We start from the raw sequence: 72,089 nt of genomic DNA on the forward strand, positions 1-72,089 counted from the left end.
GTTATGCATTTTAGTAGGAAGAACAGATTTTCTAAATCGGGAAAGGCTTTGGAAATCTGAAGCACAAAGGGACTTAGGAGGAATAGTTCAAAATCCTTTTAAGCTGTTTGGATGCTTTCATTTATTGGTCACAGCATCAAATATGAGTTGGGAAATCATGTTGCAGCTGTACAGGATATTGGCAAAAGTGAGGACTGCAGATGCTGGAGATAAAGAGTTGAGACTGTGGTGCTGGAAAAGCACAACAGGTCAGGCAGGATCCGAGCAGGAAAATTGCGTTTCAGGCAAAAGCCCATCATCAGGATTTTTGATGAAGGGCGTTTGCCTGAAACACCGATTTTCCTGCCCCTCGGATGCTGCCTGACCTGCTGTGCTTTTCCTGCACCACTCTCTCAACTGGACAGCATATTGATTAGGCCACTTTTGGAATATTGTGTGCAATTCTGGTATCCCTTCTGTAGGATGGATGCTGTGAAACTTAAAAGGGTTCGGAAAAGATTTACAAGAATGTTGCCAGCATTGGAGGTTTTGAGCTCGAGGGAGAGGCTGAATAGGCTAGCGCTTTTTCCCTGGAGCTTCAGAAACTGAGGGGTGACCTTATAGAGGTATATAAAAATCATGAAAGGCATGGGTAGGATAAACTGACCAGTTCTTTTCCCCGAGGTGGGTCTAGAACAAGAGGATATAGTTTTAGGGTGAGAGGGGAAATATTTAGAAAAGGACCTAAGGGGCAACTTTTTCATGCAGAGGGTGGTGCATGTATGGAATGACCTGCCAGAGGAAAAGGAGGAGGCTGGTACAACATTTAAAAAGGCATCTGGATGGGTGTATTATATAATATAGGAAGGACTAAGAGGGATATGCGCCAAGTGCTGGCAAACGGGACTAGATTAGTTTAGGATATCTTGTCGGCATGGACAAGTTGGACTGAGGGGTCTGTTTCCGTGCTATACATCTCTATGACTCTACCTCATTGAAACTGCCAAAATACTGAGAAGCCTGGATAGAGTGGATGTGGAGATGTTTCCACTCACAAGAAACTTTAGAACCAAATGCACTGCCTCAGAGTGAAGAGCCAAACCTTTAGAACTGAGAGGAGGAAGAATTCATCTCAGCCAGAGGATGGTGAATCTATGGGACTCATCCTCACAGAAGGTTGATGAGGTCAAGTCATTCAGTATCTTAAAGATAGATGGGTTCTTGATTGGTAAGGGGATCAAGATTGGTTATGGGGAGAAGGTTGGACAATGCGATTGAGCAACATAGCCACGATTGAATAGCACAGTAGACTTGATGGGCTGAATGGACTAGTTCTGTTCCTATATTTTATGGTCTTAGGTTACTGATTACGATTTTACATTCATATAGCTCATCACATACTCTTAAGTTGTTCCCAAGTGAAATGGCATGCCAGTGCTGAAAGATAAATTTATGGATAATCAACTTTGAACTGCTTCAGCAAGTTTATTTAAGGTCATTTACATATTGCATTTACAAACAAAAGCTTTTTTAAAAAAAAGTTAAGTACAAGATACAGACAATTTAAATTTATATCACTTAAATAAGGACATTTACAGTAGCTTCCCCCCCCCGTACCCGCGGGGGATACGTTCTGAGACCTACTGCAGCAGCCCAAAACCGTGGATAAGAGTGAACCCATTCATTTAAATGGGAAACTTACCTTCTCGGCAGCCCCCGGTCCCTGGTTCCGAATATATTCAGGCCGCAGTAAACTGCGAATAACTGAAACCGCGGCAGCTGATTTCACGGATACGGCGATCGACCTATATTTGATTTTGAAATTGGCGATACAAATGTCTGCATTGTATGGCAGATTGTGTTTGTTCTTCCATCATCCACAAATCAATTAGTGAGACCCTTGCTCTGGACATCATTTATGATATGCATTTCATATATAAGACCACATGCAGAATTCTTACACTGACACTGGAAGTCCCTGGTTTAACTGAAAAATGCTAATGTTTGTTTTCCTGTAGTGATATCGCTACTGAAAGTTGTGGCTATTTATTTTTGCTTCAACATTTAAGAATATGTAATCTAGCAGCTCATATTATAATTTTTGCTTCTTTTCCAAAGTTGCTGGATATTTCTGAAAGTATTACACCTTTTTGTTGTAAACAAAAGAATAATAATATTATTGCAATTTCCCCCAATTTGGTAATCTAAGCTTCAATGTAGATGATTTCCAAATCTCTGGTGTATAATCGTGCAAATTACACGACAGAATTCCAGAGATTGCAGCAATTGATATACAGAGGAACTTTGATTATCTGAAGGACACGGGCGGGTAGTATTTTGTTTGTTTAACTGAATGCTGGATAATCAAATGCCGGATAACATTGTTAGCCAAGCATTGGGACCTTGCAATCTTGTCCGGATAATCTGAAATTCGGTTAATCGAATGCCAGATAATCAAAGTTCCTCTGTAGACTGTTAGAGCAGAATTAGCAAACAACCATTAGTGAAAACAAAATCAAATTTCTGTACTAGGACCTCAAACTGTGTTTATGCCTCCAAACAATACCTAGTGGTTCAAATATGTCCTAACAAACCCAAAACTGCATTTATTTTGTAAAAAAAAAAGTTATCAAAGATACCTAAACAGAGTGTTTGCCATTTAGGATCTCACAAAATGAAATATTAGAGGATTCAACATTAATACTCAAGACATTTTTACAGCTACTGCTCACACTCAAAATGAAAATATAATCAGGTACATTAATCACCTTGGAATTGCCTTTACTAATATTCTATGCAAAAATAACTTAAGTAATTCTGCTTCAAATTAGTAATACTAAGATTTTGCTCACTTAAAATCTCACATTTAATATCTGAAATAGAGATAATATTAGGAAAGCTGCTGTAACCCATGCCTTCCACGTCCTGCTCCTCACACCCATGAATCCACTATAAGATGTACATTTAAACACTGATCCCTTGTGGGAAAGTAATCTAGTTGCAAACTTTTTTTTATTCCTTTCCTATATATTGGAAGCTTGATCAAGACACAGAAAACCTAACCCCAAATTTTAAAATATTGCATCTTGTTAGAATATTGTAAAACCTTTAAAACCAGCATTGTAAAACCTTTAAAATTTCTCTCTTTCTCACCCTATGTGTAACTGATATAGGAGTTTGAAAAATAGCAATGAAAGTGTAAGTGTCCAACAAAATGCACACTTTTTAATAAGTCTGTGAACAGTGCCAAATATGTAAAGGCAATCTATTTTTTTGAGCATTTAATGGAAATGGCCACTTTATGTATTGATTTTAAAAGAAAATAAAGTGCCTTGTAACAACCTCCATACAGATTCCCACATTTTTCAAGATGAGGTGGTGAAACAAATACATTAATAAGGATACACGAACACAAAATGGACTTCCAGCCAATAATACAATGGGCAAGATCCTCTGAAGAATATTTGCTATGAAGAACAGCATCAAATGAGGTTACTGTCAAATCTGATGTCACGTTGAGTTTCTAAAAATATTCATCAACATAAATATCATTTTTTTCTGGAAAAGGCAATAAAAGATGATTTTCTCTATAATGGAAGTCCTGTACCACCTAAGAATGGTGATCACACTCACTTTGCTCTTTAAATCAGGGCCATTTACTACTCAGCTTCAATTGAACTCTCAGTCATCCCCTTTCATATTCCTAATCCCTTACTTGATTTTGAATGCTACAATGTAATTTGACTTGTAATATAAAGAACCACCAGACATTATGCTTTAAAATACGCAAATAACTGCAACAAAAGCACCAACTGAAAAAGTGAGTAACATTTTAATATGGCTACTTAAAATCATTTAGTAAAACACTCAAACTGACACCAATTATTTGGGGGAAATTTAGAAAATCTCCATTTCTACAACAAGGCCTTATTTAAAGAATTACAGGTCAGACGTGAAAATCAACATGATTTATTTTCCAATCAGTGATTCTGTCAAATGAGACTGTGAATGATAGATAACTTGCTGCACATCACTAACTAATGGAGTTAGTTGTTGCAAGGAATAAATATGACATCATGTGACATTATAATGTTTCATCAAGTTTACAGGTGACTGGAAGTACCAGTATAACATGTTTTAGAATTTGAGTTAAGAGACATTCTTGGTAATCTGCAGGAATATTTGTATAAAGTTAGTGTACAAGTGTTATAAGTGTTATTGATAATCAGAAGCAACAACTTGAAAATGGTTTATGACTTTATACTGGCAGAATGCGAAAATAAGTTAAATCACATTTACTCCTCAATGATATCCCTTGCTGCTAAACCAATGCACCACTTTTACAGCCTGATTAAAAGGCTTCGGATTTGAAATTTTACAAAATATGCTTTCGAGAAGCTATGCTGAGTAGAAGGCTGATATTTTTCAAGTAAATCTGGTTATTTGATCATCCATAGATATCCCCTAAATATGCAACAATTGCTAACTGTGTTTTGTAATGTCAGACCACTGGCCAGCTTTATTGTTTATTACTATATTCAGGTCTGAAAAAAAATTATACTAAACATTTAACAGCCAAATTAAACAGTAATAAAAATGTCTGAAAATTACCAACTATACAATAACACAAGTTCAAATCTACTGTATCTACATTCAACTTTGCAACAAGAAAATCTAATAAATTAAAGACAAAGTTATGCAGCATTTATAAGAAATCTTTAAATACAATAAATTGCCTCATAAAATGTGAGGTATTCTTTTGATATATAATATATAGGATGACGTGGTTCTGTAGCAGCAAGCAGTGGCACTATCCACTTGGATTATATTATGAAACAAATAATTTTGTCAGATTCAGAGCTGTGGGTACTTAGGAAGGTATCCTAGTCTCACAGTGGAATGATTTACACTGTAAAAACAAAAGAAATGTAAAATTTTAATCTGTATTCAAGCTATATTTCTAATGTGAGGGGTCAGACTAAAATTAGATTCAAGATATAGTTTATCGACTAATTTTTTTTCTCCCTGCTGACAAGCTACATCTTTGGGAGATGAGGTTTACTTGGGAACAAGTCCGCGAGACTGTGGATAGAGCTGGGTTCCAGAGCCAACTGAAGACGAAGGGCCAATTTTTCTTCCAGTTTTTGGCCTGAAGACAACAGAAACATAATTATAGTTAGCAAAAGCATTCTTCATGAAGAATACAGTCTGTTCTGATATAGTGTGATAGTTACATTACCGCACCATCCAGCGTTGTACAAAAATTGCATAATAGAAGAACCATTTAAACCAATGGGACTGGAATCATGTTAAAGCCAATATAGGTAAGGAAAGTTTGGATTCTACAAATAATGATCTAAATTCTTCAATTGTGTTATAGCCAATTTACGTTGAAGAAACACGTGTTATAGCAGAACCGACTGTATGCAACCTCACTGTGACAAGGTAGACTTCAGAATTTTAATAACTTGATGGATTGAAAGAATCAGCAATAACTTTCTGGAATCAAGTGTTTCCATGAGATGAAAGGGACAAGGAGAAACGGCTATAAAGGAATGAAAACCAACATGCTAATTAACCATCCTTATGGAGAAGAAGTCAAAACAACAGATCAAGCTGTTTCTCAGGAGAGAGGAGGTAACACTGCTTTATAATCTGTTGGTTTGTGAAAAACTGGGTGTTAAGACTACCTGCAGAAAGGATGTCCTGAAGAATTTGTGTTAATCATGAATGTCTTCAAATAGGCAATGAACATTGAATGTAACAAGGAATAAGGGAGCAAGCAGCAAGCTGCAAACTTGAATCTCCAGTAGCGTAATCAAAGAATCTCAAGGATCATCAATAACATCACATCACAAACTTGAAAGAAAGAAAATTTTATAAGAATGTAACACCCAGTACGACTCAGCAGCAAAACTTTGAAGGACAACATTACACAAGGATCAAACCCAAGACCTCAAAGACAGACATTGTTGGTTGAAATTGTGGCTAAATTCTACCATTAATTTAGCAATAGCCAAGTTGAGTTGTAAGGCATAACTTGCTTGAGGGGTCTTATTTTGGTTGCTGCATGCAGTAAAAAGTTAAATCATTGCTTCAGTACTTGATTGTTTATGAGATTTCTTAATAAATAGTCAAATTAAAGGTAGCTTATGGCGATTTTACCCACTCCAAACTAATTTACTAAGTTTGAAACAGGAAACTCAGGTACAGTCCAAAATAAACAGCAACATATACCTGTATACCCAAATTACAATAAGGAATGATCTTGACAACTCCTTGAATTCATACAAGCATTAGTTATTTAAAATGTTAAAATTGCATTTTAAAAAGTATAATTATTAGTACAGGTTTTCTCTACTGGCAGGGCTGGTAGGTATAAGAGGTGTTTAAAGGGAACTGTTAGAAGTAACTCTTATGCAGGACAAGAGTTTGAAACAATCTGCCTTCATCTGTCTTTAATGTGTATTTATTGAAATTGACATTTTTTGATATTCAATTTTGAAAATCTTCTGAATTTTAATATGACTCTAAAAGGCACATCCTTTCAGATACCAGATTACTGGATAAGATTTATTTCACAGGTCTCTCTGAAAAGAAACTGTTTTCCATTGTTGATTTGTGTAAAGCAGTGTTGCTTTGAACAGTGTTGTAACCTCACTTTCTGGGTCATTGGAGCGCAATGAGCCAATAGAGCTGAACTATCAAATATGAATGGATGACATGGATAAGAAGTTTGATTTATGACCAGATCAGAGTGATTGAATTAACATGGCTGTAAGCAATCTGAGGCTAACTTTTAGGTCTCTCTTGTCTTTCAATGCTTTGTTTCTACCTCATTGTTCAGAGTCTTTTCTTTAACAAAAACTGCTTTTGTCTGAAAGTATTGATGGGCAAGCCAGTATATATTTTCATCTCACAATGCCCTCGAGAAGATGGTTGTTTGTCACGTTCTTGAACTCTTGAAGACCATGTGGTGTTGGTGCACCTACCATTAGGGAGGGAATTCTAGAATTTTGGGTCAAATTTCTGAATTCAAGATATTATAGTTATCTTGGACGTGGACTGCAGAACTACAAGGCGGCAGCTCACCCCCACCTTCTCAAAAGCAACTAGGAATGGACAATAAATGTTCACCAACCAAAAACATTCATGTCCCGCGAATGAATAAAAATAACTATGTTTAACTGTATAATTAACATAAACAATGAATGACTTCAGTTGTGTTTTAGGGTGACTGTAGAATTTTCAGAATAAGAGCACTTGGCCTCAGAAATAAAAAGGTTGCCAATGACTGCATTTGTGCACTGAACTGGTTTACTTTTTTTCACAATAATTCTCCAAAGGCCTTTAACATCCAAACATCCCTGTTTTTCCAACATTTACTAAAATTAACTTTGTTGCAGATACTGTAGAAGCAAACTAATCGATCTATTTTAAAAAAAACAAGATAGCCTTTGGCTCCTCCTTCAAACTAAAGAGAACCATTTAAGAAAAAGACCTTTTACTTCAAAAATAAACAGCGCAATCAAGATTAAAGGAAACAAAGCATTTAGAAATTTTCATAAGGCATAGATGAAAAGGTTTAAAGTAAAAAATCCAAACAGAATAAGCTGAGGAAGACTGAGCAGAGCTTAAGCGCTTAAATTTTCAGTTAGTAATTAACACTAATCAATTGCTTGCAAGATTAGATATGCTGACTTGAACTCTGCTGCACTTGAAGACAATAATTTATCTTGAGTAATAAATATTTGGAGCAGATATAAATTATGAAATCGTACAATCTGGCCTTGTTGTTTTATTTCTGTTATAAATTTCTATGTCCACATTGATAATAGAAATCATGTGGGAACTGCAGCAGAATAATTATGTAATTGACCATTCACCCAGATGTCTGGAATCACAATCATCAGGAGACATGAATTCAAATCCCACAATGGCAGCTGGGGAATTTAAACACACTGAAATTTAGGCCTGGGGACGGTGATGGCTGTCATGTTACTGAATGAGTAATCCAGAAACCAGGATGAGTGCAACAGACAGACAATTTCAAACACCACTAAGACAGCTGGTGGAACATATAATGAATTAATGAATACATCTGGAATAAAAAGCTAGCCTCAACAATGTTGGCCAAGAAACTAAAAGATTACTGCACTGGCCCATCTGATTTACTAATATCTCTCAGAAAAGATGTTTTCCTTCCTTATATGGTCTGGCCAACCTGACTTTAGATACACAAAAATGAAGGTGAGTGTTAACTAACTTCTGAAATAGCCTAGTAAATTACTCAGTTGTAGCAAATTGCTGTCTGTTGTTGTATGGCACTCCCAGCATGCCAAACAGAACAGACTTCAAACTCATCTAGCATTTCAAAACTGGGCATCTTCAAGACATCATGGATCATCAGCAACATTCAATCATAATCTATCACCTCCTAGCCCAGCATAATTCCACTCTACTACTACCAAAATAGGAGATCAAACCAAGTTCAATAAAGGGTGCATGCCAGAAGCAGCACCAGGTATACCTAAAATGAGTTGTCAGCCTTGTGAAGCTGCAACAAGCACTACTTGCATGCCAATCACCAGAAGCAGCTTGTATACACATGGATAAATGATCCTACAACTAGTGGATCAGAACTAAGTCTGCAAGCCTGCCTCAAAAAATTGTCAACGGTGATGGACAATTAAGCAACTAACACAAGTTGAAGCTTTGAAAATATTCCCATCCTCAATACTGTAGGGCTCAGCATATCAAAGCAAGAGACAGTGCTGAAGTACATGCTTCCATAGTCAAATCAGAAGTACTGAACAGATGATCCATTTCAACCTCTTCCTGAGGTCCCCAGCATCATAGATGGCAGTCTTTAACAATTCAATTCACTCCATATGATATCAAGAATCTGTTGACACTAGATAATGTAAAATCTACATACAACATTCCAGCAATAGCATGAAGACTTGAGCTCTAGAACTTGCTGCACCCCTTAGAACATAGAACAATACAGTACAGAACAGGCCCTTCGGCCCACGATGTTGTGCCGAACTTCTAACCTAGATTAAGTACCCATCCATGTACCTATCCAAATGCCGCTTAAAGGTCGCCAATGATTCCGACTCTACCACTCCCACGGGCAGCGCATTCCATGCCCCCACCACTCTCTGGGTAAAGAACCCACCCCTGACATCTCCACTATACCTTCCACCCTTCACCTTAAATTTATGTCCCCTTGTAACACTCTGTTGTACCCGGGGAAAAAAGTTTCTGACTGTCTACTCTATCTATTCCTCTGATCATCTTATAAACCTCTATCAAGTCACCCCTCATCCTTCGCCGTTCCAACGAGAAAAGGCCGAGAACTCTCAATCTCTCCTCGTACGACTTTCTCTCCATTCCAGGAAACATCCTGGTAAATCTTCTCTGTACCCTCTCCAAAGCTTCCACATCTTTCCTAAAGTGAGGCGACCAGAACTGCACACAGTACTCCAACTGTGGCCTAACCAAAGTCCTGTACAGCTGCAACATCACTTCACGACTCTTGAATTCAATCCCTCTGCTAATGAATGATAATACTCCATAGCCTTCTTACAAACTCTATCCACCTGAGTGGCAACCTTCAAAGATCTATGTACATAGACCCCAAGATCCCTCTGTTCCTCCACCTGACTAAGAACCCTACCATTAACCCTGTATTCCGCATTCTTATTTGTTCTTCCAAAATGGACAACCTCACACTTGGCAGGGTTGAACTCCATCTGCCACTCCTCAGCCCAGCTCTGCATCATATCTAAGTCCCTCTGCAGCCGACAACAGCCCTCCTCACTGTCCACAACTCCACCTATCTTCGTATCATCTGCAAATTTACTGACCCACCCTTCGACTCCCTCATCTAAGTCATTAATAAAAATTACAAACAGCAGAGGACCCAGAACTGATCCCTGCGGAACTCCACTTGTAACTGGGCTCCAGGCTGAATATTTACCATCTACCACCACTCTCTGCCTTCGACCGGTTAGCCAGTTTTCTATCCAATTGGCCAAATTTCCCTCTATCCCATGCCTCCTGACTTTCCGCATAAGCCTACCATGGGGAACCTTATCAAATGCCTTACTAAAATCCATGTACACTACATCCACTGCTCTAACCTCATCCACATGCTTGGTCACCTCCTCGAAGAATTCAATAAGACTTGTAAGGCAAGACCTACCCTTCACAAACCCTTGCTAAGTTGTACCAGAACAGCTACAACACTGGTCTCCAACCAACAAGGAAAATTGCCAAGATATACCCTGCACAAAAAGCAGGACAAATTTAAGGTGGCCAAATAATGTCCAATCAAACTATTCGCAAACATCAGTAAAGTGTTGGAAGGGGTCGTCACTTACAAAGAAATAACACACTCATTAACAGGGCAGCTCAGCTCCTGACCCCAGTGTAGCTTTGGCACAAATATGGATGAAAGAGCTGTACTCCAGAGATAAGATGAGATAAGATTGATATCAAAGCAGAATTTGACAGTTGATGACTGAGAAGCCCGAGCAAAACAATAGGGAATGGCAAACAAGGGAATTTTTTTACTGCTGGTTAAAGTCATACTAATACAAAGGACAATGTTATGATTTTTGAGGTCAATACTTTCAGCCCAAGCTTATCACCACAGGTGTTCCTCAAGGTAGACTCCAAAGTTCAACCATTTTCAGCTTCTTCATCAATGGCTTTACATCTAACAAAGTCAGAGGTTTGGATGCTTGCTGAAGATTGTACTATGTGCAGCATCATTTGCAGCAACTCAAACAATCAACTTATTCATGTCCATATACAGTAAGACCTGGGTATCATCCTGGCTTGGGCTGACAAGTGACAAATAACATTCAATCCCCACACTGTGACTTTTAAAGTAGATCAGAGACTAGAAAGTTGACATCTCTTGTCCTCTTATCTCTCAAATCTAGAACTACAACATACAAGTCAAGAGTGAATGAAATATTTTCCACTTCCCTGGATGAGTGCAGCTCCAGAAAGACTCAAGAAGTTTGACAACACCCAGGACAAAGCAGCCTATTTGAATGTCACCTCATCCACCACCTTCAACATTTACTCCTACCATCATCAATGCACAGTGGCAGCATGGTGTACCATCTACAAGTTGCACCGCAGTCACTTGTCAAGGTTCCTTCAACAACATCTTTCAAAACCCCACCTCTATGAGAAGGACAAGGGTAGCAGATGCATGAAAACAGCATCATTTCCAAGTTCACCTCTAACTCATTTCCTAGTCAGATTTAGAACGACAGTATTGTTCCTTTACTGTCACTGGGTCAAAACCTGGAACTTGCCTCCTAACAGCAACGTGGATGTACTTACAGCAAATGGACTGTACAAGTTCAAGAAAGTGGTTTGCCACCACCCAGAATCAGCTAGCCAGCAATGCCCAAATTCCATGAATGATGAATTGAAAAAAAAATTGATCTTGGCCTCAAATCTACCGACAGAAGATGCATCTGTTCATGACAACACTGGTAAGAGGGAACGTCAGCATTCCCCTCCCCTGCCCACACCATCCTCCGGAATCTACGTGTGGCGCTGTGTGCTGCAGGATCACTGCTTACAGTCTTTTTGGAAACAAAGTCTTACCTTCACAACGAAAACAGCTTAAATCATGTGTTCTGGTACTACTGGTATGCTAAATGGGATATATTTAGAACAGATCAAGCAGCTCAAAAATGGACATCCATGAGGCACAATGTACAGTTTAACTGCATTGAACCTCAATGTATAAACTTTATGGCGCAGCATGTTTCTCAGTCTACCATTACATCAAGTCAAAGAACCAACACTGGATCAATGAGAAGAGTACGAAATAATGCAAAAGCAGCACCAGACACCTAAAAACAAGTATCAATACGATGAAGCTACTACAGTGGACTATATCTATGATAAAACTGTGAAACCAACATGCAAAAGACAGAGCGAAGCAATTAAATAGACAAAGATCAGATCGATGCTCAGTAGTCCTGAAACATGACAATTAAAAAAACCAGAAGAGGTGGCTCCAGAAGCACCCCATTCTTAAAGATGGTTAAGTCTAGCACATCAGAGCAAAACACGTGGCTGAAATCTACGTTTTTGGGAGAATTTTCTACTATAAACATGGATAAAGAGAATTGCAATAGAAAAAAAACTGGCAGGATTTAAATACAACTGCAATGTTTAGAAAATATTTAAGTATGGTTCATGGTTTTGAAGGAAACATAGCTACTGACTAAGCAGTTTTGTCAATCTATTTTCAAGTTACAAAGAACTTTTCAAAAGAAAAGTTATAAATGAAGCCTGCTTATCATCTGCTAATTATGCACTTACTTCTTAGAGTCATAGAGATGTACAGCATGGAAACAGACACTTCGGTCCAACCTGTCCACGCCAACCAGATATCCCAACCCAATCCAGTCCCACATGCCAGCACCCGGCCCATATCCCTCCAAATTCTTCCAATTCATACACCCATCCAAATGCCTCTTAAATGTTGCAGCCTCCACCACATCCTCTGGCAGCTCATTCCATACATGTACCACCCTCTGCGTGAAAAAGTTGCCTCTTTGGACTCTCTTATATCTTTCCCCTCACCCTAAACCTATGCCCTCTAGTTCTAGATCCCCCGATCCCAGGGAAAAGACTGTCTATTTATCCTATCCATGCCCCTCATAATTTTGTAAACCTCTATAAGGTCACCCCTCAGCCTCAGATGCTCCAGTGACAACAGCCCCAGCCTGTTCAGCCTCTCCCTGTAGCTCAAATTCTCCAACCCTGGCAACATCTTTGTAAATCTTTTCTGAACCCTTTCAAGTTTCACATCTTTTCGATAGAAAGGAGACCAGAATTGCACGCAACTGTCCAACAGTGGCCTAACCAATGTCCTGTACAGCCGCAACATGACCTCCCAACTCCTGTATTCAATACTCTGACCAATAAAGGAAAGCATACCAAACGCCTTCTTCACTACCCTAACTACCTGCGATGCCACTTTCAAGGAGCTATGAACCTGCACTCCAAGGTCTCTTTGTTCAGCAACACTCCCTAGGACCTTACCATTAAGTGTATAAGTCCTGCTAAGATTTGCTTTCCCAAAATGCAACACCTCGCATTTATCTGAATTAAACTCCATCTGCCACTTCTCAGCCCATTGGCCCATCTGGTCCAGATCCTGTTGTAATCTGAGGTAACCTTCTTCGCTGTCCACTAAGACATTGAAATCAAGAGCTGACTACCTTGTTCAAATCTGAACCCACATGGACTAATTCAGTTGAGATATTTTATAATAATGAAAAAGAGAAGCATTTATCAATTTAAGAGAAGGAAGTGTTCTACAACAGAGGACATATTTTGTACTCACCTGGACTTCGATTTTCTTGCACTACCACTTCTCAGAGGATCAAACGTAGAAGCATCTACTTGAAGCTCGTCTTCATCCTGCAGAGCAGCTTCTAGTGCAGCCTGTACCTTTGGAGCAATGGCTGGCCCTTCATAGTCCCGAGTTGTTCGACTGGGCATGTCTAATTCTAATAGCAAGATGTTTTCAGCCTGCAAATTAATATACATAAAAACTTAGAATTAATAAGCCAGTCATACACCAAGATTATTGCAACAGAATAAACAAAGATAAACTTCATTTCGAAATAGTAGTGATTGGCACAAATCCACTTTGGAAGTTAAAAATACTTCTTAGTTGTGAATAACCAATATTTTAGCAGCACAGTCCATAAAAGGGAGCTATAATTTACACACAGTCTCCTTTACTCACTCTGTATCGGGGATCTGATCTTGATAGCAAAGCCATTTTTGCATAGCTACTAAGTGGTCTCTTGTATCCGATTGCTGATACAGGTCGCTTCATCATCTGCTGATTGCTAAGTATAAAATGAAAAATATTCAAAAATTAACATAGGTTTTATATACTTCATTATATTTCCATTCAATCTTTATTTAATAAAACTGGTGTGCTTCTTGTGGCATTCCTTAGTTAATCCAGATTTGTTGTTTCCTAATAATAAAACGGTTCATACCACCAAGACCACCAATTACAGTGGTCAAGTCAATTCCCATCGTGATGAAGTGAACTGTTTCTCAAAAAGTGGTGTTTATTTAGACAACATGGATACATAGCTGTTTAACTCCTTATCATTTTGAAAGTTGAAAATCTAAAGCAATACGTAAAAAGCACCAGTCATGGTTTACAGAGAAGAATATTAGCAGCCGTTGGGGCTAGAACTGGCATGGAATTCATGCTGGTGACCCTTTCTGGAACAAGTCAATTGAAATGCAATCTGGTACTACTATGAAATGGGAAATATGCAATTAGTTTTGTTTAATATGCTTTGAACCTCAGAAACTTTATCAAGCATTAAATGAGAAATATGGAAACAGGAATTACAGTTGGAAAAGCTGAAACAACAGTTTCACCAATAAGGTGACAATTATCAAACAAAAGCTTGATAGTTCCATAATATGATCTGTTGTAAAAACTTTTAATGTATAGATGCCACAAATCTTTGACTCTAACAATGCTGCTTGAATCTGATTGCAATTTCTTCTGAATTTCTGTCTTGTATCTAAACAGCTATCATTACCTAACATTAGCTCTATCCACACACAACTTTGGAAGATGTTAGCTAGCTCTGGGTAGAAGTATAAATACTCATTTAATGTTGCCATACTACCAAGCACTCTCTATGGAAAATGATACGACAGGTGATCCATCTATAGATATTTCTGAATTCAACATGTCCAGGCAAGTTATGACACACCTCTGGAGTAGATGGGACTTCAAGCAGAGTCTCCTAGCTCAGGGGTAGGGACACTATCACTATGTCACAAGAACTGTAGAATCAATTATATTTTAATTAATAATGATTTGTAGGTGGTAGACAATACTTACACATATCATCCCTACCTCAGAGTGATGGCTGTTATGGTGCAGTGGTAGTGTCCCAAACACTGAACCAAGAGACCAGTTAAGTTCTACCTACTTCACTGTAAAAACATAGTCAAGAATGTGATTTGAAAAATATCTTGTTGGACTTCAGCCAGACTACTGTGTACACTAGGGGATGACACATAATAAGGAAGATGTGAATACACTGGTAACACTACAGAAGTGATTTACTAGAATAGTTCCTGGTATGAGAAACTTCAGCTATGAGGATAGATTGAAGAAGTTGGGACTGTTCTCCATGGAGAGAAGGTGGCCGAGTGGAGCTCTGATTGAGGTTTTCAAAACCTTGGACAGAATAAACAGACTGGAGCGGTTTCTGTTTTTTAAAAATTCATTCACAAGACGAGGGCGTCGCTGGCTACGCCAGCATTTATTACCCATTGGAGGTCACATGTGGGTCACAGCAGGTAAGATTGGCGGTTTGCTTTGCTAAAGGACACTAGTGAACCAGTTGGTTTTTGAGACAATCAACAATCACGGCCATCATTAGAGTCTTAATTCCAGATTTTTTTATTAATTTCAAATTCCACCATCTGTTGTGGTAGGATTCAAACCTGGGCCCCAGATCATTACCTGAGTCTCTGGATTTAGAGTCCAGAGTTAATAACACTCGGCCATTGTGTCCCCCTGTTGTAACAAACTGGCTCATTATCCATACTATTTAATTGCTTTCACCACTCTTCCTTTGGAAACCTTCAAAATGCCATGCATACCTTCATGGAATCAGAAACCTGAGCACCAAAGATTACTGATCATCTTGCCTCTGTTGTGCATCTGGGAAGTAAGCGTATCCCAGGCATAAAACAGATTAAAATCAGTCTAAATGGCATTTTATTTAATGCAGTAAAAATTTAGCAAATTTTCTACAAAATAAAGGCACTTAATATTTAAGTACAGAGGAACCTTCATTTTGCAACATTGTATTATCCGAATATTGGATTATCTGGCAAGGTCGCAAGGTCTCGATGCTTGGCTAAACTATGTTATTCGGCATTCGATTATCTGAAATTTGACCAACCGAACGAAATAACCCCCGCCTGTGTCCTTCGGATAATCGAGGTTCTTCTGTACTCCGAATAGTACTTTTAATAAACACACAAGATGGTGCAATACGATGACTGAGCTGGCATCATGTAAAACTGCAAGTGTGACATCTGTACCAAAGTATCAAGGATAAAGAGATGTTTTTCCGTGATCTAAGTCAATGTGCTGTATATGAGGGACTGAGTATTAGGCGAGGACACTATGTGAGAAAGAGGACAGCAGGCAAGAAGTGCAATGATTGATGTATCATCAGAGTTTGCTGTTACTTTTGAAACTGATGCAGGACAACATAGATGAAAGTTTAAAAATGAAAATGACATCAGCATAGCACCAATAAGCAATGCACAATTTAACCACACAGATAATGACAGTGAAACGACAGGAGTAATGAATAATTCCTCTGCCTCGGTATACACTACTGAAACTGAAAGGGACAATACTAGTTAAGAAAGATAGAGCAAAATATAGGGAGCCGTTTAAGATTTGCTCCATTACTCATGCACTTAGCACAGATGTATTTAGCGGTAAGATAATTACTTGACAGAGGAAGGAACATAATTAATATAAGTTAGCTGGAGAAGGTGGGAGGAGATTCAAGGCAGCATAAACATTTAGCTCGTTTGATAATTTCTACAAAAACCTAAATATAAATACGATACCACACCCTTCAATGCGTGTAATGGGTTGGGTCTTCCACTGGTCCTCTTCATCATCAAAACAAGCTCTGTTCATTATTTTATTCTTTTCTTCCAAAGGAATGAAGTTCTCAATTACAAGGTGCCTTAAAATAATCAGAAATATGTTGTTCAGATAAAAGTGAAAGATAAATTTCAAGAAAACAAATTAAATGGATGTTCACTTTCAGTATGCATGAATAATATTATAAATTTATGCCCAGCTGTGTTAGCCAAGTCATTCTCATTAAGGTTTTATTATAAAGCAATAGACGACAATAAACAAGACTTTTGTTGGGGTAGAAGGCTATTGGTGGTCAAAAGAAATCACTGAACAACAACAAAAAATTTTTTTGTGATTTGCTTCTCTTTTACTTTAATCCAACATTATTTGGCAGATAATCTACTCCACAAAACTCTTTGTTCATTAAGTTCTGAAAAGCTTTCTTCCAGTTCTTTTTTGAAAAGATGCTACCTGGATTTTGATCTTTATACCATGAAGTATAATCTGTCTGGATCAATGTCAAATTCTATCATCAATTGAAACATTTCAACAAGTCACTACTTTTCAAAGAAAACATCAAGATTTCTTGAACTGTTCTTTTAATTTAGAAGTTAATGTTCCACACTAGTGAAATAATTCACTTTTTGTAGAAAAATTAAAGAAGCAAACTCATGTTAAACAACAGATGACTTACTGGAAGAATTTTAAAATAAATGATTGTTGGAGAAGGGAATTTAAGCATTACATACTTCAGCTTGAGATATCACTTTCTGATACCAGTACGTACTTTAGCTTGAGATCCCTGGTTAGTTCATTCTGTGTTTGTTCCAGCTCTTGTCGTTCTTTGATGTGTTCCTCTTGCAGATCATGTATCTCAGCTTTTACTGCTTGGAGCTTAGCAAATAACTAACCAAAGAAATTGTTCAAATTACACAATAAGAATAAAATGTTAATCACTCCTCTTGTTCACTAGTCACTTGAGAGAAGCATTAGCTTTTAAAATAGCTAAAACTTTCTGACCAAAAAATATTACACCATATTACAGTTCATCCAATTGAAAGCAGCAGCTGCTAAATTAAATTGTGACTAAAATATCTATTCGAACATAATGTCTTCAGATTCACAGGAAGAGATGAGAACCAATTATAAGTTTCTACATCTTTTAACATGAATCACGATAGCGTCGGAGGCTGAGGGGTGACCTTATACAGGTTTACAAAATTATGAGGGGCATGGATAGGATAAATAGGCAAAGACTTTTTCCTGGGGTGGGGGAGTCCAGAACTGGAGGGCATAGGTTTAGGGTGAGAGGGAAAAGATATGAAAGAGACCTAAGGGGAAACTTTCTCACGCAGAGGGTTGTATGTGTATGGAATGAGCTAGCAGAGGAAGTGGTGGAGGCTGGTACAATTGCAACATTTAAAAGGCATTTGGATGGGCATGTGAATAGGGAGGGTTTAAGAGGGATATGGGCAGGGTGCTGGCATGCGGGACTAGACTGGGTTGGGATATCTGGTTGGCATGGATGTGTTGGACGAAGGGTCTGTTTTCGTGCTGTACATCTCTAGGATTCTAAGATGCTTCATAAGCTTAGAGAACATTTAGCAAATCAAAACCGGTGTGCATGATAACAAAGCTAGTTATTGTTCAGTGTGCTCAGTTGTTTTATGTCAAAAATACAAATGCTACACATTTGATTAACACGATGGCATTGAATTCAATTTCTAAATATAACATTAAGTGTTATCATAAGAAAATATTTATTATAATGAACAGTTTTAATAGTGAAATAAATTGGCTTATCAAGTAAAAACATCTATAAATGTTACAAAGTATCTAATTTTTAATTTGTGTATAGATTAGAAATATGCACTATAAACAGAGTCAAGGTTGTTTTGTTTTTATATTATTATTAAAACTGGTTTTCAAATTTGCATGTGGAGTTAAAAAGTAGAAAAGGTGATTATGCTAACTGAGGCTTCAACCAACTCCTTGTTGATCCCCCACCCCTATCCTGGCCCCTTGGCTCTCTTCCTCTTCCCTTCTCACTCGGGGGACTTGGTTCCCCTCCCATAAACCCTCTCCCCAACACTGAATGCACACTTCCCTGCACATGCACAGCTGCCCACAATTTTTGGTGTCAACAAATACTGTACTGCCTAAACCAAATGTATAGATTGAGCATGGTATGGCAGATGGATATGAATTAATTTTTCATTGGAAAGAAACACGATAGCAAATGTGCATGGTGGCTCAGTGGTTAGCACTGCTGTTTCACAGCACCAGGGACCCGGGTTCAATTCCAGACTCGGACGACTATCTGTGTGGAGTTTGCATATTCTTCCCGTGTCTGCATGGGTTTCCTCCGGGTGCTCCGGTTTCCTCCCACAATCCAAAGATGTGCTGGTCAGGTGAATTGGCCATGCTAAATTGCCCATAGTGTTAGGTGTATTCATCGGTGTAAATTTAGGGTATGGGAATGGGTCTAGGTGGGTTACTCTTCAGAGGGTCGGTGTGGACTTGCAGGGCCAAAGGGCCTGCTTCCATACTGCAGGGAATCTAATCTAACCTAATAAGAAGTACATCACATTAAATAATTTTAATTCAAATCAAAAGGCAGATTAAAAAAGGAAAATCATTTGGAAGTAATCAGCCATCTCTATTGTGACAATACATAATCAATATGAAACAGTCATCAATGAACACATTACTGAGCTACATTGCAATATAAACCAAATTAACATTGCATACGTTAATTGGATACTAATTTTGAAGTATATACACTTTTTGCCATCCTAACCCGACGTTTTATACTGATACACAAGAAACAGTTCACATAGGAGTGATCAAGATGATTCTCAGATTTGATGAGTAGTTCAAATGATTAAAGTATGTAATGAAAGCAAAAGCTTAGACAAAATTAGTTAGATGTATTTGCAGGACCATACACTGATCCCCTTGACTTTTGTATAGTGATGGGCAAGTCACCACATTTGTGATACAAGCTGGATGGACATGCAGACCTTTTCCTGTCCATCTTTTATCCCGTGCTCACATGTTCTGGATCTGGTCATAGATGTTGCACGGATTCAACATACTGAATACTAGAATGGCTTCAAATAAGCAAGTTGCTCAATTTGAAAGATGAGCACAGGCATAGAAAACACAAGTATAAAATTTGCAGTTGCAAGTAAGGTTGTGCAATGGGGGAAAACATATTGCCTGCCCACAGAATAATGGAGGGGAAAGCAGACTGGTGGAAAGCTAACATTTGGAGTCGATTGAAACCTTAAAAAGGGAGTTTGATTATTGACTGGAGAACAGAATTGGGGATCATAACGATAATCACAACTGTACTTGGGTCCTTTTTAACCAAAGGTTGGGGAAGGAGTCTGATGCTCAGTAAAGTAGGTGGGATAGGAATATAGGCAATGCCATGTTCATAAAGCTATTTGGTTAGTGATTTTTTTTCCTTTCACAACCTCATTCTTATCAAACCTTATGAACTTATAAATGTAGTCAACATTCTTTTTTTTAAAATAGATATTTTTATTGAAAAAGATTTTTTTACAAAATTACAAAAATAATACAAACTAGCATATTCCACTTTACAATATAATAACACCAATATGAAATTTAAAAAAACTACTAATCTATTCTACAAACAATCAAAGCATAAAATAAGATATCATACATTACTAACAATAAACAAATAAGTAAATAAATAACTAAATACATACTCAAAATAGATTTATATCAAGTCATAACAAAACCCGTATTTATACAAGATTCCTCCTCCCAGGGGCCCCTGAACCAGCCAGAACCATTACCACGGCTAAACAAAGGCCCTGGACAATATGGTCGAAATACCTGTGTCAGTATAGTTCAAAAAGGGCTGCTATGTTCCATAAAATAATTCCATTTTTTGGTGCACCATATTCATAAGGAAGTCAAGGTGGATATATTCCATGACTAACCAGTACCAGTTTGAAAATCCTGGGGGACCTTCAGATACCTAATTCACTAAAACATTTTTCCTTGCACAAAAGGAAAGGCTAGAGAAAAATTCCTCCCGTATACATCCAAAGAGGGGAAATTTGGGGACCCCAAGTATAGGGACACTGGGTCCAATCCAATCTTTGTACCCACAATATTTGTCAAGGCATTCGCTACTCTGTCCCAAAACTAACGGATCTTATAGCAATTCCACAGACAATGCGTAAGAGTACCAACTTTGATTATGCATTTAGGACACATCAGAGATGCTCCTGCCTTGAACTTTCGTTCAGGTATCTTGTGAGCCCTGTGAAGTATCTTCAATTGAGTAGCCAGAATTCTGTTACAGATAGAGATCTTCCCAGCATTTTCCCAGGCGTCCTCCCACATTTCTCAGGAGATTTCCAACCCTAATTCTTGCCTCCAGGTTTTATATAAACATTCCATGTCCTTCGATACCTTCTTGGTGGTAGAGAGTACTGACCGAGGGCGGACCCATTGGCCGAAGCACTCTCCTTTCCCTATCCGATTTAGGAGGATTGATTATCAGTATGGTCTTCTTTTGTATAAAGTCTCGTATTTGAAAATACTGAAAGAGGTCCCTGCTGGGTAGCCCAAACTTCTGGCACAGTTGCTCGAAGGATGAGCTCCCCATCAAACAGATCTCCTCAGCAGGAAATACCTCTGGACTCCCAGATTTTGAATATAGCATCAGTCAGCCCTGGCTGGAATCCTAATGTTCCCACTATAGGGGTATAAGTGGAGGTTTTTTGCAGGTTACCCTCATCTTGTCGCATTATCCTCCAAACTTTAATTGTATTTAATACAATAGGGTTTTTACAATAATCCGTAATAATTCTCATCTTGTCCATAAATAGTAAATTGATATGGGGACATTTTGCTTGGGAGGCCTCAATATCTAACCAAATTGATTGTGGGTCACAAGAGACCCAATCAGCTCTATAAGAGCTCAGTTGGTAACTCCTGAAATCTGGAAAGACCAGCCCTTCCATTACTTGTGGAAGTTGCAGCTTTTCTAATTTGATAAGGGCCGTTTATGATTCCAAATAAAGGAGCCGAGCCAACAATAAAGCTTACGTAGCGCCTGTCTCAGCAGCATCAAGGGAAACATTCTCATAGGGTATAAAAGACAAAGTAAAATATTCATCTTAACTAAGGCTACTCTGCCTAACCAAGATATAGGGAGATTTTCCCAGCATTGAAGGTCTTGTCTTATTTTCTTTAATAAGTGTGTAAAATTGGCTTTATATAGCTGACCAGGTGCCAGTGATGAAAATACCTAAGTACAGAAAGCCTTGTAGCGACCACCGAAAGGGAAAACAGGATCCATCCGGAAAATTAGATATACCGACAAGACCCTCCAGTGGCATGCACTCAGATTTCATAAAATTGATTTTGTAGCCTGACAACATACCAAATAAATTGACCACTTGAATTAGGCAGGGCACAGATGTCAAAGGATCACTTAAGAAAAGGAGGACATCATCTGCATAGAGTGTAATTTTGTGCTTGCCCGATCCAATCTCTGGTGCCGTTGTGTTAGGGTCAGTTCGTATAGCTTCCGCCAGCGGCTCAATCACTAGCGTAAATAATAATGGTGAGAGAGGACATCCCTGACAACAGCCTCTGCCACCGCTAAAGCCATCTGAACGTAAGCCTTTGGTGATCACCGCTGCTTTGGGATCATTATGTAACACTGAGATCCATTTAGCAAAGACTTCTCCAAAGCTGAACTGTTCCAGTGTATAAAAGAGATATGGCCATTCTACCCTTTTGAATGCCTTCTCTGCATCAAGGGAGACAACTAAACTTGCCACTCCCTGCTGGCAAGCTTGTGCCATATTTAAGACTCTTCTAATGTTATTAGTTGATCTGTGACCGTTTATAAGCCCGGTTTGGTCTTCTTTTATAATGAATGGTAAGACCTTCTCCAGTCTTAATACTAACATTTTTGAGAGAATTTTAAAATCCACATTTAACAAGGGTATGGGTCTATATGAGGAGCAGTCTTCTGGGGTCTTTCCCTTCTTAAGAAGGAGAGAAATATTTGCTTCTCTCAGGGAAGGTGGGAGGCAGCCCTGACTATATGAATAGTTATATATATTTATAAGTGGCCCGGCCAGTTCTCCTATAAATTCTTTATGAAACTCAGCCTGGAATCTGTCTAGTCCAGGCGCTTTGCCATTCTGAAGCTGCTTCACCGCTTCCTGTACTTCCTGGGTTGTTCAAGAACAACACCTGCTCTGAGGTTAGGCCTAGGAGGGCCAGATTTTTAAAGAAAGACTCCATCTTCCTCATTCTGTCCTCGCAGTCCTGTGACTTATACAATTCAAAATAGTACTTCCTAAAGGCTGCATTGATCTTTTTTACGATTATAAGTCAGGATACCAGTACTCTCCCTACTAGATGTAATGGCTTGGGGAGCCTTTTTCTTTCTGGCGAGATACCTTCCAGGCTTATCACTGTATTCGAATAGCTTCTGCTTCGCGAATAATATCTCCCTCTTTGCTGTTTCACTAAGTGTGGTATTCAAGGTTGCCCTAAGGGCTGTGATCCGCTGTAGTTTAGTAATGGAGGGCCTATCAACATACGCTGTCTCAGCTGCCTTTAGGCGAGCCTCGAGCAGACGCTGTTATTCTCCCTTTTGTCTTTTCCGGGTTGCAGAATATGAGACGGCCAGGCCTTGCATGTAGTTCTTTGCGGTCTCCCACATCGTCGAGGGGTTACTGGCCATGTCTGAGTTGATATCCCAGAAGGTTTTAAATTCCTGCGAAAAATATTTTATGAACTTGTTATCCTTCAATAAAAAAGGGTCCATACGCCAATGTCAGGGACCTATCCCATCATCACTAGTCTTAACCTCCATATATACTGCAGCATGGTCAGAAATAGTTATATTATCTATTTTACAGGACAATATTGAGTTCAAAAGGGTCGAGGGGACAAAAAAAATATTGATTCTGGTATGGCACTTGTGTAGGTTAGAATAGAAAGTAAAGTCTCTACCCTCGGGATGGAGACACCTCCACACATCTCCCAGCCCCAACTCCCGACTCAGATCCGCCAGCTCTCTAGATCTCAAAGATATGCCAGCGGAGCTCTTAGGTATCCTGTCGCTGGGTCAATGATACAATTAAAATCTTCCCCTATGATTGTATGGCGGACCCCGAAAGCCATCAACTTAGAGAACGTTTCCATTACAAATTTAAAAGGGTGTAATGGGGGAGGGGGCAATAAAGATTCAAAATCCTGTATTCCTCTCCATATATTAGGGCTTTAATCAATATATACCGTCCAGACTCATCTTTTATCTGGCTTAGTATTTGGAAGGGAAGATTCTTCCAAATAAAAATGACTCCTCCCCTACTTTTTGAGCTGAAAGATCAAAAGAATACATGGCCAAACCCGTCCTGTTGCAGCTTCGAGTACTCCTGATTAAGTAGATGTGTCTCCTTTAAGAGAGCTACATCAACCCTTTCTTAAGGCTTGATAATATCTTTTTCCTTTTGATGGCGAGTGCCTCCCCTTGACATTCCAGGTATACCACCTAAATGAATGGCTAGCCATGATCGTCCAGGCAAGCCCGAGACCCCCCCAGGAGGAAGAACCCCACCTAAAAGATATTGAATACAGACCAGAAACAATTCACATCTAAGAAAACTTTTTAAAACAGTTAAATCAAAACTAAGAACTACTCCTAAATAAAAATAACAAAGTATATTTAGAGGAGGATGTTCCCCCTTGCTCACAGGGGGCACTACTACCTTCCAATAACCCCGCCATAACCTCTCCCTGCTAGGGCCCTGCCCTTGGCCCAGGTATTACAAACTAAAATGTTAATTCCAGTATCTTATAAAACTGAAGTTAAAAGTGGACGGCCCACCCAGCACACCCCCACTATCACCTAGATATACTTAACAAAACAGCACAAGATAAAAACAAATAAGATTGCAAAATTACAATCTCAGCAAGTATTAAGCAACTAAATAAGAAAAGAAAGAAACCCCACTCAGAGACATCTCCCAATAATCAGATAAACCATGCGAGCTATAGATAAGAGACTGAAGAATAAATAAGGCGCGAACCCCCCCAACTCCAAGGGAAGATGGAGAAAAGAAAGAGGAAGCGAGGAAGAAGGAAAGACAAAGGGGGGGAGCAAAATAAAGTCGTTGTCCATACAATTCAAGTCCCGCAGTCTATTTGAGAGCCTCCAGGAATTCTACTTTTTCCAGTGATCCAAAGTTCTACACAGATCCTCCATGACTGAAGCGCAGCGTTGCCAGATATCGCAGGGAATATCAAATATTTAAGTCTCTCAGATGCTTCTTCACCTCGTCAAATGCCCTCCTCTTGTGGACCACAACCGGAGAAAAGTCCTGAAACAATATTATCTTGGAGCCCTTGTACATCATGAGATGGGGACCCTTCCCCAAGACTCTGGAGGCCTCCAGCAGCATTTGCTTTTCCCTATAATGTTGAAGTCAGACGAGGACAGGGTGGGGGCGCTGGCCCGACCTGGGCCTGCGTACAGCAACCCGGTGGACCCACTCAACCCATACTCGGCCCGGCTCAGACTCCAATTTCAGCAGCTGTGGGAGCCATTGCTCCAGGAAATCCACAGGCTGGCCTTCCTCCTCCCATTCGGGAAGGCCCATCAACCGAATATTTTTCCGAACCGATTCTCAAGATCATCGATATGTTCCTCCAGGGTCTGGACTCGCTGATCCAGAGCCCGGACGACTCAGCAGCAGTCTTCGATGCCGCGGCCCGTTTTTCCCCCCTCCAACACGCGCCCAGAGTTTCTCGATCTCTTGGGCATTCTTCTGCAGCATGACCAAGATCGACTCCCACGTGGCCCAAGTCTCCTCGATGGACGCGTCGATCTTCTCTGAGTTTAACGAACTCCGAGGTCAGGCTCGCCCCTGCAGCTAAATCTCCCCTAGGCAGTCGTGGAACTCTCTGCTGCTGTGGATGGGGGGGGGGCATCCCTGCCTGTTGCGGACTACGGGAGCCTTTGCCCTTAGTCATTTTTAAAAAAGCACCAAACTGTTAAAGGGCAAAAACTATTTTAAATAATTTAACAGGTGAAGTGAGGGTGGTCACCCACTCTGCCTGAGTTTTGGGCAGAGCTCTGCAGACTCAGACCTGCTGGGTTGCCACCATCTTGTATCTCCAAAAGTCTTCTTAAAAGCACAACAACCAGTTAGGTTGCTAAAAATCGGAGGAAAGGAATGTGGTGCTACTCTTTCCACACAGATTCACATATTTAAGCAGAAAAAGATGTTTAAAATGAGAAGCTGTTGCCAGTGAGGTTTACCATATAGATTGACCATGCATCCTCTTGTTTATCAAGGGTATTTGCTGAAATGACAAAACTAGCAACACTGCCTAATTTTTTTTTGGATCAAGGAAACTTATCTCTAGCTTTGCTCACATGTTGAAGGGATAAATTGATTTGGATGTGATAAACTCAAATCTTAAATTCCATTTAGCCTGTTTGCCCAAGCAGAATCTGACAGAACACTGCTAAATACTTGAATGAATACAAGCAAAAAAGATGTTGCTGTTTGTGGAAACACTTCTGATTCCACAATTAAGTCCAGTTTCTTAGAGATTTGTGTTTCAAGGTTTTAGATTTGCTTTACTATTATTTTGTACAATTTTTTGGAAAGTAGTAAATAATGATAGAATATCAATACCCATGTTACCTTGTTAAAAATCTCACAATTGCTGAAAATGTGTTGCTGGAAAAGCGCAGATCAAGCAGCATCCAAGGAACAGGAGAATCAACGTTTCAGGCATAAGTTTATGCCCGAAACGTCGATTCTCCTGTTCCTTGGATGCTGCCTGACCTGCTGCGCTTTTCCAGCAACACATTTTCAGCTCTGATCTCCAGCATCTGCAGTCCTCATTTTCTGCTCAAAAATCTCACAATACCAGGTTATAGTCCAACAGGTTTAATTGGAAGCACACTAGCTTTTGGAGCGTCACTCCTTCATCAGGTGGTAGGAGGGCTCAATCCTAACACACAGAATTTATAGCAAAAATTTACAGTGTGATGTAACTGAAATTATACATTGAAAAACTGATTGTCTGTTAAGCCTTTCATCTGTTAGAATACCGTGATAGTTTCACTTCTTTCACGTGTAAATCACAAAACCTTTTTTTGCTCCAAATCATGTTACCTTGTTCAGCTTCTTGGTTTTGACATCCACTTCTTGCTGGAGAGAACTGTATGTCTCCTTCAGCTCCAGCGTCTCTTCATCCTGAGTTTCCATTTGCTGCTGCATCTCACGTTCCCGGCGTTTCTGAACACAGAAAACAGAAGGGAAGAAATAACTTCAAAGTTTTTCTGAATGTTTTCACTCTTCACTTTGTACATGAATTTGAAAAAAAAAAATCATTCAGACCTATAAAGCACTTGAATGCAGTGAAAAATGCCAAGCAACATTATTAAATGAAATTTGATACTAGGAAATATTATCACAGGTGATTAAAATTTTGGTCACTTATTGTTATACTCTTGGACAAAACTTCATTTCGAGGATGACATGGTGGATAAAATCTTTTAAAAACAAACTTTTGGCCCAAACACCGATTAATATTTCTCTTACACATGTATTCCGGCCATAATTATAATTAACTCCTTCATTCTCCGAGTACGTCAGTAATCGGTGGCAGCTAAGAGATTGAGCATTGATTGCTGAAGCAGGGGAGAATTTAAGAGTCAGAAACCTGATTGGGAACAGAGAGGGAGAATGGTCATTCTGGTATGATCAATCATGAGAGTGTTAACAGGCTTCAGACTAATTGCTGTGGCAATCAATTTGCTGAAGTCAATGGGTGATCTGCAGGATGATGAAAGATTGAACTGCTTTCATTATTGGTTTAAGTAGTGAAAAATTACTATTCGATTAGATTAGATTACTGACAGTGTGGAAACAGGCCCTTTGGCCCAACAAATCCACACCAACCCGCCGAAGCACAACCCACCCAGACCCACTCCCCTACATTTACCCCTTCACCTAACACTATGGGCAATTTAGCATGGCCAATTCACCTAACCTGCACATTTTTGGACTGTAGGAGGAAACCGGAGCACCCGGAGGAAACCCACGCAGACACGGGGAGAATGTGCAAACTCCACACAGTCGCCTGAGGTGGGAGTTGAACCTGGGTCTCTGGTGTAGTGGGGCAGCAGTGCTAACCACTGTGCTGCCCATAATCTTGACACCAGAGAAGGTAATTGTTTAAGCTTCCTCCAGAAAAGACTCAAGACTCAACATGATCAACGTGTGTAATAATGAGAAAAATTCATTTATTATGGTATTTCAAACTTGGTTGAAAATACTATACATGATTACTTCATATTTAGAACATTTTAATTTTATACTGATCACCTGTTAAACACAGATAGTGCAGACCGGGGTACACAAACTGTAGGTCACATCTGTGGATCACTGGACAAGCTACTGGTTGTAAGCACCTCCTCCTCCAAGGGAGCAATAACCACAGTGGAGGTAATTCTAGGTTTCATGGAACTCTTGCAAGCAATGAGTCACTTGAATTGAACTGGCATACTCTACAGCAAAAGTGACATAATTTTTCTTTTGTTTCTTTGAGAATTTCCCACCAGCATTCATCAAGCTATTCTTAGGCATGTAAGGTCAGTGCTGAAAATGTGTTGCTGGAAAAGCGCAGCAGTGCCCCTATCAAGATCCATCACCAAATTGGATTATTTTACAAGGGTAATCTATTTTATCTATTTTAGAATTTAGATAAAATATTTCAAGGAACGATGACATCTTGACCCAACATACCCTGCTGATTCATGGTATTTGTGTTTTCTATCAAACAGTTCTAGACTGGTGAATGATGCCATCAGCACAGAATTCAATTATGGGTAAACTGAGCAAGAAATTGTAAATACTTGCTAAAATAAGGGAGTTAAGAATCTCAAGTATGGCTTGTCAAATAAAAATTATTCTTGTTCCTAATTACAAAATAATCTTGAACTCCTTACAGGAGTACCACTTCTAATTTGTAACAAGTTGTCATTTGAATCTTTGCTGAAATAAAAACAGAAAATGCTGGAAATATTTAACAGATCAGGCAGAATCTGAGGAACGAGGAAGTGATTTAACTTTTCAGGTAGGTGACTTTTCATTTGTCCTGATACTGCCTGACTTGCAGCATATTTCAAGAATTCCCTTTATTTATTTCAGATTTTTAGCATCTGTAGTATTTTCCTTTTGAAACTTTGTCTGCCTTCAGTTACCTGCTCTGCAATTTCTTGACGCCTCTGTTCCAACACCTTCTGTTGTTCGTTAGTGTGATCTACAATATTCTTGCCTCCTACAAGAAGTTTGCTTTCCATAGCCTTTTGAATGAAACAAGAAAATTATTTACCATCCAGCTTGTGTAAATATTGTGTGCAAGTATTAACCAGTCATTTCCAAAATGGACAACACCTATTAATCTATTCTTTGAAACTGAAGTCTGTGACAGTTATTAGATGATAACTAAGTAGCTTAGCATCTATTATATGATCAACTAAGTAAATACGAAGTGTGGCACTGGAAAAGCACAGCAGGTCAAGCAACATTCAAGAAGCAGGAGAATTGACATTTCGGACATAAACTCTTCATCAGGAATAGAGGGGGCTGAGACATAAATAGGAAGGGAGATTGGGGCTGGGGGGAGAAGGTAGTTGGGAAGGCGATAGGTACATGCAGGTGGGGGTGATGGTGATAGGTTGGAGGAGAGGGTGGACCGGATAGGTGGGGCAATTCAAGAGGGCGGTGCTCAGTTGGAGGGTTGGATCTGGAATGAGGCGGGGAAAGGGAGATGAAGAAACTGGTGAATATCAACGTCGATGCCGTGTGGTTGGAGGGTTCCAAGGTGGAAGGAGAGGTGTTCTTCCTCCACGAATCAGGTGGCTAGGATTTGATGGTGGAGGAAGCCCAGAACTTGCATATCCTTGGTCCAGGAGGAGGGACATCCTGGAGGAAGAACGTCTCATCTTCTGCCTTGGGCCCCTCCAAATCACACAGCATCAACGTCAATTTCAACAGTTTCCTCATCTCCCCCTCCCCCAACTTCATTCCAAATCCAACCCTCCAACTCGGCACTCCCCTCTTCAAATGTCCCACCTGTCTATCTTCCTTCCCACTATCCGACTTATCACCATCACCCTCCATTTGTATCTACCGATTGCGTTCTCAGCTACCTTCCCTAAGTCCCACCTCCTCTCCCCCCCCCTCCTATTTATCTCTCAGCCTCAGTCTCCCACCATCCTCCAGTCACACCCCCGGCATTCCTGATGAAGGGCTAATGAATGAAACCTCAACTCTCCTGCTCCTCGGATGCTGCCTGACCTGCTGTGCTTTTCCAATGCCACACTTCTCAACTCTGATCTCCAGCATTGGCAGTCCTCACTTTCTCCCAAGTAAACATAAAGGCAAATAATACTTATATTTTCTTGCATTACATTCTGAGTAAAGGAGCTGAGACTTAATTTTTAATTATAGTTTTCTTTCAATAAAACCTAGTTCAGAAAGATTTCACACAAGTGAAAACTAAAGAAAACCCAGTTACTTGATCAGGATTAGTAATGTTGCAAAAGTCATGCTCTCAGCCATGAAACAATTTGTGAATTAAGGAAATGTTTCACTGATTATAAATACTTCTTATTCACTCAATATTTGTAAATGCCTGCTTGCAACACCTGTTTTTTTTTTCAATCTCCCCTTCTGTTCGAGCGGAATCAGGTTTGAAAGTGGCTGAGTGGATGCGTGACATGATCAGCATGACCTGATTCAAAACGCGAAAAATAAATGCAAGATCTTTTGGGTGCCAAAAGTTTTCATTTTTAAATGCAGGTTTTGCACAATCCTTGTGACCCAATTAAGAAAATACCTTCCTAACCATTTTATTTTAATCAACCTCTGCATAAAATGGTCTTGTAATAAGCCTCCACAATCCAGGCTATTATCCAATTCTGCCACTTCACTGTGCAAGCAGATTGCTGTCCACTGCAGTTGTTTTGAGTTTTTGCATAGCACCAGAGGCAAAAAAAATGAGTACTGCAGAAATAAAACTTGATAATCTCCCATTGTGTCTAGGTACTAAATCCATTCAAAACTATTCTCCGGGGATCCAAGATGGTGGCGACTCAGCAAGTCTGAATCTATAGTGCTCCTCCCAAGACCTAGGCAAAGTAGGCCACCCTCCTCCACCACACTCACCAAATCAATGAAAAATAGTTTTTATTTAATGAAATTAGTGGTTTAGTACTAAATTTATACAGTTCAGTCTCCTATAAAAATGACTAGGGGGAAAGGAGCCCTCAGTTCTCAACAGACAGGAGCCCCTCCCCCACCCGCAGCAGAGGCGTCCGCAGTCGCCCCGGGGGACTTACCTACGGTGGCGAGCCTCGTGGAAATAATCTCCAAACTTGACGCGAAGATCGATGCTTTCATAGAAGAGTGCCGAAGTCGATGGAATTCATTCGCGGCCGCGCTACAAAAGCACGGCCGAGACATCGAAGAAATTGAATGCCGAGTTGGAGGGGCGGAGCTAAGGGCCGCGACCTCCGAGGCCATTGCAGAATCGGCCGTGGATCGGGTCTGGACTCTCGAGCAGCAAGTCTGGACCTTAGAGAATCACATTGACGACCTCGAGAATTGAGGTCGTGGAAAAAATATTCGTTTGCTGGGCCTTCCCGAACGGGAAGAAGAAGGCCAGCTTATAAGGTTCCTTGAACAGTGGCTTCCGCAGTTATTGAATCTGGAGGCTGGATCAGGCCAGCTAAGGGTAGAATGGGCCTACTGGTTGCAATATGCGGGCCCGGCTCAAACCAGCGTCCCCGCCCGGTCCTGTTCTGGCTGCAGAGCTATAAAGTGAGGCAGATGCTCTTGGAAGCCTCCAGAAATCTTGGTAAAGATCCACAAGCCATGACTCAAAGAATCCAAGATTAGTTATTTCAGGACTTTTCTCCAGCTTTGGTCCGAAAGAGGAAGGCATTTGATGAAGCCAAGCAGTGTTTAAGGGATTTAAACATTCAATACTCCTTGCGCTACCCAGCTATATTACGTTTTAGCCATGAAGGGTTTGTGTTTAACTTTGGATCACCGGAGAAGGCCAAGACACCTTTGGACTCTCTTAGGCAAATTATAAGAGTTAATTGATGTTGGTTTACCCCACCCCCCTTTCTTTTTCCTTTCATTATCTTACAGTTTAATATTATTTCCGGGGGGTGGGAAGAAGGGCTTATTTATTTATCCTTTACTTAGCGATTTCCTTTCCCCTTTTTTATATATAGGCCAGGAGGTCTAGTTAATGTAGATGGGGGGGGAAGGTGGCTACCTTATCTTATTTTGTCTTTGGGAGTGGGGTTGTTTTCCCGTTATTTTGTATTAATATATTTGATTATTATTTGCTGAGACTGTAATTTTATAGTCATATATGGTATTAACATTACAAAATATATCCAGGTGTTGGTGTGGGTGGGGGATAGGGTACTCACGGTTAGTTCTAGTTCAGTAGTATACTTGAATTTTCTTTACCCTATCGTGGGGTGCCTGGGTCAAGGGTGGAGCACTGGTTGGGCGAGGTTATGATGGCTTTTTTGGAAAGGAAGTGATGCCCCTGGGAATAAGGGGGAAGATCTCCATTTAAATATGTTTTCTCCTTTTTTTTTACTATTTAGAAATAGTTTTTTTATTATATTGATCTGAACGTATTAAAGAGCTTTTATTTTTGTGAATTTTATATGCTCTATGCTTGGGACGTTTTGGGTAAATACGGGTTTTGTTGTGATCTGATGTTACCACATTCCGAGCATGTATATCACTGCTCAATTTATGAGACATCCATTGGATTTTTTTTTCTCTTGAATAATGTAAGAATTTTAATGATACACCCTGGTTAGTTGTAAGTTAGATGAGTAGTTAGTTGAGTTTTGTCTTTTTTTTCCTCTTGGTATTTCTTTTTTCTTGTTTGATAGATTTTGGTTATCATTTATTTAAGATTTAACTGTATATCAATGTTTATACTTGGGTCTTTTTTTTAGTTTTCTTTTGAAAACTTGTGAAAAAAAATTTTAAAAACTATTCTCCACGCGCCTTAAATTTTCCACTGTTTCAGATACATTGCATCAAAATAAAGTCCGAAAATGTTGGAAATAAACAGAAACATAGAATAGAGAAGCTGGAGTATGCCATTCAAGTTTTCTCCATTTTATTTTTCTTCATTTGTGGGATTATGGGCATCACTGGCTGGGCCAGCATTTATTGCCCTTCCCTAGTTGCTCTTAAGAAGGTGGCAGTGAGCAGCCTTCTTGAACCAAAGCAGTCCACCTGCTGTGGGTTGACTCACAATGCCATTAAGGAGGAATTCCACGATTTTGACCCAACAACAGTGAAGGAATGGCAATATATTTCTGAGCCAGACGATCAGTGGCTTGGAGGGAAGGTTGAAGGTGGTGGTGTTCCCATCTGCTGCCCTTGTTCTTCTAAATGGAAATGGTTGTGGGTTTAGAAGGTGCTGTCTGAAGACCTTGGATGAATTTTTGCAGAGCATCTTGTAGATAGTACACGTTGCTGCTACTGAGCCTCGGGTGGTAGAGACAGTGGATGCTTATGAATGTAGTGCTAATCAAACAGGTTGTCTCCTTTCCTGGATGCTATCAAGCTTCTCCAATGTTGTTGGAGCTGCACTCATCCAGGCAAAGTGAAGTGTATTCCATCACATTTCTGACTTATGCCTTAGAGATGGTGGACATGCTTTGGGGAGTCAAGAGGTGAGTCACTCACTGCAGTATTCCTAGTCTCTAACCTGCTCTTGGAGTCACTGTGTTTATGTGGTGAGGTCAATTGAGTTTCTAGTCAATAATAACCCCAAGGTGTTGACAGTGGGGGAATTCAGTGATGGTAACATCACTGAATGTCAAGGGGCAGTGGTTAGATTTTCTCTTATTAGTGGTGATCATGGCCTGGCATTTGTATGGCACAAATATTATTTTCCATTTGTCAGCCCAAGTTTGGATATTGTCGTGATCTTGTTGCATTTGAACATGGACTGCTTCAGTATCTGAGGAGTCACGAATTCAATATGATCATAGTTCACCATCCAACTCAATAGCCTGTTCTGATTTTCTCCCATACCGTATCTAGGTTTTTCTTGAAAGTCTTCAATGTTTTGTCTGAAAAATTTCCTGTGGCAGAGAATTTCACAGCTCACCATTCTGGGTGAAGAAATTTCTCATCTCAGTCCTTAAATATCTACCCTTTATCCTTAAACAGTGACCCCTGGTCATCAAGAACATCCTTCCTGCATCAATCGGTCTAATCCCGTTTGAATTTTCTCACAGAAACCTGTAAAATTCTTTCTTCTAAATTTTAGAGAGTGATCCAGTCTCTCCCTTAACAACAGTCTTGTCATCCCTGGAATTGGTCTGGCAAATGTTCTTTGCACTCCCTCCACAGCCAGAACATTTTTCTCTAATTAAGAAGTCAAAATTGTATGTAATACTTCATGGCTTGTCTTACTAATGCACTGTACAGTTGCAGCAAGATACCTCTGCTCCAATACTCAAAGCCTCCTTCTGTGAAGGCCAACATACCACTTCCTTCTTCATGCCTGCTGCACCTACATACTTACTTTCAGCAACTGGTGTACGGGGACACTCACACATTCACTGAAGTTCCCCCCAATCCCAATCTATTGCCACTCAGATAAGAAACAGCCTGTCTGTTTTCGCCAAAGTGGATAACCTCATATTTATCTACATTACACTGCATCAGCCATGTACTTGCCCAGTTACTTAATGTGTCCAAATCACATGACACTTCTGTGCATCCCTCTCATAGTATTACCTTCCACCCAGCTTTATCATCTGCAAACCTGGAGATATAACATGCAGTTTCCTCATTTAAATCATGAATATATTGTTATGATGTTAAACATGTGCACTGTACCTTTAAGAGAGAGTGAAAGCTGAAAGATGGCAAGCACTGATCATGTGACTGACTAGCAGTCACAGAGTGAACTGGAAAATTGAAAGATGTCACATTTGGCTGTAACCTAGATACCTCAGTTGTTTTCACAGCAGTTCAAATTTAATCAGTTTAAATTATACTCCAAGATACCAAGACTCAATCGAATTTGAATTTTACTATTTTGACAACATCAAACCAATGAGACAATCCAATGTTTGGGGTATTAAAAGCAACCATTTTGGACATTTAGCCAGAAAGAGCACCAACTGCCATTGAAACGACTGCTATTCATCACACTCTCCATCAAAGGTACCTTTTCACATCAAACATATTTGCAGCAAAAGACCGAAGACAACCCAGGAAGATCTAAAAACAGAGAAAGATCAACACCAGAGACAACAGCCGCTGTCTGGTTTTGAAAATTAAGTTGCTGCAAATTTAATAGAGGCTTTGTTGGATCAGTATATTGTTATAGAGTGGGAGGTAGATAACAAAACTTTGAGAGAAAGGAGGCTTAGAGCTTTAAATAGTTGTTGTTTCATGTTCACTTTTAGTGTCAAAGAGTAAAATTGATATTTTTGTTGCATAATGGAATTTGGGCACTTCTCGGTCACTCATACTTTAACAGATTCGAGGCGAGGTGAGCTTTTCTGTGGGCTTGGTTTAATTATCAGAAGGGTTTACTGCTGTGTTGTAACAATATATTGTGAATAGCTCAGCTCCAAGCATTGATCCCTACAGTACCCAACAGCTAGTCACCGCCTGCCACTCAAAGACAGACCTATTTATTCCTACTCTTTGTTTCTTGTCTGCCAACCAGTTTTCAATGGATTTCAGTACATAAACTCCAAAACCAATATGTTTTTAATTTTGTATACCAATCTGTTATATATAGAACCCGACCGAAAGCTTTCCGAAAATAAAATAATTGGCTCATTGCTACATATATTATTTTCACTTCTATTGCTCATTCTATAGTATGTTATAGTACCAAACCTTTAATTGTCTCAAGCCTTTGTTCTGAAATTCCCTCACTAAATCTTTCTGTATTTCAATTCCCTCTTCACCTTTAAGATCCTTCTCAAAACAAACATTCCAAGGCTCCTTTTCTAAATATTCCTTTTGGCTCAATAATACTGCTGTGAAGTGCCTTGGGATCTTTTTCAAAATAAACCAAACCTGCAGTAATTCTGATGGTCTACCTGTAAAATACTGACCCACCTTTCTGGTGACAGACGTGCAAAATATTTTGGTTATATTTCAAGTATCAGAACTTTCAGCTTTCTGGCTTTCTCATATTTGATTAATATTTCACAATAATTAGGCACCACAATATCATCAGTTTTACAAGTCAATATTTTAATTTTTTTTTAGTATAAAATTTTCACAGTGATTCAGAGAACAGGTTGCTTTATAACAAAGTAGTAAATGTGCCACACAGGTCACTGATTTGCAATGCTACATCATGAGTCTGTTATCCCTGAAATATTACACACTTATTAAATGTATACCTATATAAAGAATAATTGTGAATCAATACCTTACTCACATGCCATTATTAGAATCAACTGCCAATTCCACTAAACCAGATTCCCACCGTCACAAATCACTCTAATCCTATCCGCCAATATGGCAATTTCTGGCCCTCAATGAATCCTATACTTGAAGATTTCTAACACTTGAAACCCTTTTTTCCCATGACCTACTTCACTTTCCTACACCCAGATTACTGGCTCTTAAAAATTTCTGTTAAATACCAGATCATGAGCAACCAAGAGGCCCCTGTACTGACAATATCAACCCTCAAACACTCTTTCTAACAGTTCTTACCCAACCTGAGGCAGATTACTGACCTTCATGAACTCTCACAGGCAAACGTTTTATACTAAAACCATTCCCCTGGAGAGACAGATTTTCTACTCTTTAAAGGTCCTGCCCCTGCTGAGGAGGTTGTTCTTCTTTTGCACCTTTTACATTGACAAACAGATGGTCATGACTTGAGTGTGAAAGAGAAAACAAGCAGGAAGAAAAGCTACAAAGACAACAAATGCAAGTGAAATAGCAACTATTTTTCTGAGTTACCATGTGCATACCATGGGAAACTGACTCGCTTTCTACAGAAATATCTTACGTTTAAATGCACTTTAGTCAACATCTTCTAACATCAAATTCCTGTTCACTTTTGTAAAACAATTGGCCTCTATAAAAGTGACACTTCACAATCACATCTACTTGGCAGTGTTGCAGTACCAATAAATTATTAGAAAAATGACAAGCTTATCTGTGGAGTTTCCATTACAATTCTGGACATGGAAACTTACAAAAGAAAGCAAGAAAAATGTAAGTCTTTCAAAACCTCTTGTCCTCTGACCCCACTTTAACTTAAGCTTCCACTTAGCTTTCACTCCTGTGCGGATGCCCACAATTTCTAGTGGTTTCAGAAAATTTTCAGGTGATACTACTACAAGATCAATTGAAAACTGAAACACACTTTTATTAAAATAAGACAGATAATAAGATAGCGTTTGTCAATTTGGTCACAAAGATAGGTGCAAAATCTGTTTTAAAAAGCACAAAATTTGGTATCCAACCTTTCCCGTATGCTATTATTTTGATTTCAATTATATCAAACTGGTCAGGTTGGACATCTACTCAGCCTTTTTAAAAACATTTCATTCAAAACCGAATCCACACAGGTGTTATAAACAAACACTGAAAATACTGATAATTAAATAAATAATGAAATTCACTCATGACTTTCATTACTGAAAGCTTTAGTTATGCAATTTTAATAACCCTGATCAAATAACTCTATTGGCAACAACTAAGATAAATATTTTCAATAAAATGATCTGCTTATCTTTCTATTAGCATGGTCCTTTAAAATAGACTTAATAACTGAGCAAAACTAATCAGAATTTGTTATTTGACTTATACGCTATTGAGACAGGAAATGGAAAGACATTTCAAACCAATATAATTACTCCGCTTCCTGATTCCCTGCTGACTTGAGAGAAGCAAGTATTTTAGCAATTTCCTTCCAAAGCAGTTTGAGAGACTGCATTGAATCTCAAAGATAACAGTGTGCCAAACATTATACTTCAACACAATATGTTGCAAAGTTCTGTTTCAACTGAAATGTTTTAAAATTATTTAACCCAACTCCAAAGTATTGGCAATGACGTTCAATTGAATCAAGGATTATTGCAATACTTTATTACTATACCTTAATTTTAGTGGCAAGAGTCTCAGAAGCTTCTCTCTCTCTCTGCACATCTCCCATCTTCTTCTCTTTTTCTCGCAACAGCTTCTGTTTTTCTTCTGCCACTAAGCTGTGGTCATCCATGATGGCTTTTTTTTCTCTCTCCAGCTTTTCTTGTTGTTCCCGCCAGTATTCAGGTTCATTTTTAATTCCCTCATCCTCTTCTCCATCTCCATCATCATCTTCAATTTCCTCCTCTCCTTCTCCCCCTTGCCTCCTTCGATTCTTCTTCTTTCGCTTGCCAACACCCCGCTTCGCCAGTTGAGCTTTCAGCCGAGCTATCTCTTCCTGAAACTCTCTCAAAAGTGCATCTTTAGGATCTTCATTTACACGAGGTTTATTCTTGATGTTCTTGGCACGATTTGCATATCGTAGTGTGGTAAGTGTCTCTTCACAGTTGTAGGAAGCGGGACCAATATTTGCCACCATAACAGTCTTGGCATTCCCTCCCAATGAGTCCTGAAGCAATCGAGTTAGCTTTGAATCTCTGTAGGGAATATGAGTGCTTTTACCATCCACGAGTGCGGATATGACATTGCCCAACGCTGAGAGAGAAAGGTTAATTTTTGTTGCTTCTTTTAACCGTTCGCCTTGAGCTCCAGTTTTTGCTTGTCGTTCACTGCCCGCCAGGTCTACCAAATTCAACTTTCCAACACGAATATGATTCTCTCCATCAAGTCCAATTTCACTGCATTCAACAGTTATAACAAAGATGGCATGAGAACGAGAGCTATGTTCATTCATGTTCGTGGCACCAACTGATCGATTCTGATTGCCAACATTCATAACATGTTCAATTTCTTTCACATTTTTTGTCACAAAAGACGACAAGTCTTTGACGTATACACCAGTGTCTGGCCTTTCTTTTAGCTCCAACCTTTTAGTTTGATCTTTCGCGAGTAAATCTTTTATTTCCTCTTGGTAAATCTCTAGGTATGATGCCCTTACTAAGTATTGCTGATTTTGTGATCGAGAAATATGCGTGAATATATGCTCAAAGGAATTTGGGATGACACCTCTCCTTTCAGGATCCGTGCGGACACCCTCCATAGTGTAGGTTTTCCCCGTTCCAGTTTGCCCATAAGCAAAGATTGTCCCATTAAAACCCAGGAGAACAGATTCCACAAGAGGTCGAAAGGTCTCATCATATAATTCTACTTGTTTAGAATTGCAGTCATAAACAGCATCAAATGTGAAAGTCTTGGGTAGTTCACCTGGACCTCCTTTAGGGTTCTTCACCAGAATCTGACCTAGTTTCGCATCTATATCAACAATTCTTCCAAAGCCACCTGCAATTTCCTTCTCGTTCATTGGCCGACATCGCACAACCACCTTAACCGATTCAGAACTTTTTAACTTTGACATTGTGTGTTGTGATCAAGTTCAAATGCTAAGAAATATTCTTGACAGTGAGCAACCTGTAGAAGAGATTCAAAACTCATTAATCTCATACTAAATTCAATTAACCCACCAATATTAAACTAAGGCAATGCAATATCTTGAAAAAACACGAATAGTCTTCAAAATCTTCATTAAAGTTGGTGAACAGAAGGTTAATTGAAAAACTCAATAACTTGCACAGTGCTTAATAGCAACTGAAGTTGATTCTATTCCTAACCAATATTTGCACCGAATATTGTAAAAATCTCCCTGCTCAAAAATATACAATTAAAACATTTTAACATTTTCAGTATTGTTATGCCAAATTTAAACTAAAAGATTAAATCTCCCAGTTTATTTTGTTACTTATTTTCCATGCCATCAATCAATAAGTTTAAGATTTTATATAATCAGACCTGGCTTTTTATTTTATCTATTCTTGAGGTACGAACATATTTTTGAGATGCTTGCAATTACTCTTGAACAATTACAGTCCATGTAGTTAATGTCCTTCCATAATGTTGATCAGTAGGCAGGGTTCAAGATTTTGATGAGGACGACAACAATTTAGTACTAGCTGGGATACTGTCAGCGTCCTTTCCCATGTATTCAACTGTCCCTTGAAGTGAAATGAACTGGCTTTAGGCTGACATGTGTGATGACGGATACTTCTGGACAAAGACAAAAGTCATCCATTTAGCACTTCTGGCTGAAGATGTTTCCAAATGCTTTGCCTTGTCTTTTGCACTTTTGCTGGAATCTGCCACTATTGAGAATAGGCATGTTCATGGAACCTTCTCCTTCTGTTAGCTGCTTCAGCAATATTCTATCAACGCAGGGTGGTTACAGCACAGCACAAATATCCCTATGCTGACACTTTGAATTACTGAGCATGGACAACTGATATAAATTGGCACTAATGCTAAAACAAATTAGAGGCACCTTGTGCTCAAGAACCTAGAATCTTTTGTGACAGGATACAATTGGTTTGCAAAGCTTTGCGATTTAGTTGGTTGTGGAATTGCTTAAAGCTACAAACAAAATGTTGTTTTACAGGCTTGTAAAACAAAATGTTGTTTTACATGCTGGGCTGTGAAGTTACACGTTTTGGTGGTATACAATTCTATTGTTGGTCCACTATCACCTGATACGCAGTTTTGAGCTACAGGGTATTTATTTATTCCATCAGTTTGAACAGTGGTAGTGCCACATCTCAATGAAAGATACCCTCAGTGTGAAGACAAAACAATTGCCTACATCTTCTGGTCAACAGCCTATGAAGTTTTCTCCCACCCAACAATACTATCCACTTTCAGCCGAATTCCGTAGTCAGAGTTGGTTGTGGAGTTGAACAGATTGAGGGGACGAGTTCGTTGGATGATTGAAAGCTAGATAGAAAGCAGCAGGCATCAAATAAAAAAAACACTGCAATCAACACAAAGGGACTAGCAGTAGAAGCAGATGCCTTTAAGTATACATGTCAACTATCCCTACTATTTATATTTTTAGCATCAATTATTTTGTTAAACAAATAAAAAGTCAAATCAGACTCTAAATATTAACTCGGTTTCTCTCTCCATAGATGCTGCCAGACCTTAGTTTCTCCTACATTCTCTATATTTGTTTCAAATTACCAGCATCTGTAGAATTTTGTTTTTACTTGAGTAAAACTTTTGTAATTCTCCAATCCTCCCCAATCAAACTGTTAAGCCACCCTACGAAGACAATGGCCCAATTCTATTGAAATTCAATCCTTCCAACCTGTACATGTTCCAACTCCACCAGAATTGTGAACTCAGTTTGTCTCTGTGGATCCTGCCATGCCTGATCTTCTCCAAAATTCTCTGCACTTGTGGCAAAAGTTACAACCTTATTCAAAAATGGTGCAAGGAAACTGCCGTCCCGTCAATTCAATCTCAGAAAAGCTGTTAGAAAGAACAGTCCAGGACAAAAGTAACAGTAATTTGCACAGCACAGATTAATTAAGGAAAGCCAGCATGGATTTCTTGAAGTCAAATCTTGTTTAAATAACTTGTCCAACTATGGAATTAAAAGGGAAGTAGTAGCATCAATATGCAGTTGGCTGAGTGACAGGAACAGACAGTAGCAGTGGGGCTTGCTTTCTGGATTGCACGAAGGTGCACAGGTGGTATTCCACATTAATCAATATACAGTCACTATCCTTGACGTATATTCATGATGTAGACTTCGGTGAGGAGATTTCAAAACTCTCAATTTCAAAATTCTAATGAGACACAACTTGGAAGCACTTTGAACTGTGGGGGAGAAATAATGAGATAATTGAAAAGGTTGGAAGACAGGCTGGAGAACTGGGCAGGCCATGTGGCAGATCAAATTTAATGGAGCGAAGTATGAAGTAACATGCTTTGGAAGGAAAATGAGAATAGGCAATGTAAAATGAAGGATACAATCCTAAAGGATATCAGAGAGCAGATGGACCCATAGCACTATGTGAACAAATGCTTGCACATAGCAAAGAAAGTGGTTAAAAAAATAGAAAGTATGGTTTATAAATAAAGACACTAAATACAAAATAAGGCAATTATGAAGAACCTTAAATCACTGGTTTAACTTCAACAGGAGCATTGCATCTAATTCTGCGCACTCCATTCAGAAGAGAGAGAAATCAGAAGGTGTAGTGGTCATTCAGCCCTGTAAGCCTGTTCCACTATTGAATATAATCATGGCTGACCTGATTGTAACCTCAAATCTATGTTCCAGCCTACCTCGATAATCTTTCAACTCCATGTTTACAAAAATCTCTCTACTTCTGCCTTAAAAATATTCAAGGACTCTACTTCCACTACTCACATAAGAGAGTTCCAAAGACTCTCAACTCTCAGAGCAAAGGTTTGACCAAATGTTATTTTTAAATGGACATTTAACCAGTTAATATCTCCTAGTTCTAGATTCTCCCACAAGAGGAAATATTCTCTTCAGATCTATCCTATCAAAACCCCTCAGGTTGTAATACGTTGCAACTAAGTCACCTCTTACTTTTCTCAACCCCAGCAGATACAAGCCTCGCCTATCCAACTTTACTTAGAAGACAACCCATACATTCCAGGTCTTAGTCTGGTAAACCTTGCCTCAACCTCCTTCAACACATTTACATCTTTCTTTAAATAAGTGACCAATACTGTACACAGTACTCACATGCAGTCTGTGGGTGTTCTGTATAACAAATACCAAGTCCCTACTTTTATAATCAATGCCTCTCATGATAAATGATAACACTTCATTACTTTCCTAATTACTTGGCGTAGCCGCAACTATCTTTTTGTGATTCATGCACAAGGACACCTAGGTTCCTCTGCAGCTCAGATCTGCAATCTCTTTCTATTTAGATAACATGTTGCGTTCTTATTCTTCCTGCCCAAATGGATAATTGCATATTTTCCACATTATACTCCTTTTGTCACATCTTTGTCCACTCATTTAACTACATATTTTTCTAGCCTTCTTACTTAAAATAATCTTCAACTTTCTTAGCAATCTGTGCTGTCACAAAATTTGGCAACCATGCTATCCATCCGTCAATCTAAATCATGCATATAAATTGTAAATAATTGAGGTCATAGCACCGTGCATTACATATTGCCAAACTGAGGAAGAAGACCCATTTACATGTACGCTCTGTGAACCATTAGCCAGCCAATCTTCTATCCATGCTAATATACTACACCAAGAAGTTTTATTTTCCTCAATAACTTTTGATGTGTCAGGTTATCAAATGCTTTTGGGAATCTAAGAACAATACAACCACCAGTATCCCTTTAACCACAGCATGAATTACCTCCTCAAAGAACTCAAATTGGTTAAATTGGCTAAACATGATTTTCCTTTCATAAAATTTTATTGACTCTGCCTGATTACCCTGAACTTATCCAAGTTCTATAACTTCGAGTCACAGAGTCATACAGCACAGGGTTGGGGACAGGGGCAGTGTTAGATGGGATTGGGGGCAGGGGGTGGTGTCGCACAGGGTTGAGGGCAGGGGGCGGTGTTGCGCAGGGTTGAGGGCAGGGGGGCGGTGTTGCGCAGGGTTGGGGACAGGGGCGGTGTTGGAGGTGGTGGGTGGTGTTGCACGGGATTGGGGGCGGGGGGAGGTGTTGCACAGGGTTGGGGGGTGGGGGCCTCGCGCTCTGTGTGCTGCTGCTGCAGTCTCCTGAACGGGGAGCAGAGTTTAAAAACTCCAAGCCCCAGAGGAAAGGCATTTAATCGATTAACCGAATAATTGATTATCTAAACGAAATAGTGCCTGCCCATAAGATGACACAGAAACGATCCCTGTGGAACACTGCTGACGACAGGCTTCCAGTCCGAAATGCAACTCTTCACCATCACTGTCACCTGCTGTTTAGCCAATTATGTATCTAATGGCAAGCACACCCTGAATCCCATGTAATGCAACTTTACTCAGAGGAATCTTGTCATAGGCTTTACTAAAGTCCAAGTAAACAACATCTACTGCTCTGCCCTCAACCACCTTTTAGATAAAACTATGTTGACTATCTCTGATCAATAATAATATCTTCTAACCATTTCCCTCTGATTGATGTTGAGCTAACAGGTCTGCTTTCTGCTTCCCTCCACTTTTCAAATGTAAGAGATACATTTGTAATCTTCCTACCAAAGGAGGTCACTCCCAAACCAACGGAGCTTCTGAATATTAAAACCAATGCATCAACAATCTCACTAGCTACTTGTTTTAAAACTCTACCATCAAGTTCATTTGTCAGCCCACAGCTCCAACAATTTACTCCATTATTTTTCTGACGAATGCAATCCCCCCCACCCTAAGTTTCTCCCTTTCTTTCATTTCGTGATAACTCACTGCTTCTGGAATGTTGTCCATATCCTCTACAGTGAGGACGGATAAAAAATACAAACTTAAATTTTTCAATTAGGGACATGTAACTTCAGAGTTATTCCAACACAAACCAAATTTCATCTTCAAAATATTGTTGCTGCATTTATAGGGTTAAACATATTTTGTTGGATAGAGGAAGCTGGAGCAAGTAACCATGACAGTCACAACTGTTAATATTACATCAAATTAAATCAAATTATAGAAAACTATTCCTGGTCACGGACAAATTTTACTCTCTTCCTCCACTGATGGAGCAAAGTCATTTAAGAAATAGAGGGAAAGCTAAGATGAACAAATTACAACATACTACACATCTGAGAATCTTGATTTCATTCTAATTATACTCTCAGGAATAAGAAAAGGCCCTGAGAGAAATACGAATCGCAGAATTCAAATTAAATTCTCTCACTGTTTCCTAAACTTTCAGTACAAACCAAATAAAGCCAACATAACAAGTGAATCAAAATACAAAAAAAATTTCAACACTTCAGATGAGGTAATTCCGAAGGAGATATTAGTAGCTCACAATGGAAGTCTAGAAAATACATAATAATTTCAGTGAAATTAAGTTTTGTAGATTCTGTGGCTTCACATTGCAATGGAAGCAGTTGCAAGCAATGAGGGAATTCCTTATCCTACAGTGTATTATTTGTTTAATTTTAATGAGTAAATATGAAATCCAAATCAAAGAACCCCTATGGTGTCAGATAATATCCCTACTACTAAACCAGGAATCCTAGGTTAAAGTTCCACTTGGTTCAGAGATGTATAATAACATTTCTGACCAGAGTGATTCGAAAATAACTGCAAGTTGTATCACAAGTTTTTAAAAACCATTTCATGGGATACGGGCATTTTATCTGGGCCAGTAGTTATTGCCTGTCCTTGCTTAGGTGGAGCTGAATTCTTGAGTCTCCCCAGTTCATCTCATGTTCAAACACAAAACTGTTAAGGGAGGGAGTTCCTGGACTTTGACCCAGTGACATTGAAAGTTCCAGTGCTGGCAGACTTTCTGGTTTCATTCCTTGAGATTCGTTTTAGTGGTTTGAGACAACTGAATGGCTTGCTGGGCTTTTTCAGAGGGCAGTTAATTGTTAAGCACAGTGCTCTTTTCTAATCAACCTGTTAAGAGATGTTATTACACATTTCTGGAACAAGTCCAATTTGAACCCGGGCTTCCTGGTTTAGTGATAGGGACGCTACCCTGCACCAAAGAAGTCCTATGATCTGGATAAATGCAGTGGGACAAGGAATTCCCTCATTGCTTAGAACTGTTTCCATTGCACGTAGCTAGCTAAGCAGATTTCCTTCCCAAAAGGACATTAGTGAACCAGGTGGGCTTTTCCAAAAATCAATGATGGTTTCATAGCCATTATTAGGCTTTTAATTCCTGATTTTTGGTTGAATTCAAATTCCATCATGAGGAGAGATTCAGGACTTCAGATAACGCTCCCCAGTGATTACCAAGGCAGCAACAAAGCCACTAAACTCTCGTCCCTCCAATGAACATCCGATAGATTAATGTGTGAAAGACAGATATAAATCTGGCTTCACACTGCTACGGTGTAGTGGAATCCTTGCAGCAATGTCAGAGTCAAAAGACGTATTTTTTAAGCTTAGTGGAATCACAAAGTAGATTCTCAAAATTCTCACTGATATTACACACAAATGAAGACACTTGCAGTTTCATAGAAATAATCAGTATGCACTGCAGTAAAATACAACTTTACAAATGAAGATTGTCTTCTGAATTTGCTTGCACCTGTGCTCCTGAGAGGAAGTTGTTTCCAAGGAAGCTTTAAACTGTATGTTACTGTGAGAACAGGTATGTGGTAGAGTTATACTCACCTCAGTGCAACTGCTTTTCCAATTATTGTTACGCAGCCATGAGGAAAATTTCAGTAAACCATGACAGCGCCTTTAAAGTAATTCAAACATTAGTGCAGTGCATTCAGATAAGCATGAACACATCACAAAGTACATAAAGAATCCTAGAACTTGAAATACATTACTACAAGAATAACACAGAATGCACTGAAGTAATGATGCAAAATTCAGTGTTTAAAACACACAAAACTGGCTGGCAGAAAACCAAATTATGAAAGTAGTAGAACAACAAATGGACAGGTACTCTATGTGCTGAACACCTTCGCCCACCACTCCAACTCAAATGATCTCTCACCACTCTCGAGATGATTGTTGGCTATCTCCAACCACTCTTGGACCAGCCACTTAACTTTCTATCGCTTAACAACATTATTTGTGGAGCAACCTTCCAGTCCCCTCATCTCCACCTGCTTCCTTCTCTCCATCCCTACTTCATAAACAAATCATCCCTGAACCAGATATTCTCCTCTCAGAAATTTTCCTCAGCTGCAACTCTTTCAAAACACACCTCATTACACCTTTTGACTGGATCTTCCCAGTACAGGTACACATCACTGTGTTAGACATTCCCCCTTTACTCCTGGGGCAGATATCCTCCCTTCACATTGCTAAATTTCCAGGATTGGACACTGTCCTTCCACCTCCCACACCACTAAATTTCCAGGATTGGACATTGTCCTTCCCCCCTTTTACACCCCTACATTTCCAGGACTGGACACCGTCCCTCCCCCCTCCCACTCCCCTACATTCCCAGGACTGGACACCATCCCTCCCCCCTCCCACTCCCCTACATTCCCAGGACTGGACACCGTCCCTCCCTCCTCTCACACCCCTACATTCCCAGGACTGGACACCGTCCCTCCCACCTCCCACACCCCTACATTCCCAAGACTGGACAGTGTCCCTCCCCCCTCCCACTCCCCTACATTCCCAGGACTGGACAGTGTCCCTCTATTCTCCTACTCCCCTACACTCCCAGGACTGGACACTGTCACTTCCCCCCCCCCACACCCCTCCATTCCCAGGACTGGACACTGTCCCTCCCTCCTCTCACACCCCTATATTCCCAGGACTGGAACACTGTCCCTTCCTCCTCTCACACCCCTACATTCCCAGGACTGGATACTGTCCCTCCACCCCCCTCACATCCCTACATTCCCAGGACTGGACAGTGTCCCTTCCCCATCCCACACCCCTACATTCCCAGGACCTGACACTGTCCCTTCCCCATCCCACACCCCTACATTCCCAGGACTGGACGCTGTCCCTCCCTCCACTCACACCCCTACATTCCCAGGACTGGACACCGTCCCTCCCCCCTCCCCTACATTCCCAGGACTGGACAGTGTCCCTTCCCCCTCCCACTCCCCTACATTCCCAGGACTGGACAGTGTTCCTACCCCCTCCCACACCTCTACATTCCCAGGACTGGACAGTGTCCCTCCCCCACATTCCCTGGACTGGACACTGTCCCTCCCTCCTCCCACTCCGCTACATTCCCAGGACTGGACACCGTCCCTCCCCCCTCACACCCCTACATTCCCAGGACTGGACAGTGTTCCTACCCTCTCACACCCCTACATTCCCAGGACTGGACAGTGTTCCTATCCCCTCCCACACCCCTACATTCCCAGGACTGGACAGTGTTCCTACCCCCTCCCACACCCCTACATTCCCAGGACTGGACAGTGTTCCTACCCCCTCCCACACCCCTACATTCCCAGGACTGGACAGTGTTCCTACCCCCTCCCACACCCCTACATTCCCAGGACTGGACAGTGTTCCTACCCCCTCCCACACCTCTACATTCCCAGGACTGGACTGGACAGTGTTCCTACCCCCTCCCACATCCCCAGGACTGAACACCCTCCCTCCCCCCTCACACCCCTACATTCCCAGGACTGGACAGTGTTCCTACCCCCTCCCACACCCCTACATTCCCAGGACTGGACAGTGTCCCTGCCCCCTCCCACTCTCCTACATTCCCAGGACTGGACAGTGTTCCTACCCCCTCACACATCCCCAGGACTGAACACCCTCCCTCCCCCCTCACACCCCTACATTCCCAGGACTGGACAGTGTTCCTACCCCCTCCCACACCCCTACATTCCCAGGACTGGACAGTGTCCCTCCCCCCTCCCACTCCCACTCCCACTCCCCTACATTCCCAGGACTGGACAGTGTCCCTCCCCCCTCCCACTCCCCTACATTCCCAGGACTGGACAGTGTCCCTCCCCCCTCCCACTCCCCTACATTCCCAGGACTGGACAGTGTCCCTCCCCCCTCCCACTCCCCTACATTCCCAGGACTGGACAGTGTCCCTCCCCCCTCCCACTCCCCTACATTCCCAGGACTGGACACTGTCCCTCCCCCCTCCCACTCCCCTACATTCCCAGGACTGGACACTGTCCCTCCCCCTCTCTCATACCCCTAATTTTTCCGGACACCCTCCCTCCACGTCTCTATATTTCTCGGACTGGACAGTCCGTGTCGGCCTGGCCACACCTTTCGGCCGGGCTGTGCGGCGAGAGCTCCACTTTGCTGCCCGCATTCACCTGAGCTTCCCGCCGGCGGCCGCCGCCTCTCCATCACCCGCGGCCTAGCAACGGACAAACAAGGCGCTCGGCCGCGCAACGGACACAAGGAGCGGGCGCCCTCTCCGCAGCGCAGGGACAGCACTGATCGCAGGGTACGGCCTCCGAGTGCCCTTCGCCCCAAACCGGGCCACAGAGCGACTCGAGCGAGAGGCGGGTCGAAACGTTGCTGCGGCTCTACCTGCTCCTCAACAGCGGTCAGCCATTAGCGCCGGGGACTCGGCGCGAGCGACACTGCCCCGGATGAGAAGGAAGACCCGGAGCTGGATTCGGAGCCGGAGCAGAAACCCCGAGGAGGATTCCACCCGGAGCAGGAGCTGGAGCTCCTCACGTTGCTTTGATCACCGGTGTTTTCCTTGCCAAGTGGCACACTTTACTATCAAATGCCAACTGTTACCTTTTTGACGCTCCTTCCAAAAAACTACAAAATCAGGAGAGGTAAGTTATCCCATTACCATAAAAGAAACAAAAAAGTGTTCCCTTTTAACAGCAACACCACACAAATTCTTCATTCAGAGAACCACAGAATTGCCCCAGAGCCAATTCAGCCCATCAAGTTGTAAGGGCATAATGACTGGGTGCAGTTCTCCTGCCTTTTTAAATTTTTATTCTAGGTATGGTTTCTATTCTAATAATCATGTATTGGTTTCTTGAATGCCTTGGTTGAACCTGCCTCCACCACAATTCAAGGCATTGCACTTTCAGACCCTAAGTTCTCACTGTGAAAGATATTTACCCACACTGAATTTGCTTCTTTTGAACATTATTTTAAACCTATTCTTTTATGAGTTCAAACAGTTTCTCACTTAATGCTCTGTACAGACTTGTCATAATCTTCAAATCTTCTACCTAATTGCCTTTTAGTCTTTTCTCCAAGGAAAACAGTACCAACTTCTCTAATTTTTCATCATACTGAGATTTGTCATTGCTGGAACTATTTGTTCAGGCAGCTTAGGAAATTTGGCATGTCCAGAATGACCCTCACCAACATTTACAGATGCACCACAGAAAGTACACTTTGCAGGGCATATTGGCCTGGTACAGCATCTGCTCTGCCTAGGACCTTAAGAAACTATTGAAGGTTGGCTGCCCAGACCATCACAGAAACCAACCTTCCACCTGTGGATTCCAGTTACACTTTTTGTTGCTGCAGAATGGCTGCCAACATCATCAAAGATGCCTACCACACAACCATGCTCTCCTACAACCTTTTCCATCGGGCAGAAGACACAGAATCTTGAATACAATCACCAACAGTTTCAAGAACTGCTTCCTCCCTGTTGTTTTTAGACTGATGAACGGACTCTCTCTAATTTCAATTAATGTTGATCTTGTTAAGGTTGATCTTGCTTTGAGCACCTCCTGTGTAGTGTAACTTGTGTGCCTCACTCTGTCTAAGCACCCTATAATCTGTATGTACTTGCTTACTATTATCTGCTTGTACTGCTCACAAACAAATCTTTTCACTGTACTTAGGCACACGTGACTACAATAAGTTAAACCAAACCAAATCAAATTTATGTAAACCTCTTCTGCTGTCTCTCTCCAGTGCATTCACTTCCTGAAGTGTGGCTCCAGAACGGAATATTCCAGTCGAGGTCTAACTTGTGTCATAAACAAGTACAGCATAACCATCATGCTCTTGTGCTCTATGTTTTATACTTTATTAATAAAGTTTAGAATTCAGTATACTATGTTAACTGCTTTCTACTTGTCCTGTCATCTTCAATGACTTTATGCACATATATACCCAATTTAATCTGCTCCTTTAGACTTAAAGCCCTTTGTTTATTCTAATTTACTCTGTTCTTTGTATCACCTCAAGCTCCTCCACAGTGAACTGCCCTCTATTTGTTCACTACAATAACTTGTCAATGTCTTTTATTCTCCTCAAAATTGACAATGTTTCCAAGTTTTGAACAATTCAAAAATTATGCAATTGCCCTCGCGCACACCATGGGACAATTGTTTATTAATATACGTGTGGAGTTTGCACATCCTCCCTGTGTATGTGTGGGTTTCCTCTGGATGCTCCAGTTTCCTCCCACAATCCAAACAAGTGCAGGTTAGGTGAATTTGCCATGCTAAATTGCCCACAGTGTTAGGTGCATTAGTCAGAGGGAAATGGATCTGGGTGGATTACTTTTCTGAGAGTCAGTGTGGACTTGTTGGGTCAAAGAGCCTGTCTCCACATTGTAGGGAATCTAATCATATCAATAAAAGCAACGATACCAATACTGCATCCAGGGAACACCACCACAAGCCTTCCTTTATTGAGAAAAATATCCATTAAACATTATTTTCTCCATTTTCTATCATTCAGCTAGTGTTGTTTCCATGATCCCACGTCTTCTTTATTCCATAAACTCTAACTTTATTTACATCATCATGTAGAACTGTATCAAATGACATTTAGAATTCATGTACATCAAACCAACAGCATTATCCTCATCAATCCTTTCTGTTTTCTCTTCAAATTTGTAAGTCAGTTGAACGTTATTTTCCCTGTAAGAAATTCATGCTGACTCTCATTATTTAATCATCATTAATTCATGTGACTAGACTTTTTGATAGCTGAATTATCATTTCTGAAGTATTCATGGGAGTTGTGTATGGGGACCTTGTGGAACTGTGATGCAACACACACTGAATGAACTACCCAGTCAAGATTTTGCTGGACAATTTCCCTGTACTCCTAGAACCCACCAAAAGTATCCATTTAAATTGGAGAATTTGGAGGATTCTACTGCACTTAGTAAACAACTACTCTGGAAATGTAGTGCATTAAACATCTAATCTAAGGCATGAACTGGTGGCATCTGTTAGTCTCATGAGAACATGGATCTGCACCTGGGAAGCCTTGCTTCAATGTATGTTGGTAGAGCAGTGTCTGTTGTGGTTGTAGAGGCCCACACTGGAGTGGCAGTCTTGACTGCAGCGACTGCACTTGTCAGTGTTGACTTGGTGCTGTTTTATCGGTGGGTGTGCTTTTCTTCAAAGTCTCAGCTTCTCTTCTCTTTTTTGACTTCTGCATAATTCCAGCCTCCAGTGAGAGTGATCACTTGCAACGTCCTCCCACTTCTCGACATTCATGTTCAGTGACTTCAGGTCTCTCTTGCAGAAATCTTTGAAACGCAGATGGGGCTGCCTTTGTGCTCTCTTGCCGGAGGCCAGTTCCCCATACAGCAGGTCTTTTGGGATCCTCCCATCTGATATGTGGTGTATGTGGCCCACCCAGCGGAGACAGCGTTGTAGGAGCAGGGTGAAGAGGTATTTGGACTCAGTCAGTCCACTTGATGTCCAGGATGTGTCTCAGGCTGCGAAGGTGGAAGGTGTTGAGACGCTGCTCTTGTCTGGAGTAGAGGCTCCAGGTCTCACTGCCGTAAAGCAGTGTGCTGAGAAGCAGGCCCTGTAGACCGCAACCTTGGTGTACGAAGGTGACGATGACGACGAACCTAAGGCATAGGTAACTGTTAAACTGACCCTCTCAACTTAATACACACACCCCAAACTACATGTCCTCCAGACCTTTACTATCATCCTGAGACCTGATTCCTCACCCTTTCCCACACTGCTTGATTAATTCCCCCATTCTCCTGCCATCAGACCTGAATCACTCTCCCACACAGCCAGAGCAAGATCCAATGCCATCCTCCCAGAACTTGACTCTTAATTTCCTGTTGTGGACCTAAACCTGCCCTTCCATTGGACCCAATCACTGTCTTGCTGCCAGACCCACCCCCATTTCCAGGAACCAATATCCTCTACTCCCTCCAGGACCAGACACTACAATCCCTGCCCCATGCCAGCCCCATTATTTTGCCCTGACTTCAATTCTACTTAAAACACTCCATCACTTATCTGCTGCCCCTTGCCACCTTGCACCCTACACCTCCAACTGCACTACTTTTTCACAGGAGCTTTCAATGTCATTGTCTGTGTTGCTGGACCTTTAGATTTCAGAATTGGACAGTGGACTGCTGTAAAAAAAGTGAGTGTAGTTTGCCGATCTCTGACTGTTCCGCTCTGAGTAACTTGTCACATTGGAAGTATAGCTCCATATTTCTTATGGAGCCCAATTCAGAATCTCCTATCCGAAATGTAGAGCTCTTTCATTACAAGTATTGAAGGAGAAAAGTGATAATCTGTGTGAGATTGCCACTCCTTAGAAATTCCCACCCATTAGTAGAAAAGCAAATAGAAAAATCTAGGAGGGAATATGCAAAGAGATTTGTGGGCGGCACGGTGGCACAGTGGTTAGCACTGTTGCCTCGCAGCGCCAGAGACCCGGGTTCAATTCCCGCCTCAGGCGACTGACTGACTGACGTTCTCCCCGTGTCTGCGTGGGTTTCCTCCCACAGTCCAAAGACCTGCAGGTCAGGTGAATTGGCCATGCTAAATTGCCCGTAGTGTTAGGTATAGGGGTAAATGTAGGGGTATGGGTGGGTTGCGCTTCGGCGGATCGGTGTGGACTTGTTGGGCCGAAGGGCCTGTTTCCATACTGTAATGTAATCTAATCTAATTTGCTGCCAGCATTAAGTGAATCCTAAAGGCTTCTATTGGACTCAAAGCAAACCAAAGTGGCAAAACTGGGGACAATTTGGGACTAAAAAGCTGATTTACATATGGAAGCAAGGGGAATTGCTCTGTGGGAACATTTCACTTCTGCCACTATCCCAGTCCACATTGTACAATTTAACAAGTCTATAAGGTTCACACCAATCCCTTTGATTTGATTTATTAGATTTAAACAATCCTTGGATAAGCACATGGATGATGATGGGATAGTGTAGGGGGACGAGCTGAGAATAGTTCACAGGTCGGCGCAACATTGAGGGCCGAAGGGCCTGTTCTGCACTGTATTGTTCTATGTTCTATTGTCACATGTATTGGGATACAGCGATAAGTATTGTTTTGGGTGTTATGCAGACAAATCACACCTTACATAAGGACATCAGTGTAATAGAATAGAATAGAATGCAGAATACAGAAGATACAGAGAATGATCAACACTAATATAGGAGAGCTCTGTTCATAAGTCTGAAACAGTGGGGAAGATGCTGTTCTCAAATTTGTTGGCATACATTTTCAAAATTTTGTATCTTCTGCTTGATGGAAGAGGGTGGTCAAGAGTATACTGTGGTGGGAGGAGTCATTGATTATGTTGGCTGCTTTTCCAAGACACTGGAAAGTGTAGACAGAGTCAATGGAAGGAAGGCTGGTTTATGTGTTGGACTGGGCTGCATTCACAACTCTCTTTAATTTTGTGTAGTTTTGGGCAGAGCAGTTGCCATACCAAGCTGTTATGTATCCGGATAGGAGGCTTTCTATCGCGCATCTACAAAAATCAGTAAGATTCATTTCGGATATATCCATAATTTTCTGCAAATTTGTTATGATCGTGAATCTTTGGAATTGTCCATCCCACGGAGTTGCTGTTGTTCCATTCTTGAAAATGTTTTGAAGCTGGGAAGATAAAGTGATGTAGGGTGCAGACTGCAAGGTGGAGTTGAAGGTGAAGATCAGAAATAATGGTGTTGAATAGTGGGGGACGAGAGCTGTAATTTAATGTTATACACACTACCTAATAAATGCTGTGCCCACCTGTCGCAAAAATTAACAGATATATATCACAGGTTGGGAAGTTATAAAGGAAAAGCTACTATGATCTTGTTTTCCTTCCCTGAGGAGTACAAAGCTGTTTTTAACATAGTGCTTCTTTCCACATTTAGAAACAACAGGGACTGGCGGGTGTTTTGGTTGCTTGCAGGTTGTAGTGTGGCTACAAATCTGTCGCTCGAGTGAAGGAGATGGATTTATTTCGGGAGATCGGGGAACTCAGTCAGTCACATACCAGCATCACTCGTAGCCATTCTGCTGTTAGATACCAGGCAAGGTATTTGGAGCAGACGGTGCAAATGGATTCAAGAGGCAGTTGGAAATATTTCTTGGCAGAGAACAATATTTGCAGAGCATGAAGTGAAATTTTAAGAAGCGCCCTATTAATGCCACCAAGGAATACTTGGGCGCAAACGTAGTTTCCACGGTTTTAACTGCTGGTTAAAATAAATCACCCCAGAACAAGGCCCCACTGTAAAACTGGCCACCTTCCTAGAACAGGATATAATATCTAGTTAAGATTCTGCTGCGTCTATTGCTTTGTGATTGTTCGAGTGGGATCTTCCAAATAAACTTGTTTATTTATTTTAGGTGCAGTAACATTAGTTTGCATGTTTTAAACTTGTTTAAATATTCCAAACATTTTAATTTACGAGGTGGCCGACAAATATGCACTAATAAAAAGACTAAACATCTCAGTCTCATTTCATCAAGTTGTTTTCAGAGATTTAAAATCGGGTTACTGATGAACTAAAAATGTTTATTTGTTGTTGCCATTCCCTACACATAAAATAAAAGTTTTAGTGCACGAAAGATTCAACAATTAGAATTTTAATATGTCATCGGTTGCGGTCACTTAATTTAAAATTTTACTTTCGATAAAAAAGAGAACCCTCACTTCAAAGAACCAAAATATCATCCAGGATTTTCAATCGTCACAGCATGAAGGAAATCTTTAAATAAACATGTTTTCACCAGCAAAGTTATTTTATAAGGGACCCCGTATTCCTAAAAAGAACGATCAACTTAACTTCAAGAGCAACTTGTGGTATTTTATAGAGAATCTTAAGCCTGTTACACAGAAAAAAAAACAAATATTCAACTTTTCCGTTTCTAATCCTAAATCTATATTACAATGATAGTGATTGGCCAAACAGAAGAATTAACCCTTCAATATTTGTTGTTTCCGGGAATGTACCTGAGCTAAATTGTCCATCGAGAATTTACAGTTACATTTCCGTTCTCACGTCTTTAGAACATCCCATAGTGCTTCACAGCCAACTAAGTACATTTTAAGTTTAGACACTAATACAACGTAGGGAAATTTAGCAAAAAACAGCAAAGAAGTAAATTGCAGAAAATCAATAATGTTGGTGGATAAATGTTGACCAAGAGAACTCCATTGCTTTCTTGAAATATTTTATTGAATTTTTTAGAGTTGCAATAAAGATAACACTCTGTAACCAGCCGTTGTTTCATGGCATATATGTTTTATATTACATTCTGTGAATAGACGTATGCTTGTCTTTAGAGATTCAGAAAGTTGTAACGAAACATGTTGTTTGGATTTATAGCTGTGGAAGGACCTGACTTCTTTAGCCATATGTATTTGAGAAGACAAAATGGAGAAGGTATCAGGACAATTATCATTGGTGGCTTTTGAAAATTTGAGTATGTGCAATGATGATAACCCTTTTAAGGCCCATGGGGAGTAATTAATTAATTTCCACATGAGACTCATTGAGTATGAGTTCCTTGGTAACACGCATTCACTTGCCCAGTTGGAACTCATCATCATTATACAGCAGATTTAGGTGGTCTTCTTGTGACACAGAGATAATGTCCCGGGACCTGGGTTCAAGTCCCACCTGCTCCATTTTGGTCCGGTTGATTATGGAAAAAAGGTTAAATAAAAAAAAGATCCTGTGATGGGTTTGTCAAACTGTCTGCACTGGGACAGGACTAGCCCAAGTACACCATGAATGACTCAGTTTTGGTGTTCAACAATAAACAATGTACCTTTCCAGTCAGGCTTCCTGACTTATTATAGTAATGACAAGATATTTTGTGTTTCTTTCTTGGAGTGATGATGCTGGGAGTGTAATGTAATTGAGGTGACAATTAATCAACTCTTCACCATGAACATTTCCTAACTATTCTATCTCTATTTTGAGTACACTTTATGCTGTGGTAGAAATTAACATTGCATTATTTTGCACCTCAATTTATAGCAAACAATTGAGTCAATATGGCCATTCCACAAAGTGAGTATACTCAAAAAGTATAAATCAGGTTGCAACACAATGGTGTGAAATCTCTATTCTGTGTCCATATCAAGTGCAGATTCTTGATGGGGAGTGTGTAATACCTATTGGAGAGTGTAGTGCTGGAAAAGCACATCAGGTAGGCAGCATCCAAGCAGCAGGAGAATCGACGTTTTGGGCATAAGCCCTTCATCAGGAAGGGCTTATGCCTGAAATATTGATTCTCCTGCTCCTCGGATGCTGCCTACCTGATGTGCTTTTCCAGCACTACACTTCAACTCTGATCTCCAGCATCTGCAATCTTCACTTTCTCCTGGACTGCCATACCTAAAATGGTAAAATTAAATCAGGATCGTTGTGTCTTTCTGGCAGAGTAATTTAAATTAAATCTCTGATCCAGTAATGATTCCCATCTGCATTCAATGAGGGCAAAAGCTTCCAATAAAATTAGATAATTACATATACAATGATATAAAACTGCATGATGGAAACCTAAGCCATTCAGAAAATTAGCTTAAAATGCTAACATGTCATTATAACATTCTTACTGTGGCCCACTTGACTGATAAGTGAGGTTAAGTAATTCCTTTATTTTTCCACTCCTTCAAGAGATGTACTTATATGAACACTGTTGTTACCAGAATATTATTTTTGTTCTAACATTTGCTTAGTGGCTTTAATTCATGTTTTGTGTTGTTCTGTTTATACTCAATAATTGTTCAAAGTGAATTTGATATTTAGTAGAAAGTGAAGGAAATGTACATTCATAACCCTTAATGTATTTTTGTCAGTAGGAAGAATATCCAGTTTAAAACACAACTGCATAAAGCAAACTGAAACCTCCTGTAAGAGGCAAGCAAGGTTAAATTCATCATAAGCAATGACAATCTGTTATTTAGTTTGAATGGTCCAAATTATTTTTCTTCGTACATGGGATCAGAAAGAGCTAATGATATTTTTGACAGGTGAGATACTGCTACATATACTAATCCAGTAACTTTGTTGCCTTGGTAATGGGCTTCCCTATAAGGTCCCACCAGCAACATTATGTGTGTCCCTTAATTTACCAATGATTAATTAGACATGTACTAGGAGGCATAACTGGAAGTCCCAAAGTGTTAATATAAAATTCCTATGGTATACTTTTCTGTGGTGGCCTTCTGCCACAGTGATAGTTCTAGCCTCTGGGCCAGAAACTTTGATTTCAACTCCTAGGTTGAGTTCTGTGGTCCATGAAGAGACAGTAAGTTGATGACACAGTTAAAAAATGAACACACTTTTCTATAAAAAGTAATAATTTTTCAAAATTACATATACATTCCATTTTTTGCAGTTTCTTTAAGTAAATGCATTTCAGATGTCAGACTTCATACTTTTTTGGGGGGAAATCAGATCCTATTTATTAAAATGTCCAGGCTGCTGGTAGCTGGGATAGGACAGGAACATAGCACTTAGAACAGGAGTAGGTCATTTGACCGTTTCAGCTTGCTCCACCATTTAGTGAGATCATATTTGATCTGGTGTGTTCCCATCCCAACTTTCCTGTCTGTACCCATAACTTTGACTGCCTTGTCTATCAAAAGTCTATCTAACTCAGCCTTGAATAAATTTAAAGTTCCAGTCTCCATCACAAACACAGGAACACGGAGCAGGAATAGGCCATTCAACCTCCTGAACATGATCCACCATTCAATAAGATCATGATTAATCTGATTGGAACCTCAAGTTCACATTCCTGCCAATCATAGTAACCTTTCACCCTCTTGTTTGATAAGAATCTATCCACTTCTGCCTTGAAAGTATTCTGCATCCATGTCTTTTCAGAAAGAGAGTTCCAAAAACTCATGATGCCTGTGAGAAAGAAAATACCTCATCTCTGTTTAAATGGGCAACCTCTTATTTTTAAACAGTGACTCCAGGGCTCTCTCATAACAAGAAATGACCTCTATACATGAACCTTACCAAGATTCTTCAGGATCTTGAACAGTTAAGTTGTCACTGCTTACTCTTCTAAACTTCACTGGATACAAGGCTAGCCTGCCAAACATTTTCTCATAAGACAACCCACCCATTCTCAGAAAGGCTTCTAAGAAATTTACAATTTTCTTTAAATGAAGAGACTAATATTTGTATGCAGTACTTTAGTTCTGGTCTCACCAGCACCCTTCATAAATGAGGCATTGCTTCCCTATGTTTGTATTAAATTCTCCTTACAATAAATGATTAGCTTTCCCAAACTACTTACTATACCTGCACATGAACATATTGCGGTTCTTGTGCAAGGACATCAATATCCTTCCATATCCCAAGCTCTTAAATCTCTCACCAATTAGATAATTGCTTTTTAAAACTCCTGCCTAAATGGACAAATTCATAATATCCCAAATTACACTTAATATGGGCACCTCTTTGCTCACTCACTTAACTGTCTAATTTTATATTATCCCCTTTATATCCTCTTAACAACTTACTTTGTTCTTACATTAGGAAATTTAGCAACTATTATTTTCTGGGCCTTCATCTAAGCATTTTTATAAGTTGTAAACTCTTGAGGCCCCAATACCGATTTTTGTGAAACACCACTTGGTTACGTCATGCCAACCTGAAATACACATCTCTACTTCCTGTAAGCCTCTTCTGCCCATGTTAATATGCCACCCTATGAGCTTTTACCAATCCTAATAATTTTTGATGTGGCAGTTTATGAAATATCCTCTGGAAATCCACAAGGTTACTTTTATCCGAAGTACATGTTATGTTTTCAAATAACTCCATATTAAATATGAGTTCCCTTTCAAAAATCGTGTTGACTCTGTCTGATTACCATGAAACTATCTAAATGAATAAAGGAAATGGGATGGGGGAAGAGGGAGTGGGGACAGGGGAGGTGTTATCCACAGTTAGGAGCACCCTGGCTTCCAGGAGATTGGACAATGTATGACCATAATCACATGGTCATCTCATATGTTAGGGTTTGGGTGAAGGGAGGCGAGAATAGCTGCATTTTGACAGGTTGGATGGGGATTTAGGTAAGTGTGAAGCTTGTGAGGTTAACTGGATAGGCTATTAGGATGGGGATGTGGGTATTTAGGGGCTCACTGACTCAATCAGGCTAAGGCTCGATGTCTCTGAAAGAGAAATGCTCACTGTCACTTACCATGGTGCTGGAACATGAAAGAGTACAATGAGAAGAAAATGACTGCGAGTACACAAGGACTTTGAATGGGGTCTTGAAAGATAGAGCACACAGACAAGCAAACTGTGTGTACTCTATCATCCTGTAGCATTGACCCTCTCTGTATGTTCCACTTCCCTGGCACAGCTACTATTGGACAATTCTTTGTCATCTGTATCTTTGCCCACAGTAGAAATGTTGAACGAGAAGGGGCACCAAGACCTGGTGGGCATGTTCTATGCATTGCTCCCCTGCTTGCAGATAGTGCAGTAGTGGTTCAGCACAGACCTCCATTCATTAGATGATGTATGTGGCCATGGACTACTCTCAAATGATGTTAATATGAATTTAGTTCCACCACAAAGTGACGCACTGACAGCTGCAAGAAAATGAGCATCATGAGCAGTTATGGGCAAACTACCTTTTATAGAAAAACTCTCCTCATCCATTACACCAAAGTGTCCTCATTAGGTTTTCTTTCTCTCCCTCCTGACTATATCTCAGTATGCTCCCTGTTTCTGCAGATGGGGAGGAAGGAGCCTGCTGTGCTGCAGACAATAGAGATTTTGGATAAACAATCCAGAGGGCAGTTGAATTTAGATGGGCCAAATATGCTGAGGGTCTGCTTGCTAGATGGTAAGTCAATCCTCCTTGGCTTGAATTGCCAAGGGCCAGAGGTGGACAGACAGTGCCAAGGTGGAAGTTCTGACCACTTCCACAATATTCTAACTGAAAAGTGCTGAGGGGCCTGTGTGTGGTTTCTCCTGAAGCTAGGTGTTTCCAGGCACCATAGTTGTGGAGCTGTACAGTATGAAAACAGACCCTTCAGTCCAACTCGTCCATGCCTACATGATATACTAAATTAATCTAGTCCCATTTGCCAACATTGGGCCCTTATCCCTCTAAACCCTTCCGATTCATATACTCATTCAGATGCCTCTTAAATCAGCCTCCACCACTTCCTCTGGCAGCTCATTTCATATATGCACCATCCTCTGTGTGAAAATGTTGCCCCTTAGGTCTCTTTGAAATCTTGCCCCTCTCAAATTAACCTCATGCCCTCCAGTTTTTAACTCTGCTACCCTGGGGAAAAGACCTTGGCTATTTACCTTATTTATGCCCTTTATGATTTTTTAAACCTCTGTAAGGTCACCCCCAAAGCCTCCGACGCTCCAGGGAAAATAGTCCCAGCCTATTCAGCCTCTCTGTGTAGCTCAAACCCTCCAACCCTGGCAACATTCTTAAATCTTTTCTGAACCTTTTTAAGTTTCACAACATCCTTCCTAGAGCAGGAGACCAGAATTGAACGCATTTGAAAAGTGGACTAACCAATGTCCTGAACAGCCGCAACAACTTAAAGAAGGATGTGGAAGCATTGGAAAAGGTGCGGAGGAGATTTACCAGGATGTTGCCTGGTCTGGAGGGAAGGTCTTATGAGGAAAGGCTGAGAGACTTGGGTCTGTTCTTATTGGAGAGAAGAAGGCTAAGAGGGGATTTGATAGAGATATACAAGATGATCAGAGGATTATATTTACGAGGAAACATAGCTACAAATTGTGGGGTGATAGATTTAAGACAGATGTCAGAGGCAGGTTCTTTACTCAGAGAGTGGTAAGGGCGTGGAATGCCCTGCCTGCCAATTAGTTAACTCAGCCACATTAGGGGCATTTAAACAATCCTTGGATAAGCACATGGATGATGATGATGATGGGATAGTGTAGGGGGATGGGCTTAGATTAGTTCACAGGTTGGTGCAACATCGAGGGCTGAAGGTCCTGTTCTGCGCTGTATTGTTCTATGTTCTATATTCTGTATGTTCTAACATGATCTCCCAATTCCAATACTCAAAAACTGACCAATAAAGGCCAGCATACCAAATGCCTTCTTCACTATTTTGTTTACCTGCAATTCTACTTTCAAGGAATTTTGAACTTGCACTCCTATGTCTTGTTGTTCAGCAAAACTTGCCAGGATCTTACTATTAAGTGAATTAGTTCTGCTCTGATTTGCCTTTCCAAAACTCAGTGTATCACATTTATCTAAATTATACTTTATCTGACACTCCTCAGCCCACCAGCCCATCTGATCAAGATCCCGTTGTACACTGAGGTAACCTTCTTCGCTGTCCACTACACCTCCAATTTTGGTGTCACCCGCAAACTTACTAACCATACCTCCCATGTTCACAACCAAATCACTTACATAAATACAAAATGCCATAGACCCAGCACTAATCCTTGTGGCACACCACTGGTCATAGGCCTCCAGTCTGAAAAGCAACCGTCCACCATCCCCTCTATCTCCTATCTTTGAGTCAGTTCTGTATCTAAGTGGCTAGTTCTCCCTGTATTCCATGTAATCTAACCTTGCTAACCAATTTATCAAGAGGAAATGTGTCGAACACCTTACTGAAAAATGTGAGGACTGCAGAAACTGGAGAACAGAGTCGAGGACAGAGGCAGCATCCGAGGAGCAGGATAATTGACATTTCGGGCATAAGCCATTCATCATGAACACCTTTTTTTTTGAACACCTTACTGAGTCCCTACAGATCACATTCACTGCTCTGTCTTCTTCAAACCTTTTTGTTAGTTCTTCAAAAATCTCAGTTAAGTTGGTGAAACACTATTTCCCACTCACAAAGCCGGGTTGACTATCCCTAATCAGTCCTTGCCTTTCCAAATACATGTAAATACTATCCCTCAGGATTCCCGAGGACAACTTGCCCAGTTGTTGGCAGGCTCACTGGTTTCTAGTTCCCTGGCTTTTTAAAAATCACCTATTTTAAAGAGTGGCACCACATTAGACAATGTCCAGTCTTCCACCAGCTTACCTGTGGCTATCAATGATACAAATATTTCAGCAAGGGTCACAGGAATCACTTCCGTAACATCCCACAAAGCTCTGGGGTACATGTCATCAGGTCCAGGGGATTTATCCATCTTTATGTATTTTAAGATGTCCACCACCTCTTCCTCTGTAATGTGGACATTTTTCAAGATATTGTTATTTATTTCCCCAAGTTCTCTAGCTTCTATATCCTTCTCCACAGTAAACACTGATGCAAAATACTCATATAGTATCTCCCTATCACCTGTGGTTCCACACATAGGTTTGTTGAACTTTAAGGGGCCCTATTCTCTCCCTAGTTACCCTCTTGTCCTGAATGCATTTATAGAATCCCTTTGGATTCTCCCCAACCCTATTTGCCAAAGTCCCCTTTTTATTCTCCTGATATCCCTCCACCCTGTCTCATTGTCAGGAGAGGGCACTTAGACTGGGGTCAAGGTTCCGTACATCCTTGTTGTCATGCCTTCAAATCTGGAGAACAATAGTTGGTGCGAAGGAGGACAGATGTATGCAGTTCTCCAGCAGACCCTGAGGATACTGGACCTGGCTGTCCATGGCAACTACTAAAGGTTGATGGTGGCAGACAGATAGTCACATGACTTGCAGCACCACTTGAACTTCTGGGCAGTGAGCCCATTGCATCTCATATGCCTGTCTGCCACTGGTGTTACTTCATTTGGCTGAAGTCCCTGATGCCAACACCACAAGGTCCTATCTTGCCTGGGCAAAGCAGGTCCCTGGCCTCAGGTAGTCACCCAATGTGAGTGCTTTGGGCTGTTTCTTCCTTGGACAGCTGCAGAGTTCATGCTTTGAGATTGGGTTTCACACTCTCTATAACTGTGCTGGTGGGGGATTCAGTAGGCAGTCTTGCTGAGGTTTCTTCTGAGGTATTTTCATTCTCAGTACTAGGAGGCTGGTTCTTCTGCTGCCAGCTGCTTCTTAGCAAATGCCATTAGGAGGGTTGTGGAAGCTCCAGGACAGAGACTTAGGGACAGAGATTTATCACCCTCCTACTCCACAAAACATATAAACATGCAAAGGAAAAGGGGGCAATGAGTGCGATTACACAGCTGTTACTGTTGGTGCAGTGGAGTAAAGGTGGCTACGTAGGCAGCCCTGTGAGGGTGTTCAGGGTTGGTGCTATGAGGGCTGAGAGGAAGAGTTGGTGAAGGAATGCATTGCAGACAGGGCAGTGGGCCATAAGCCTTGGTGTGAGGTGTGTGTATTGGCATTGATCAATGGTGTTTGAGATGGCAGACAGAAGAGTGTGGCACTTATTCTGGCACAGCAGAGAAGGTCATTGACCTGCAATGCTGCCTACTCTTCCATACCTTCCAGATGGCACTGACCCTGGTGGCTGTTCTTCTATACCTTCAAGATGGCACTGACCCTGCTGATTGTTCTTCCAAACCTTCCAGATGGCACTACCCCTGGTGACTGTTCTTCTATACTTTCCAGGTGGCACTGACTCAGGTGCTGATCTCAGACCAGGCTTCCAGGCTCCGTTAGCAGCCCTCCAGAAAGAGGACACCATTTGTTGCACCACCATATCAACCAGGGACCTTCAAGTCCCTGTTGGAGAAACACAGTGCCATTTTCCCCTTCTACGACTTATTCAGATTCAGTCAGTCAACTAACAGGGCAGCTTCAGAATGCCAGTAGTTACCTGGGGCACAGCAATGACATGGATACAAAGGATGCTTGTGTTTTGGCAGATAAGAGCTGGATGGTGAATTATTCAAAAATGGCATGTGGTGAGATGAGACGGACATCTGATGAGAGATGCCATTGGGCATTGTGAGTAATTAAAAAGGCAACTTTGATAACGATAGGGCAAGGAACTTGAAGCCCTCCAAAAAATGTGACGAAACTTGAACTTAGCCACAAAGATCTGAAATTCAGCACAAAGAGTGTACAAGGGTCTGTAGACAGGTTACTGAGTGGGCAAAATTTTGAAACATAGAATATAATGTAGGAAAATGTGAGTTTCTGCACTTTGAAGAAGGAATCGGGTAAGCTAAATATTATTTAAATGGAGAACAATTGCAGAAATCTGTAGGATAGTGGGATTTAAGGTCTTGTGCATAAAACACAAATATTTGCATACAGGTTCAGCAAGTAATAGGTAGGGCAAATAGAATATTGATATTTGTTTTAAAGGGAATAGAACGGAATTGTGGGGAGGCTTTGCTAAAGTAAATTAAGGCAATAGTAAGCTCAAGCTGGAATACTGTCAACAGTTTTGGTTCCCTTACCATAGGAAAGATTTACTTTTTCCAGCTATAATCAGTTCCGAAGGAGAGTCACTGAACCTGGAACATTAACTCTGATTTTTGTCCACAGATGCTGTTAGACCTGCTGAGCTTTACCAACAATTATTGTTTTTGGTTTTGATTTCCAGCGTCCGCAGTACTTTTGGTTTTTTGTTTAGTGTTTAACTCAATGCCACATCTCTTCCAGGTATGCCCATGTGAATAAGTTCTTGTTCTCTCTGACAGGATTTCCATTCCAATTGTTTCTTTTAATTTTGCTGTTGCTTCTGGTGATGGACAAGGTATTTGCCAAAACTCAGTTCCACAACCACATCACATTTGTCAGTGACTGTGTGTGGCTCAGACTTGATCCACGTGGATTCCAACTCAAGTTTCATCCTTCATGTTTTGAATCCACTCAGGATCATAGGTTTCTCTGTGATACTCATTGTTCCTCAGGCAGTTATTCTCACCACATCTTGAGATCCACATTATCACCAAATACACATTCTCAACCTCTCTCTCCATCAGCATCACTTCATGCTGGCTCAGAGCTGCCTCTCTCCCCAGTTCCACTTCACCCTCTGGCTCATTCAACGTTCTAACAAGACAATTTTTCTTTACCTTTCAGGAATTGAGGCACATAAGATGCAACAACTCAGAGATATCCGAGCCCCTTCTTCTCCTCCCCTTCCCTCTGACTCCACCTCCTATTCCAATCCCACCTCCTGTCATATATTTACTGTCCCTTCTAACCTTATACACTCTGATGCTGAATGTTCTGTGCACAGCAAAGTTCTCAGTTTTATCCCTCCACATTCCCACCTTAATGAATTTCAGGCAAGACATGACAAACTCTTCTACCGTCATCTTTGTGCCCATTTCTTTGGACAACAGTCCTTTCCCTGTCCCACAAACCACTATACCCAGCTCCAACACTCTCCCTTCACCTGGACCCCTATCTCTGGTCTTTTACCTGCACTCAACCTGTTCATCAAGAACTGCCGACATGATATTGGTCACCTCAATTTCTCTGCCCCCCCTCCCCTTACCCATTCCAACTTATTTCCTTTTGAATTGACTGCACTCTGTGCTCTAGATCCAACCCTGACTTTGTAATTAAGCCTGCTGACAAAGGTGGTGCTGTTAAAGTCTGTTGTATTGACTCTAGTGCAAAGACTGAGCACCAGCTCTCAGCTATCTCCTCTTATCTCCCCTTGGACCATGACCCTATGATGGAACATCAGGCCATTGTGCCAACAACAGTCACCGACCTCATTTCATCTGATGATCTCCCCCCCCACCCACAACCATTGCCTCCAACCTCATAGACTCCCAAATCTGCACAGCTCACTCTTACCCAAATCCACAAACAGGACTGTCCAGGCAGACCTATTATTTCTGCCTCCTCCTGCCCACAGAACTCATCTCTTCAGACTTTGACTTGATATTTTTCTCCCCTTGTCCTGACCCTTCTGTCCAGTCCCTTCCCACTTACATCTGTGAATTCCTCAGAGTTACCAGTTTGCAGGCTCCAGCTGCCTGCTCTTCACCATAGATATGCAATCCCTTTACACATCCATCCCCCACCAGGATACTCTCAGGACTCTTCCTTTCTTCATGGGAATAAAGGGCTGAACTGTCCCCATCCAGCACCACTCTCCTCCACTTGGCCATGCTCGTCCTCACTCTGGATGACTTGTCTTTTAACTTCTCTCACTTTCTTCAGGTCAAAGGTGTGGCCATGGGTACCCATATGGACCCCAATTATGCCTGTCTCTTTGTGGGGTATGTGGAACATTCCTTGTTCCAGTTCTACACCATACCCTATACACAACTCTTTCCCGGGTAAATAGATGATATCATCAGTGCTGCTTCCCTCTCTTGTCCGAATTAGAAAAGTTTATCTATTTCGCTTCCAATTTCCACCCCAATCTCATCTTCACCTTGTCCGTCTCTGATTTCTCCCTTTCCTTTTTTACATCTCTGTTTCAATTTCTGAGGATAGGCTGGCCACCAATATCCACTATAAACCCAACGACTCCCACGATTACCTGGACTATAAATCCTCACATCCTACTTCCTGTAAAGGCTCGATTCCATTCTTTCAGTTCTTCTATCTCCATCGCATCTGTTCTGATGATGCCAACTTCGATAAGGGGGCATCCGAAATGTTCACTTTCTTCCTCAACCTAGGGTTCCCCAGCACTGTCGTTGACAAGGCCCTCAGCTGGGTCCAACCCATCTCCCGCAGTTTGGCCCTCACCCTGTCTCTTCCTTCCCACAATAGTGATTGTGTCTCCTTGTCCTCACTTACCAGCCCACCAGCATCCACATCAGTAGGATTATTAGCCACCATTTCTGTCACCTTCAGTGGGATGTCACCATCAGATGCCCATTCTCTTCCCCTCACTTGTCAGCCATCTGAAGGGATAGTTCCCACCGGGATATCCTAATTCCTTCCTCCCTCACTCTTGAACCCTCCCACAGCTTCATGGTGCCTTCCTCTGCAACACTGGCTTATTTACTTCCTCCCTCCTCACTTTGCAGGCGAAGCGGTGGTTTTCCTGCATTTCACACAACCTCGTCTACTGTATTCGCTGCTCATAATGTGGTCTCCCCTACATCGGGGAAATGGAGGGCAGGCTAGATGCTCCTTTTGCAGAACACCTACCTTCTGTCTGCAAAAAGGAGCCTGAGCTCCAATTGCCTGTGATTTCAATATAACCACCCTGTTCCCTGGCCAACATCTCTGTCTCAGGCTTGCTGCAGCGTTCCAGTGAAGCTCAGCACAAGCTGGAAGAACAGCACTTCATTTTCTGCTTGGGATCTTTGTAGCCAGAAGTTGGCAGGATTTTCCAACCCTTGAATTGAATGCTGCATGACTCTTTGTCCCCTGTGTCTGAACTTACAATGTATCTGCATCTGGCGCTGAAGGTAAAAGTATCCTTTCTGATGATTTACATGCCATAAAATTACAAACCTTTTAATTTATGAGTGGCTTGATGACTTTATTACTCAAAGCACACAAGGGAAATCTTCCCTTGCAGTTTTCAAATGATGGGATATGTCACCAGCATGAATATTTGTAAAATGAGGGATAATCAAAAAAAAATTGACAGCTGCTGGAGAACATTAATGAAAATCTTCAGAAATTTAACTGGAATACCTTGTATTTCTTCAGAAACAAATTTAAAATCGATATTTGATCCATTTGTTTTTTTCCAATTTCATTCTCCTATTTGCATGTTCCTTTTGTTCTTTTATTCTGTTTCTGCTATGTCACTGTTGGTTTTTCGCATGATCTGATGCTGTTCTATTAAGCAGGTGTCAGTCACTTCCTCTTTGTTAATCCACACTGGCTTATACCTGCTGACTAGTCTGCACATATCCATAATTTTAAGTTATTTTATTCTAGATTTTCAATATTTTCTTCTTATTTAACTCTTGATGCGACAGTCAATTCTCTTTTTATTCTATCCCCTCCCTCCCAACTTTCCCAACCACATATAAAATGATTTGTAGGTGCTGGTGTTGGACTGGGGTGTACAAAGTTAAAATATCAAACAACATCAGGTTATAGCCCAACAGGTCTATTTGGAAGCACTAGCTTTCGGAGCACCACTCCTTCATCAGGTGGTTGATGAAGGAGCAGCATTCCGAAAGCTAGTGCTTCCAAATAAACCTGTTGGATTATAACCTGGTGTTCTGTGATTTTAAACATATAAAATGTTTTATTCTCATTTAGCTCTCAATTCTGATGATTTGTGGTTTAGCAATGGGAAATACAAAACAAAATTGAGCAAGCAAGTTAACTTATTGGTTCTCACCAAAGCCCGTGTTATAGTACAATGTCTTTATGCTCCTGTCATCCCTCCAGCAAGGCTCTTGGATGGCTGACATTTGATTACTTCAGGAAAGCAGGTAATAAGGTACGAGGAACAAAACTAATCTTGGGAATGTTAGGAAAGTAGTGGTGTCACAACCTGAGGAAGCCCAGAGATACCCACTATTAGTATTTTTAGGAGGTAGAGCTAAGAGAAATGACCATCTTCACTTTTCTTTTATCCTTTTCCCTGGAGGATGGAGAGTCTCTGTCTCCATTATTAAAAGAAAAACTTCAAGGTACTCCAAACTCCTTCAATGTATTTAACTGGGATGTCCTGTAGAAATTCAAAAAGAAATTTAAAATCAACATGAGATCCACTTGTTTTATGTTTTTGTATTGCCCTATTTGCATGTTCCTTTTGTTCTTTTATTGTGTTCGGTTATCTTACTGTTGATATTTCATATGTTCTAATGGTGATTTGGAAGAGCCGGTGTTGGACTGGAGTGGACAAAGTTAAAAATCACACAACACCAAGTTATAGTCCAACAGGTTTATTTGGAGGCACTATCTTTCAAAACGCTACTTCTTATTAGGTGGTGTGAAGCAGCATCATAAGACAGAGGATTTATAGCAAAAGATTACAATGTCATGCAGCTGAAATGATATATTGAACAAACCTAGGTTTAAGTCTTTCACCTTTTAGAAGGGATTTGCTCATTTTGGTTCTTTAATATGTAAATCCCATGACTTCGTAAGTCACATTCTCAAGATAATTTAGGGTTTTATAACAAAAGGTGCTGTCACAAAGCTGGTCCCTTTTTTCTGAAAGCTGTTCCTTTTCTCAAGGATACTGTGTCCTTGGTTTTTTCCAGAGGGGTAATAAAGCACTCCTGGTGCCGATTAGACTGGTTTGGTACAGAGATGAAAGGGTATTGAGACGCCTTTTTGTAAACAGATGAGACTTCAGGATGAAGTGGTTATGTTTTAGAAGTGACCTGTACAATAAAAGGTGAGTGGTCAGCTCTTTAACTGAGCAGTTCAATCCAGAACTAATGGGAAGTTCCGTAGTGGACTGTGTGAACAGGCTCTCTCTCTCTCTCTCTGCCCTTCTAACTTCAATCTGTAAGCATCTGTTATATTTTTTTAAACTGTGTTTTAAGGAGGTTTGCTTATTGGGACTATTGTGTATATTCGGAGCAACATAATTAAGTCTAGTTTGGATAAGCTGAGTTCTGTAGGGGTTCTTTGTGCTTCATTCTGTAATTTTATTTTAACATTCGATTCCCTGCAGTGTGGGAACAGGCCTTTCGGCCCAACAAGTCCACATTGATCCTCCACAGAGTAATCCACCCAGACCCATTTCCCTCTAACTAATGCACCCAACACTATGACAATTTAGCATGGCCAATTCACCTAACCTGCACATCTATTGGACTGTGGGAGGAAACCCATGCAGACATGGGGAGAATGTGCCAACTCCACACAAACAGTCGCCTGAGGCTGGAATTGAACCTTGGTCCCTGACGCTGTGAGGCAACAGTGCTAACCACTGAGCCACCATGCCACCCATTCCTGTCTGTGTCAAAACCTAATAGTCAACCTAGCTGGCTTACTCTAGATAACTCTCACTGTACACTTATCAAATCAAATTGCAAAGTTATGGTCTGGGTTACCTACTTAAGAATGTTTTGAGTGGTCTGGCCTAGGCCATAACAGATTGGGGGGCTCTTTGCGGGATTTTAAGCAGCGTGTGGTAGGTGCTAGTGTCTTTATTTCGGGTGTGGGTAGACAAAGCTCGGGATAGTAATGACTCTTTCAGTTGCCACAAATTTTCTAAAAGTGGATGCGGTGACTTTGGAAGGTTTGCAAAAGGTGAATAAGACCAAACGGCAGGAATTAGCAGACCAGCTGGAATTGGAACTATCTGCTTATGTGAGGAAAGGAGAGATAATTACAGCAGTAGCTCAGCATTTAAACTTGCCAGAGAAACCATCAGTATCTATAGAGATGGCAAGAATTCAATTGCAAATGAAACAGCTTGAGTTACAGGTGAAAGATAAGGAAAGGGCAGCAGAAAGGAAACAGTTTGAGTTATGGTTAAAAGCAGAAGAAAAGGAAAAAGAGAGTGCAGCAGAACAGTGAAAAAAAGAGAGAGCAGCAGAAGAGAGGGGAAAAAGAGAGCAGAGAAAGAAAAAGAGAGAGCTTTTGAACTTCAGCAACTGACGCTTAAAAAGAAAAGTCAGTTTAAAAGGCTGGAGATAAAGGCTGAGGGTAGGCTTAGTGAGGAAGAGTGTGAATGAGTCCCTAGTAGTCAGAAGCCTAGTGAGAAACTGTTTATGTATGTCCAAGCATTGCCTAAATTTGATGAGAAGGATATGGAAACCTTTTTCATCTCATTTGAAAAGGTGGCTAAACAAATGCAGTGGCCAGTGGCAATGTGGGCTTTGTTGATTCAAAAAAAAACTTGGAGGTAGGGCTAGTGAGGTATTCGCATCCCTATCAGAGGAGGTATCTGGGGAGTATGAGGAGGTGGAAATAGCCATTTTAAGTGCATGTGAGCTTATACCAGATCCCACAGACAACGTTTCAGGAATCTAAGGAGGGACCCTGTTCAAACCTATTTTGAGTTTGAAAGGATCAAACAGAGAAATTTCAAGAGATGAATAAGAGCTTCAGTGAAGATCATACGGATAACTTCCTACAGGGTAAAAAAGAAACCCTTGAGAGGAACAAAGAGATTAAAAAGCTCTGGCGTTTTCATTGTAATTAAAGTGGGCCACACAAAATCACAGTGTAGGAGAAAGCCAAAGGTAGGAAAACCAGACAAGCCTGGAAGTTAGTAACAAAAAGCACAAGGAATGTTAGACAATTGCCTCAGAGTGTACAAGATGATCAGAGGTTGATTAAAGAGGAAGTGCTTAAAAATATATATGCAAGGGTAAAGTTTATTCACATAAGCCAGGAGTAGTAGGTAGGGAGGTTACAATATTAAGGGACATAGGATCCTCTCAGTCTGTGATGTTGAAGGATGAGGAGATACGTACTCCTGAGGGACTATTGCCAGAAAAGGTACTAATATGAGAAAGTGCTCAATTATGTAAAGTGAGGATTTGGAGATGCCAGTGTTGGACTGGGGTGTACAAAGTTAAAAATCACACAACACCAGGTTATAGTCCAACAGGTTTAATTGGAAGCACTAGCTTTCGGAATGCTGCTCCTTCATCAGGTGGTTGTGGAGTATAAGATTGTAAGACATAGAATTTATAACAAAAGTTTACAGTGTGAAATGATACACCGAAAAATACCTTGATTGTTTGTTAAGTCTCTCATCTGTTAGAATGACCATGTTAATTTCACTTCTTTCATATGTAAA

General features: G+C 40.7%; 1 protein-coding gene across 2 annotated transcripts; it reads right to left on the minus strand.

Moving 5' to 3' along the window:
- Positions 1–1,444: 1,444 nt before the first annotated feature.
- kif3b (kinesin family member 3B) lies at positions 1,445–48,997 on the minus strand. 2 transcript variants are annotated; one of them, XM_043710508.2, is made up of 10 exons: positions 48,689–48,997; positions 46,095–46,164; positions 37,937–39,390; positions 28,989–29,090; positions 26,896–27,018; positions 17,481–17,599; positions 16,680–16,796; positions 13,781–13,886; positions 13,373–13,560; positions 1,445–5,128 (listed from the first exon to the last, which is right to left on the minus strand). In XM_043710508.2, the coding sequence occupies exons 3-10, from the start codon at positions 39,335–39,337 to the stop codon at positions 5,038–5,040; spliced, it is 2,247 nt and encodes a 748-aa protein (XP_043566443.1). In that variant the 5' UTR covers positions 39,338–39,390; positions 46,095–46,164; positions 48,689–48,997; the 3' UTR covers positions 1,445–5,037. The 2 variants fall into 2 exon arrangements, with proteins under 2 accessions (XP_043566443.1, XP_087850970.1); XM_087994844.1 differs by having other exon boundaries at positions 48,639–48,997.
- Between the last annotated feature and the right edge of the window lie 23,092 nt (positions 48,998–72,089).

Source organism: Chiloscyllium plagiosum, unplaced genomic scaffold (genome assembly GCF_037043375.1).
Source record: "Chiloscyllium plagiosum isolate Xiang-an unplaced genomic scaffold, Cpla_swu_hap1 HiC_scaffold_15, whole genome shotgun sequence".
Lineage (NCBI taxonomy): Eukaryota > Metazoa > Chordata > Chondrichthyes > Orectolobiformes > Hemiscylliidae > Chiloscyllium > Chiloscyllium plagiosum.

What these genes read in the sequence shown, in the direction of transcription:
- kif3b (XM_043710508.2), bottom strand. Translation starts at nt 39,337, where the DNA reads ATGTCAAAGTTAAAAAGTTCTGAATCGGTTAAGGTGGTTGTGCGATGT. An exon ending in CCCATTACACGCATTGAAGG is followed by an intron (nt 13,887 to 16,679) that starts GTGTGGTATCGT and finishes TTTTATACTTAG; the next exon opens with CAATCAGCAGATGATGAAGC. An exon ending in GATCAGATCCCCGATACAGA is followed by an intron (nt 13,561 to 13,780) that starts GTGAGTAAAGGA and finishes ATTAATTTGCAG; the next exon opens with GCTGAAAACATCTTGCTATT.